The sequence below is a fragment of the Ricinus communis genome, chromosome 7 (genome assembly GCF_019578655.1).
Source record: "Ricinus communis isolate WT05 ecotype wild-type chromosome 7, ASM1957865v1, whole genome shotgun sequence".
NCBI lineage: Eukaryota > Viridiplantae > Streptophyta > Magnoliopsida > Malpighiales > Euphorbiaceae > Ricinus > Ricinus communis.
The window spans coordinates 11,510,536-11,571,483 of record NC_063262.1 but is presented as its reverse complement, the minus strand read 5'-3'; the positions used below and the strand labels follow the sequence as shown (position 1 = coordinate 11,571,483).

Sequence of the window (60,948 nt, the reverse complement as noted above, 5' to 3'; positions counted from 1 at the left end):
ACGTTGACTTTGGACAAATTTCCCCATATCTAAATGATATTAATTCTTCACTTTTTTCTTTTTAGTACCACATCCATTATTTTTATTTTAAACCATGGTACCTGATGAAGACCCGCCTAAAGGCAAATCTCCATGCTCGTTAATAACTCGCCAATACTCGACAGTCTGCCTAGACCACTAACATACTCGATAGGTGAACCATCATTCCATATAGCCACAAAGCACTACTCTTATAAAATTAGAACCCACTTCTTACTGATCTTTAGGACTATGCCAGATATAAAAATAACTAGCACTTCTCCTATAAATACCCACCTAAAACACTAATGAAAGGCTAATGCTAATACAACCTTCAAACACTATTCCTTAAGCCCCTATTTAAAATGAATCACACTGTTGTTACCTTACACTTTTGGTAACATCAGTACCCATTTGGATTCCAATGATTTTTTTGCTGATGTGATAGTTGGGAGTTCACTTAAATATGACACTAATTAATACATCAATAAAAAATCAATGGAATCCAATAGGTACATCAATTAAAACAGAAATAATGGATGCTAAAAGGAAACAAATTAATGAATTAGTACCATTTGAATATAAGTTGCAAAGCTTTGGTACTAACGGGCCAATTTACCCAAAATTAAGTGTGATGTGGATAGTGAGTGGAATGCTGATGTGGAGCTTTATCCTCCATCTCATTTAAAAATTTGAACGGATTTCTAATGGGTACTGTCGTCTGTAACGAAAATTAAAGTTTTAATACTAAAAAGAAAAATATTAAAGCATTGGTACCACTTAAAAATATAGGCAAACTTTTGGTACCAACAGAGTTATTTACTTTTAATAGTTGACAATTCTTCGATCAGTTATAATGCAAATAAGAACGCATGCAAAAGCAACAAGAGTAAATATCCGATTCAACTACCTAGTAGTCTCATAACAAGAGCAAGAATGAAAAGAACTCAAGGATTCACTAAATGGATGATTCAAGACTTGTAGAATGTTCTTACAATAATTCAAGGGTGCAAGAAAGAGTCAAACATCAGGCTTGAACTTTAAAAGAATTGAAGCTTAGTAATATTGACATAAATGTAAGAAGGCGAAATTAAGTGCAATCTATCTCAGATTGGTCTTATGATCAGCCTAAGCATTTTTAAGATATAAAGTAAATTTGAGGGCCGATTCAGCCTTCAAAATTGAAGAGACTTCTATTTTAAAAGGGCTATGCATTCGACTCTTGGTGTTTTCCATGACTAGTGATATTTTTATATGAGAAAAGCAAGATTTTTATGTTTTAGGCATATTTCTAAGTTGATTTTGCGGATAATGTTATGTATGGCTATCATTTATTTTAGCATTGGTTAAAATACTTGTTATTTTGTTTGTTATGCATTTGGGTCGATTGCCTAAGTTATTAGGTCTCAATTCAAGTATTTAGTTTTATGGCTAAATATCTTAGGGTTAGTTATTCCTTCTAACTTATATATTCAACCATATGTAGCATTTTAGGGAGATAATATTTTTGAATAAGAAAATTGAGAATGTATCTGTTATTTTTTTTATTGCTTAAATAAGTTTTTCTACTAATAAAGCTAATTACTTTGAGAGTAATTTATTCTAAAATTCTCTTTCACGAGTTGGAATTGAATTACAGACTTAGTTAAATCTAATTTAACTTTCTAGAGAGTTGCTTCTATGTGTAAAGATAAAAAAACTAAAGTTGGGGTTCGTGTCAAAGTTATCATAATTAAAAAACAGTCTCATTTTATTATTAAGAGTTTAAACAAACTTGTTAATAAATTTAATTGTCTTATTCTCATCCCTAGTTTATGTTTTATATACATGATGCGTATCAAGCATCAAGTGAGCTAAAACGTGTGGAATCTGAGTTCGATTGACTATTAGAAAAAGTCAACTTCTTTAAAATACCTTAAATCAACAATAATTTTATTTTATATTTTTTTAAAAAATTATTTTTTAATTTTTTTTTTAAATTTATGGTGTTATTTTTTTAATTATTTTTTGATTATTTTTAATTATTTTCAGTTGTTTATCAATTGTTTTTATCAGAAATAAATAAAAGAAAATTTAAAATTAACTAAAATTATTAATTTAAAATTTTAAAAACTATATTTTTATATTTTAATAAAAAATAAGAAAAATAAAAACTGTAAATTTAGTAAAAAAATAAAAAATATAAATATTTATAATATTTTTTCTAGAAAGAAAGGTGAGGGCTTTTTTTATTTTTTTATTTTTTTTCCCTCCCATCTTGATCTCGGCCCTGTCATTTTTTATTTTACTCGCCCAAAAGTGCGCAAGTCTGGTGCGTACATTACCAGAACCCAATTCTTAATACATGAAAAGAACAAAAAAAAGAAATTTAAAAACTTCTAATATTAACAACAATTACCTCAGCTTCCCTTCCTTTCTCTCTCTCTCTCTCTCTCTCTCTGTGATAGCATAGAACCCAACATCCCATCACCACCGTCGCCACCACAACCACAACCACCGCCATCGCAAACGGCGTCCTTTCGTAAGTAGCAGATTCATAGATCCGCTCTCAAAGTCCCCACTCTTCCTTACAAATTCAAAATTCTTATAAGCTCCCCTGTAAGTAAAAAGAAAAAGAATACATAAATTCTTTCATTTCCGTAACTATCTGTTTGGCTTTGCAATACCTCGATCATTACAGTGTTTTTTTCTTCTTTTTCTCTTAAATCCTCTTTTGATGATATTTTTTCTAAGAAACAAACAGAAATCATTTTTTGTCCTACCTGTACAGGGAATTAGGGTTTCTGGTCAATGACCGGATTTAGCTTACAGAATTTAGATTGAATCAACTGAGAGCTCTTAAACTAAGACTCGTCTCATAATTGGGGTTTTGATCAAAGGTTTTAGGGATTCTTAGGGTTTAATATCGATCTGGTGTTTGGAAAATCGAAGTTAGGGTTTATGATGATAGAATGACAATGGTGCGGCTTCTAGGTCTAAGTCGTGGAGAATCAGACGAGCTACCTAGAGAAATCACCTCGCGAAGTAACCTAATTAGTGAGTCTGGTGAGAGTGGATGGTTAATCAGGTTCTTTGACTCGTCTTTCTTCTGCGAGTGGATCGCAGTGAGCTACTTATACAAGCATGAGCATGCTGGGGTGCGTGATTATCTATGTAATAGAATGTATACATTGCCGTTATCTGGTATTGAGAGTTATTTGTTTCAAATTTGTTACATGTTAATACATAAGCCGAGTCCGTCTTTGGATAAATTTGTAATTGATATATGCTCTAAGTCTTTACTCATAGCTTTAAAGGTGCATTGGTTTTTGTTGGCGGAGATTGAGGATTCCGACGACAATGAAGGAATTAGTAGGATTCAGGAAAAGTGTCAAATAGCAGCAACTTTGATGGGAGAATGGCCCCCACTTGTTCGCCCACCAAATGAGTCTTCTACTCCTGGGAGTAAGAACCAGGTTTTGAATAAAATTCTTTCATCAAAACAGAAATTGTTGTCGCTGACATCTTCCCCACCTGTGAATAAGTCTTTGTCATTTTCACCGTCATCAGGGAATAATCTACAGGAGGATGGAAACCCTTTATCACCAGATGAGAACAAGATTTTTAAGAAGTTTATTCCGGGTCCAAAAGTTAGAGATGCACTGTTGTTTAGGAAATCAGTGGAGAAAGATGACGATGAGAGTGAGAAGAATGGATTTTTCAAAAGGCTTTTGAGGGATAGCAGTAAAGGTGATGATGAGGAGTTGACATCAAGCTCCGATGGCTTTTTCAAGAAATTTTTGAGAGATAGCAGTATTAGAGGAGAGGATGAGGAATTGACATCAACATCAGATGGCTTTTTCAAGAGGCTTTTGAGTAGTAAAGGTGAAGATGAGGAATTGACGTCAAGTTCAGAAGGGTTTTTTAAGAGGTTATTTCGTGATAGCAAGAGCGATGGTGATGAGAAGCCAGTTACTAAATCTATGGAAGATGATGATAAGGATGGTTTTTTTAGGAAATTTTTTAAGGAGAAGTTTGAGGACAAGAAGGATGGAAATGACAGGAATGAGCATGAAAAAAGAGTTAACTCTGAAGAGAAATGTTCAAGATCTTCTGAGGATGATGAAAAGGAGGGGTTTTTCCGGAAGCTGTTCAAGGAAAAGTTTGAGGATAGAAAAGATGGAAATGATAAAATTGATGAGGCAAATATCAATGGTGAGGAAGAAGAATCTTCTGACTTTTCATTGTTTCGAAGATTGTTTCGTGTGCATCCTGAAGATGTCAAAAGTACTTCAGTAAATGAGAGTAGCAATGGTGGTTTATTTGAGGGCAGCCCGGGGACTGAGAACTTTTTCCGCAAATTGTTCAGAGATCGTGATCGTTCAGTTGAAGACTCAGAGTTGTTTGGTTTGAAGAAGAACAAAGAGGTGCGTTGTTTCTTGCTTGGTGTGCAGTAAAAGTAGGTTCATTTTGCTCCACATATACTGGTACATGTTATCTTGACTTTATATTGGCCAAGTTTACCCTGATGGTCATTATTTGATTCTGCAAGTTTTGAAACTGTGATGTAAACATTTGATAAATTTTCTGGAATGTTTGTTGCACTCATATTTGTATTTATTTGAATTGGAAAATTAATCATATTGTGTATTTGATATATATAATAAAGATTAATGGTAATTGAAGTTGGTTTATTTATTCAAGTATAAGATAAATTCCGGCCGGACCTTCACACAAAGTATTGCATGTCATGTCTTTGGTGCTACCTGGAAGACAACAAAAGGTGCCACCCATGTATACTCGGAGATGATGAATTTTATGCCTTGTTGAAAACTTAAATATTCTATATGGGTAACACTATTCTCTGTTTAATCTTGCATATGATAGATTTTCTTCTTTTGGTTTTGGCATTCAATTCAATATCAATGAATTTGAAGCAAAGCTAATGGAGACAGCTAGATTTATATGCAATCGTAGACATAAAACTTGTATAGAATGCCATGAATTTCTTAGAGATGGTTTATTCACCTTTATGCGGGTCTCTTCAGTTAACCATTTGAGTCTGATCAATTAACCCAAGATCTTCCGCCTGTAATTTATTGATTTCCAATCTTTTATATTAGGGGCTATCTTGTTTTTAATAAGGTGGATTCATTAAACATAACAGAAAAGGTGTATTTATTAACCTTTAGCTTGTTATGTTATATTTTTTGTTTTCTTTGTCCTTCATTTTACCTCTTTATGAGCTGTTGATATCTGCAATGCAATTCTTTTTTTTAAAATTTTAAATAGGAAGTTGCATTTGGAAACTCTTAATCACAGATGAAATATTGAGCAGAAAAATAGTTTGTGATTTAAACAGGTCTAATGACTAAAAAGATGTTAACTTTCTTGCTTTTTATGATTTTATCCGATTTGTTTAATCTTCTCAAGTAGGCATGTAGGTTGACATATTACAAAACTGGTCAATGTTAGCCTTCCACCTAATTTATTGTTAATGTGTTAACACGGCCATCTAGCCCCATTTTTGGTCCACTTCGTATACTACTTGAAATTGGGAATTGAAACTCACTTCTTGGAACAGGATTGCATCTTCTGTTTGCACACAGGGAATACGATGTTTTTATTGTGGTTCTATATTTGGATAACTTGTATATAGGCAGAATGACATCTACTGTTTAGTATTATTTTTAAGATTAACAATCAAGTCCTTTAATTATTTCAAAATCAAAATTGAGATAGTATTCTTGTGATCTAGACATTTATTTTCCATTCCATATCCCAGGAACTCTCTTTAGTTATTTCAAAATTAAAATTGGAAGAGGATTCTTGTGATCTAGACGCTCATTTCCTATTTCATTTCCAAGGAAAATCAAACATGTCCTAAGGGTTTGAACTTCCAAAGATAAATTAAAGGACTCAAAAATAAATCTGAAAGACATCCAGGCTGGAAAATAAAATAATTACTCCCAAATTTAAAGTTGTAAGTTCTGGAGGGACTGCTAATTCATTTGAGTAGACATGAATAAAACACTAAGAGGACTAGAAAGTTACTCCATTCTAAACAGATATATTACATGTGAATCATGATTCTAAATTTCTGAACCCTGTAATCTTTTTTTGAACTTCTTGTTGTTTGCGTCATTCATCGATTATAAATGTAACTTAATGGTTCTTAGGAAAGAGATGAGGAAAGATACATACGTATTTAGCTACATAAAAGTTAGATTGGTTTGCTTCACTTAATTTGTCATGACCAAATTATTTTCTGCACTCAACTTTCTCTCTACCCAAACATAGCTTAGAACTTCCTCACTCTTTTTTTCTTTTAAAAACCTGTGTGGGTGATGATCTAAATTTTCAGTTGGTGGATTATCCATAATCACCTTCAGTGGTATGCAAATTTAAGATGGGAGAGCATGCATAATCATTTTCAGTGCTAGCTTCCATTTTACCTAACATTGACCATGAACTTGGCAGTAAATTTATTTCTCATAGCTGAGAGAATATGCACGGGGTATCCAGCAGTGAGCATTTTGACAAAAGCCTTTCTTAGAACAGAATACTCTGTAGAAAATACAGTAGCATCAAGTATAATAAAAATGTACTCATAAATTAGTAATACCTTTTGAAAGTGCACTAGTTAACAAGCGCATGTCAGACACAGTTAAGCTGAGTAAAATGGCTTTTTCATATGCTGAGATCTCCTGTTCATGGAGAAGGTACTAGTGGCATACCCAGGGATGTAGCATGCTGCAGGGATATCTTGTACTAGCATTTGTTGGAAATACCTTCCATTAGATTTATTTATCTGCACAAGTCTTATATTTTCCTAATATGATTTTTCTGTGCTCTTGAAATGGCAGAAACGTCCTGGTTCACCAAAGCAACAGAATGAAAAGTCGAGCACAAAGCCCCCACTTCCTAATAATACTGCATCACATTTCCGAAAAGGGGCTTATCATGAGTCACTAGACTTTGTGATGTCGTTATGTGAGACGTCTTATGGATTAGTTGATGTATTTCCTGTTGAAGATCGCAAAAGTGCTCTTTGTGAGGTTGTTCAGTTCATATTATGTATTCTTTTCCTCTTTTTACTCCTCTTTCTCTCTTGGTTTGAGGGGTGTTGATTTGTATGTTTGTTATTGCAAACATGCATATACGATCCTGCAACCATATGATTAACAGGATGTGTGAGTATGCGTGCATGTGCATGTGTGAGTACAACATTTGAAGCAAAACATCTTGCTTGAATCTTTTCTGATTTATTTAATGCTTTTGTTTCTTGAATTTTCAGTCACTTGCAGATATCAATTTGCATATAGCTGAAGCTCAAAATAGTGGAGGTATATTTTTATCGTAAATTATAGTTGGAGATTATACATGTTTAAGTATATTGTCATGTAGTTTCTTTAAGAGCAATCTTCTTATCTAAAAGTGGTCTGAAGAGATGCCACTTATTATGCATATTCTTACAAAGTTTCAGGTCTTAGTGGTAAAAACACTGTTGTTTGGAATAGGAGCTTCCAAATATGCATTCTAAAAAATGATGGAATATTTTGAAATGTGGTTCACTGTTTAATTTAAGTTCTTTTTAACTATTATGTTAATTTGAGAGAAGGTGAGACTCAATAAATGCCCAGAAGTATCTCATAACTGTAGTGCATTTTGAAACATTCTGAAGGATCATTGTGTAAATATTCTTGCCAATTATGCAGTGTATCATTTTCTTGAGAAGGTATTATTCGTACTTAGGGCGGATGGCATTTGGTGCTGGAGTGTGTGGTTTGATTTGAATTTGATATTTTTTCGTTAAAACCCTACCTTTCTTTCTCTCTCCATTTCCCATGCTCTCAACTGTATTTTAAATCGGTGTTTCTTTTAATTAGGTTAGTAATGCTATTTTTGTTAATTCAAATGCTTGCAGATAAATGATTGTGTCACTTGTAAGGAATATTTAAGTTTTAATGATCTTCTCTTTCAGATTTTGGATTTTAGATATAAAAAAATTGGGGGTCATATGATCATATGAGCTTAAACATAAAACTTTAGTTATATGGATTTTGTTTTATATTCTTAGCTCCATATAGTTATTTAAAAATCGCTGTTTATATTGTTAGGAGTTTGCTTTCCAATGGGAAAGGGGATGTATCGTGTAGTTCATATACCTGAAGATGAAGCTGCTCTTTTGAATTCTAGGGAAAAGGCACCATACCTGATTTGCGTTGAAGTTTTGAAATGTGATACGCCAAGGTATTTATGGATTTACATCATGCGTACAAGCAGCACTGGTTTTACTGCTTTAAAACACGTTTTGTTTCTAGAAGTGATTTAACTAGTGAATTTATCTGAATACACGCACTAAAGAATATTAACTTTTTTTATGTCTTGCCCTTTTAAAACTTTTTCAGCAATACCAAGGATGCATCTGCTGTTCAAAAGCTTTCCAAAGGAGGAATTCCTCTGGCAAATGGAGATGCATTTTTGCCAAAGCCTCCTCCATGGGCCTATCCTTTGTGGACTACCCAAGAAGTGTATCGGAATAGTAGTGACAGGATGTCAAGATCTACAGCTCAAGCTATTGACCAGGCTATGTCACATGCCATGGAGTCAAAATTGAAATTTGTCAGTGTGACCCTCTCTTTGGAGAAGCAAGTTTCTCGACAGTCAATGAATATTCGCCATGGTATAAATCGTAGCGGAGCACATCAAAGAGCAGTGGATGGCGGTGATTTGGAATGGGTAAGGGTAGTGCTGACAGCAGATTCTGGAGTTCGGATGGAAGATATTGGGGATCAAGGACCACCACGTCGAAGGGAGCATCGCCGTGTCCCCAGTACGATTGCTATAGAAGAAGTGAAGGTAGGCCTTGAAATTAACCTCCTTTTTTTTTTCTTTATATGATTATTGGGTTCTATGGTGTTAGTAAAATTTGAACTGTCTTCTGTAGGCTGCTGCAGCCAAAGGAGAAGCGCCTCCTGGCCTTCCTCTGAAAGGAGCTGGTCAAGATTCATCAGATGCACAACCCAGGGTAATTTTCACAAAAATAAAAGATAAAAGTATGCTTGAATCATGAAAGTTGGTTTTAGTGAAGAATGTTGACCCTTGATAGTTTCTGATCATCCAATAGGTTAATGGTGGCACCTCTGAAGCTAGTGATGCACTATCTGGTGAGCTTTGGGAGATAAAGAAAGAGAGGATTCGTAAAGCTTCAGTATATGGGAAGCTACCTGGTTGGGACTTGCGCTCTGTAAGTTCTTCCTATTAAACTAAAAGGAAAAAAAATAAAAAAGTTCTGTGTAATGTTTTGCTGAAAAATATTATTTCTGATATGCTAAAAAATGTTATGTTTTTTCTGAAACACTATAAAGTAACACTTCATTTACTCTCTGGTCCATGTTAATGGATTTACTTTGTATTCTGTTATAATTGTATATTTGAATGTCATTGTGATTTTATTTTATTCAGTATTAATGTACTGTTTTCTTGCTTGTTTCTCATGTAGGTTATTGTAAAAAGTGGTGATGACTGTAGGCAGGAGCATCTTGCTGTGCAGCTTATTTCTCATTTTTATGGTGGGCACCTCTTATATCAATCTTTGTCTATTGTTCAGCACTTGTAATTTGAAAGTAGTCCTTGTTGCTGTGCTGCTTTCCCTTGTGGTGGAGTTTTAATATTGTTTCTTCTTGGGGAAACACAAGGATATTGTCTTTAGGTTTGATAAATCCTAGATACCAGAGAGATCCTCTATCAATCAGTGAGATTGCTCCATGGCTTTTAAACTTCACCAAGTCCAACTAAGAATTATTTAACCATATCAGTAACACGCTTGAGGGTGAGTGTTGATGCCATGGTAAAGCTGTTCCTTCATAACCTATATACCCTCCCTGCAAGACTAGCAGGAAAGGTTATGTATACCAGACAACCCTCCCTCAGCCCTTGGAAAGCAGAGAGCCTCATGCATTCCAAGCACCCTCTTTCTTGATTAGTTGCATGTTTGTGTTTGTAAAGCACTGTTTCGGTGCGGGCCGCGAGAGCGGTACCAAATCGAGGCAAATTCTGAATACTAGATATGACCTCAAAATAACAGGGGTCAAGGTCGGCCAGTGAGACGATGGGGGATAAGCTTCATCGTCGAGAGGGGGCATGCATACTGGCTAATGCACTCTAATCAATGGATTGTGCCAGTGTACCTTTGTTCAAGCTTAAAATGAATTAACTAATGATATATATGGGAAAACTTCTCATAAAATTGCTAGCTATTCTTGACCCTTTTGTGACTGGATTTGTCTAATACATTTAATAGGTTTTTCCTTTGTAAAATAATTTTTTCACATATGATTTCTAGAACGATAGTTGAGCCGAAATTGTAATTTTACCAATGTAATCAACTGGTTGGAAATGGTACATCAACTATTGAATCTTTATCTTGTGGCATGGTCTGTTGCATCTCTTATGATGGTTTGTTATGAGAAAGTTGCATCTTGTCCCTTTTTATTGTTTTGTTAAATTTCTTACAGTAGATTCAAGCTTGTATTACTTGGTGTTGATGCCAGATATATTCCAAGAAGCTGGTCTCCCTCTCTGGTTACGTCCTTATGAAGTCTTAGTCACTTCTTCTTATACAGCTCTTATTGAGACAATTCCTGATACTGTATGTATAGTCGCTATTTTATGACTTAGAATTAATTGTTTTCAGTAATCTCAGTGATAGTGATCCTGTTTTACAGGCCTCACTTCATTCTATTAAAAGTAGATATCCCAGTATCACAAGTTTGCGTGACTTCTTTGTCGCTAAGTATGAGGAGAACTCCCCAAGTTTTAAGCTTGCGCAGGTAATAGACAGTTCAAAATTTCTGTGTACAAAAGGTCACTGTATTACTGTTTTGTTGGTTAACAAAGCTCAATCACCAAAGCTTCTTCACAGCTATGTGCTCTTCGGGGATGCATTATCCAATAAATGTTTTTCCCATGGAGTCATTTGGATGTCTGCTCTTGGACGTGGTAGTTTTTTTTCTGTTATCTGTATGTGCATACACCATTGGCTTTCTTTATCTTTATTAGTTTTTAAAAAATGGAAATAGCTTATGTTTCTTGATTGAACTCTGAAACTAAGGAATGTATGCTAGGACAGGAGGGAATAAAATAAAAATAGACGACTGCATGCATGCTAGAAGAATTGTGGTTCATAGGTGCTAATTTCTTTAAGCGCCCTTTGGGACTACTTTTCCCAAACTGCTTTTCCAAAAAAAGAAAGAATTTTGTTTTTTATTTTATTTTTGAATTCTCAAAACTACTTTCCGAAAGATACAGGTAAATTGATGCATTTCCTAAAGGCGGGTTTGGCAAGATCAGTTTATAGAAAAAATTAAAACAGTCAATCTATTAAATTAGAAACTTTCTAAACTTACTTTTTCTTTAACACCCAACAACAATCCGGAACATGCTATATACCATGTCTTACACCTTATAGATAACTCTAGGGTTTGACTCGGTTCTTGTAAATTGTATATGTTGTATTTGACATGCATCAAAGTAGGAAAGGCAAACATCAGTGAATTATGCATCAAAGTAGGAAAGGCAAACATCAGTGAGTTATCTAAGATAGTATCTGGTGAATGGGAGGTGGAAGGGAGAGGAGTGGGGAAGTGTTTGGCATCATCTTTTTGTTTTTGGTTTGCATAATTTGGAAGTGTGTTAGGTTGAGAAAACCATAACATATGGTTTTCTTAGGTTGTGGCAATCTTTTTTTTTTCTTCAATTTATGACATGAAGTGTTGAAACTAGTTATGGTAATGATACAAAACTGTCTTGACAATGAACTACAGAAAACCAAAAACATGGATAATAAAGGCTGTTAACTATTGGTATTTGTAGTGTCTGGTTTTATTTGGTTTCCCCTCTTTGGAGGTTGTGCCTCTTAAGAATACCCCCGAGCATGGAAACAAGAGTCAGTGGATATGGTTTTAGTCAACTTGATTAAGGACAAGCCTGGTTAAAATGAAATTGTTCCTTAGACTGGAGCTAGTCGGTACTTGGTAGGTTAGTCTGTTATTCCATGGTTCTGAAAAATTTCATGGAACTGGGCTTGCATGACACTGTTAGACATGCTTTTCCTCGAACAAAACCACAACAAGTCATGTAATTTAGGTAAGTGAAAGATTCATAAGATGAAAAAGTGTTCAATGTAATACCGGCCCATCTACCTCCGCTGCATACTCCTTAGCTTGAACTTTCATCTTTGATTCTTTGTACCTAAATGTTGAGGTTTATCCCGTAGAGGTTCTCTATTGTTTTCAATCTTAGTCCATTTGGATCCTAACCCCATATTTCGGAGCCTTACAACCTGGGGACATGAAAAGACCAAAAGATCTTTGACAATTCCAAAGAAGGTTTTCCTGTATGTTCATCGTTAAATATTGCTGGATCCCAATGTCAAATAGCTGCCAAGAAGCACAAGCCAAAAAACACAAATAAAAGTAAAGCACCAGGTACAATATTAAATTCAGGTGCCCATTGGGTTACAACTAAATTGATGTAAGCTCACTTGGAAGTCTGTTTTGTGTTCTTATTTTATTTATTCCTTGGGTGGACGGGAGGGGATGTCATTTGAGTTGTTAATCAGGATGCTGTGCATTTAAACTAGGACTCTTAATGGGTCAGTTGGGTATCAGGCTTAGCCTGATTAGAAAAGCAAGTGGAAGGCTGCGTTACCCTCCTGCAACCCTCAAGTGTTGGAGAACTTTGTTCATTGGTTTCCCCCCTTGTCAAGAAGATTTTCTAATTTCTGCTTTTTACCAGTGAAGAAAAATCAGAACTGATGACATCTGGATTTTTCCTAGAATAGGACTGATATGCTAAGTATTAATTTCAACTAAATTTAGCTGATTTTAAATATGCCACTCCAACAGAAGCTCGTCAGGAGTAAGGGGGGCTTATAATCTAGTACTGTAAAACAAAATTATACAAAGAGAACGCTGTACAATTATTTTTCCTTTTCATTTCCCCCTCCTGTACATGTATTCACTAAAAGTTCTGAAAGGCAAATGGAGATTAGATGCATGGTTTAGGAGTTGGGTTTCTGTTGCATCCTTTAAAATTTCAGTTTGAAAACTTTGTTTTGAGTTAGAGGATTCATTTTCTCATTATGCTGGATATTTTTGGAAGCATATGGATTTTGTCCTGCCCTATAATACTCCTTTAACTTAGTGGGTGCATATTTTTTTGTAGGCTGTTTGCAGCTTGTTTCTGTATTTTTTCATCAAATGGGCTAATCAATTATGTAGGGACAATATTATTGTGTTAATTCTTGTCCGCTCCTTATTTTATAGTATTATTTTTAGACGAGGGAAGAAAGTGATCCAAGTTACTAATATTCATGTTCTGCGTTCCACATGAAGAATTTCAGTCTGATTCTTCTGACTGGATACTTTATTAGCTAATTAATTGATTTACCTTTTTTCTCTTCAGAGGAATTTTGTAGAAAGTATGGCTGGATATTCTCTAGTGTGCTACCTTCTGCAGGTACAGTGCCTTTTTTTTTTTGTCTTAAAAATTTTAGTAATATTTAGACAAACTCACATGACTAGCTATGGTTGTCACATAGAGGATTGAAGTCAGATTTGCATATAAATTTCTTTGCATGTACATGTTTTGTGTATATCTCCAAGAGGTAGCGCTTGGGTAGGATCTTCAGTTTTAGATTGCTGATATACAGGCCCTATGCAGTTAATGTCAGCCAGCTCCTCCATAGGGTTTAGTCATTTATGCTGAGTATCACTCAGATACTGAACGTGAATAACAAATTGTGTGACCTGAGAACTATAAATTTCAACTGCTGTTTTTATTCTCTTTAAAAAGATACATCATTTGATGGCCTTTAATCTTCTATTTGGTATTGTGAGCCCACTCTGAAACCCTGAAAGTTCACTGACGAATTATCTGTATTTAGGTGAAGGATAGGCACAATGGAAACTTATTAATGGATGAAGAAGGTCATATTATACATATTGATTTCGGATTTATGCTCTCTAATTCACCTGGTGGTGTTAATTTTGAAAGTGCGCCTTTCAAATTAACCCGAGAACTACTTGAGGTATGGTAGTTAACAATTTTTGCCCTGTTCAGAGTATGCCATCTGCAGTTTATTCAATTCAGTGTTAATGTTCTGCAGTCTTAATTATGCAGATATTTAATATCTCGACTTGGTTTTGGGTTAGGCTTTGGATTCTATTGTAATGGGAAGTTTGATGATTGTTTTAGGTCATGGATTCTGATGCCGAGGGTATTCCAAGCGAGTTCTTTGACTATTTCAAAGTAAGGATGAAGTTTTTCTTTTGTCTTTATATTATTTTTGGCCCCTCACTCTCTAGGAATTCTCATTTCTTATGTCTTTTGCTCTTTAAATGCAGGTTTTATGCATTCAGGGCTTCTTAACATGTAGAAAGCATGCAGAGCGTATTATTCTTTTGGTTGAGATGTTGCAGGTAACACCAACTTAGCTTTAAATGCAGATAGTTTGTACATGCAAAACGAGTGTGTGTGCATTTCATGCTTTTCTTTTTTAAATTATTCCTTGCACTTGCTATAGAGTAGTTTTTGGCTCTGTGGGTCAACATTGTGAGTTGATGGGGTTCTTTGATGCGAATATTTCACTTCATACTGCACTATGTGATGCAACCTTTGGTTGCTTAAAACTGAAAAGAAAAAGAAGTCATGGGTGGATAAGTGACTGAGTAACCAAATGAATCAAAGTTTTCCTTAGAATGGTCATACATCTGATTGGTTGATCCTCATTGCTTTGCTGCAAAACAATTGTTCGAATTGGACTGCTCAGTTTGATTTTAAAGGAGATACACGATTTGATTGCACATTAGTTCAAAATTTTAAGCAGCAGTCATAATTATTAGACAGATTCTGTTCAAATTAATTAGCCCAACCTGCCACTGGCTATTATTATTCTTTTTTTTTTAAGGGTGTCTATTTCCTTTTCTTTTGTGATGGGTTTGTGGGATGGTTGAGCGTGTTGGAGTAATGGAGCTGCTGGTTGAGAAATACCCAGCCCTAGCAAAAGTAATTGGTTTCCCCTTCAGTTGAAAAGCCTAAGGCTCTAGTTTTCTGGAATACAGAGATTCTGTGCATGTGTGTGTGTGTGTGTGTTTGTTAATACTAAATGGCGGTTCATAGTTTAAATTATTGACATATCTTGCTTTTAATATGATGGTAATTTAACTAATGGAAGATTATGCACTAGATTATGCTGCTTGTTAATTAAGTGAAGACTATTGTTACCTGTTTTGCTTGTATTGTCTGTTAGCTCTACCTTTTGTCTTCGAAACCACAATTCCAGGAAGTGGCCTGTTCCTTAGTTTCCCCATTTTCTCCTAAATTCATGCAAGCCTGGCTCTTTATCAGTGGATTTCGATTTAGTGGGTTTAAATATCGTTATGTAGAGGATGAAAGTTTCGAGCCTTCTTTTCCAAACTCCTTACTTTCATTTGTCCTGCATACTTTTCTTTTATTTTCCTATTGGATTTCCACTCTCATTTTCAATTTAGGCAGGGGTGACAATATGGTGTCAGCAGGAGAGATAACACCAGAGAGGTCATAATACCATGATCTACTTATAAAGTATACAAAATACATGGCCGATGTTTTTGTGTGCAGGATTATGTTAGTTGCTAGATCTGTTAAAACCTGATTTATGGATAAATTTATTTAACACTAGTTAGATCCGTTAATTTGCCCACCATCAAGGGGGTTTTAGAAAAACTACAAATTTCCTACATGCACATGGGTTAATTTTATGAATGAAGTATGATTATGTTTGGGATGGGTTAATTTTCAAAAAATGCTGTCTTACTTCTTTTTATTGGCAAAGCTTTTTGGACAAAGATCTGATTTTCCTTTCATTTATAATGTCATTAAGTACTTCATCTTTTGATATTTAATGACAAATAGATAGTCAATTTCTAGATAAATGAGGATTTGAAGTTAAGGGGGTTTTAGATTTTGTTTTAGTCGCTATTCATCTATTTATACTCTTTAGTTAAATAGATCTTGATATGTCAATTTGGTGCACGAATGGGGATGAAAATTGTTTGATGATAAATTTGATTTCTGGAAGTGTATTTGAAGTTTTAATTCATCAAGAAATAACTCTTAAAGCACTCTATACATTCAAAAGTGTCTCTCTTTATATCATTATATGTATAAAAGTAAGAAGGGAGGGGAGACGATTAAATATACTAATAGGGCCTTACTAATTTTTTAGTTAATTAGGTGAATTTGATCATTTATTAATATAATTTAATAATATACAATATTTACTATTAATAGTTCATTTAGTATCCTAGAAGTCCAATTCTATTAGGATTTTAAATCAGCAGTGATTCTAATCCTAGAGAATAGCATTTTAATTATATTTTTAATATTATATTAACTAATAAACTAATTTTTTTAATTACACAATGATTCCTAATCCTAAAAAGAACATGTTAACTATTTTTTAATATTAATTATATATTTAATTTAATATGAATCTATTAAGCAAAGAATTAAAATAACATATTAAAGTGGCAATAATAAATGGAAAAAAGATATTGTATCAGAGCAATACCTGCTAATTTTTATATATAAGCTTGTAGATATTCACGGTTCGTTAAAATAAAAAAGAGTCTAAAACTTATTTTATCCATCTTATTTGCATTGCATACTTGGACCAATCACAATTTTTTCTTTTTCTTTTTTATGTAAAGTCTATACTCCTACTTTCTAACTACTAAGTTTTTCATTTATATCAACTATAGTTTTTACAATTTGACTTTTTCGAGGATCTTAATTTATTTTCTGGATAGTCATATTTATTTTTTGATTTATCTTAAATATTCTTTTTAGTTAATTGAGTTGTGGTTTTGATTTAAAGAGAAAATTGATAGGAAACTTAAAGAAAAAAAGAAAATAAGTTAACTTAGGAGATTACAAGGATTTTCAAGTTGAATGAGTCATATTTATCAAATATGTGATGACATGCTCGGAGAAAGAAAGTTTGAATAGTGATTAACAATAAATCAACTAATTAGTAATAATTTTATTAGTTGTAGTTTATTAATATTTTTTTAATTATTGGAATATTGAATTTAATTATTTAAAAATTCATGAACTAAATTAATTAATATATCTATGAAAATAATGAATCACATGCAAATACAATCCGACAGAGGCCTTGGATTAATTAGTTTTCAAAAATAAAATTTAGATGAATTGATTATTAATTAGTTTTATCGTTTATTGTAAATAAATAACGAGTTTAATTATTAATATTCATGTGCAATACATGTGAGTAAAAAGCATATGTATAAATAAATCAGTGGCAGTATTTTTGTGAACTAGTCCTTATTTTTATAATGGAATAGTTAGATAAAGGCCATGATGGTTATTGCAAATATGAAGAATAGGACAGGATTTTAGAAAAGAATTGGGCTTTTCTCTTTTTTCTCGTCTCAGAGAAAATTGAATTACTATATATACATGTATCAGTTGCAGTTTTTTTTTTTAACTCAAATTCTTTTTATTTTTATACTGGGAATTGTTGTATAAGAGAAGAGCATCATAATTAGATATGAAGAGGATCTTAAAAAAAATTGGGTGTTTTGTTTTTTGTTTGAGAGAAAATTGAACTAGTAAGAAAGTATACGATGGTAGAAGGGGAAGATTCAATCTTCTTTGTGGTATAGTGTTTGTTAAATAAGATTAATCTTAATTTGCAATATATTCTTGAAAATATCGTAAAAATGATGACACTATTAATGGATTATGTGAGGTACTACGGTTACAGAGGGATTTGAAAGTCCATTTTGCAAAAAGCATTATTCATTCTTCCCACTGAGTGTTAATTTAAAGTAACTATTATGGATTAATTATTATTAGTTTGGAAGGGGGGAGGAAAATGGATGGTAAAGAAGGAAAAAAACAACAAACTCTAATAAAAGTTTCTAGGGTAAATAAAACATGATAAATGGACAGTGGGTGCAAGAAACAACCATAAGCAAGTTCGTATTGTTTTCCTAATTTATTATTTTCGTTTCGGTAACTTTTGTGTGTTGAGAAATGTGCGTTAAATTGGTTAATAATTGTCGGTTAATGGTATTTTGGGTGTAATTTGTTGGATCAGGATTCCGGGTTCCCATGTTTTAAAGGTGGTCCACGAACAATACAGAACCTAAGAAAAAGATTTCATCTAAATTTGACAGAAGAGGTGAGATTATGTTCTGTATTAATATCATTGTGCACCAGTTTTTACTGTTATGGTTATCATGAGATAGTCTGTTGCTTTCTCGCAGCAATGTGTCTCCTTGGTGCTTTCTCTTATCAGCAGCAGCTTAGATGCATGGCGGACACGGCAGTATGACTATTATCAGAGAGTGTTGAATGGGATATTGTGAAGTTAGATTTTTCATGGTAACTGCATTCTTTGCACCCTTTGACAAGTTGCCAGTATGGTGAAGCATTTTTATCGGAGTTGCACATAAATCACTGTCATACAAGGGCAATTGCTTCATCGCATTGTGGCATTGGGATTTTGTCGAAGATGTACCAAATGCTAAGCGAATATAGCCTGTTTTAACTTGGTGTGAGGAGTTTGTAATTGTATCGGCTGAAAGACTTCTAGGAAGTCTAGCAGGCTAAATTATCTTCAGTGCTCTTCTTTTTTCGCTGTTTCCTGTTGTCATTTATCATGAGATCCTGCTGGCATTTGAGGAATTTATTTACTCAAAAGGAAGGCATGTGCTTCTACCCTTTTCAGACAGCATGTACAGAGCGATTCCTATCAGGACAATGGACCAGACATGAAAAGGATTACGAGGCCACAATTGCTGGTCGGATCACCTACCGGATAGTGGTCAGCGGAAGCAAACACAAGTAGCAAATATTTGTTGTTTTGTATATCTACCATTTTGCTGTTAGAAGTTGATATGTGTTCTTCAATAGAAGGTTGGCAGACAACATGAGAAGGTTGGCCTGTTTGTCATTTCTGGTGTCGACAATTTTATGGCAAGTTTTGCTGTGTAATTGCTCGACAGTGTTTATGGCAAGTCTTGCTGTGTATTGCACGACGGTGTTTATGGCAAGTCTTGCTGTGTAATTGCTCGACATGTTCTACCAGGAAGTTGTGTTTGTAATATGAATACATCGGGTAACATGGTATTATATTTTCTTTGAAGGTAAAAAGTTTTGTTTATTGAAATTCCAGTTGTATATCATGGTCTTGGTGGGCATTGAATTATGGTTCACATTGTATTTTATATCATCTCGAGTTTGTACACTAGCTTGCAATATGCTAGGTTTCTCCGTCAGCACCCCTTCTATTTTTTTCTTCTTTGCTCCTGTCTTAATCCTTCACTATATGAGAATCCATGTAATATATGATATAGAAACTCGAAAAAGGATCGGTATTGTTTGCTGTTACCTGCTGCCTGTCGCATGGTGGTAAAGCTTATTTAGAAAAATTCCTGTGCTAATATGGTGTTTCAAGTGGATTATGGTTGCTTGAAGTGTTTTGTGCCTATGCAATTATCGTGTATTAGCTTAAAAATTTCTGCGATGGTATGATGTTTCATATGACTTCATTTTTACATTTTGCTAGTATTTTTGTTCTGCCTTGTCTATCTTGCCGCACTGTTTTAGTCATCTGCACTTGCCAATTTTAGATGAATAAGCGAAATGACTAGCTGATTTACGTTAATTGAAATCTATTAATCTGAATCACCACCATCTTCACCTTAATGATCAATTAATCATCAATTACACCATAATAATGATTGCAGTAGCCCTACTTGTACAAGAAGATACAGCTCCAAAGGACCAACTAACTTAGCTTATTATCATATGAAAAAAAAAAAAAAAGATTATGCAGTTGTATAATTGAGCAAGAAAGCCTGAGATTTCCTCTCATAATAATAGTTATTAGAGGAAGAGGCATCAGCTGAGAAGATCATCACTCCATTAACATCAAATCCGTTCTCTTCCAACAAGCCTAAAGCATCAAAAAATGTATCCCCCTGAATCCCTCTTCCTTTCACTTCATAGCTAGGCAACAACTTATCTTTACTAAACTGGGTAGCTCGAAGCTTAAATGCTGTTAGATATGCTGCTGGAGTTCTAACCTTATCAGTGTAGAATTGGTGGTTGACATAGTCGATCACCTCCCCGTACTTGTCGAACAGTTCAATGTAAGGTATAACAGTTGTATGAAATGGTGCGATGGTCGCTGTCGAAATAACACTTTGGTTTTTCAGAAGGGTGATTAGCTCACCTATGCAATAAGCAAAGCTAGCATTTTGTTCAGGGAAGTTCTCATAGTCAATATCAATGCCATCAAGATGGTAACTTTGGATGATGGACTTAAGAGAAGAGAAAGCATTTGATATCCAGAGTTGAGTGTCCTTTGGGTTATACCAACGTAGAACTTTTTGCCCCAAGTTCCAACCAGAAAGACTAGCAGTGGCTTTTACATTAGGGTGTTTTTTCTTGATGGCTAAAACTGATTCTGGAGTTAATGTATTTGCCCAATATGGTGAAAATTTCCCATTTTGAGCATTGCCTGAAGGGTCTGCATCAATAGCAAAGCTGAGTATGAAGTGGAAATCGATTTTGTCATCAATTGGAACTTTACCAAATTTTATAGGAATTCCTGCGGCTCCAATGTACTCCATCATCACCTTCCCATCTAAATCATCGAAAATAGATTATCATTTAATTGGCAATACAAATACCAAAGATAAGAGTTGCTATCAAGGGTTTCTCAAAGGAAAAAAAACTGGCTATCAAGGAAAAACATTTTTAGTCGATAACAACCTTAATAAAAGTGGAAGTTCCAAATTTAAATTGAATATTTTGTATCAATTAATGGATAATATATTTTTTTTATATTTATTTTATAATCAACATTTGGTTATCTAGGTTGCACGGAAATGGAAATGGAAAACGCAATACCACACGGAGATACAAGATTTGTAAAGGAATTAGAAAACGAAACGTTAAAAAAACGCCTATAAATATAATGATTATTCTAGATTTTCTATTGCATTATTGAATTTGTTATTGTAAAAAACACAAATTAGATAAAATTAATACAATTAACATAATTGATTGTGATGACAATTATATAATTACTATAAACCAAGAGAAAAATAATGTATGAAAATACATGTGTATAGAGATTTTTAAATGTAAAACAACTAAGAATTAAGAATATTAATATAACAAGAAAATTATATAATGTGAAAAAGTTAAGAATCATCTATGAAAAGACAAAAAAATAAAGGAAAAATTTTAAAAAAATTTTAAAGTAGGAAATCTAATTGAATGGAAAGACTTTTTTTATCCTAAAAATCTTAAAATTTTCAAGAATAAGTAAAAAAATATAAAATAATAATAGAGAAAGTTTTTTAAAATCTGTCCGAAGAATCTTGATGTGCGACACGGAAACGTAATCTATTTTAGAGTTCCGTGCAACTTAGACTATTGTAATATCTAACTTGAAAACAAAAGGCTCAAAATTTAAATATTAAATATATTCATAGCTAGGTAGATTCAGACAAAAATAATAAACATATGTGTTGGATCTTTTTTTATCAATATTAGGAACATACCACAGAATTGTAGAGAAAGGAATGCAACTCCAAAAATATACAAGAGATCAAAGAGATGAATGCTGATGATGGATCTCATCATCTTCTTGCTGTTAATTTGTGTGTGATTGAATGAGAGAACCAAGAAACTAATCTGTAACTTATATACGCTTATAAGTAATTTCGCCGGCATGAAATGAAATAATATATTTATGTCTTTAATTGTATCACTTACTTTGGATTCCAGTTGGCCGAATTGAGATGAATATTAATTTTATATAATCAATATACATATGTATTATGACTATTTCAAAGTTTATATATATTTCAATAATATGGCTAATTCTCAGAATTTGATTAAAATGAGAAATTCTAAATTCATGAATTCAATCTGAATTTATGGATTTTAAATAGGTGAATAACGAAATCAATGAATTTTAGATTTTTTTTTATTTGGATAGAACATAAAGTTTATAAATTGATAGTATACTTTTAAAATAAAAATATCATTAATATTATTCATTAAAAACAGTAAATTTTTGAAATTTCTAAGATGGGAAATTAAAATTTTAAAACATAAAGGATTTTGAAGGATGATGAATTTTCTAAAATTTATGGATTTTTAACTCTTTTTGAAAATGTCAAAAGTGAATTTACTTAAATCTTATCTGAAATCTCTCAATCCAAATGGTGTTCTAATAAAGTTTCTAGCTTTTTCACTTTTAAATAAGACCTTGGAGGACATGTTAAGGGTGTGTATGAAGGAATTTGAACGACATAAGGGGTTGGGAGTTGTCTTTGAGCTTGAGTTTGGCTACAATAAGAGTCTCATACTAGTACTTAGATGACACTTTCTTAGCATTGCATGATAACCTATGTGTTGCATTGCATGATAGAAAGTGTAGATCACCTATGTGTTGGAAAGAGATTGGAGGAAGGAAAAAGGGAGGACCGTAGATGATTTAGATAATATTAAAGAAGGCTTCTTTGATCTGTGAGTGTCATTTTCAATAAACAAAAAGGTTATGTAAATCCTAATAGGAAGCAAATGAAATCTGATATGGGTACCTTAAGTGTTACCTATGAAAGGAAACATGAAATTTAGAAAGAAACTAGGAAAGTTGCAACCATAGTACTGAACCTCTCAAAATCCTGAAAGAGGTTGGAGATGTTATCTATCACTTGTCACTATTAAGAAAAAATAAAAGAATTTTAAGCCTATTCTCTCACAAAGAAGGCAATCTGTTTAACTCTAGTCAATTACAACTACCCTCTTTTCTCTTCGATGATTCTCTATTATTAATTAAAAAAAATTGAATTGTCATTTCAACATTTGCTTGTTTTAACATTTTAATCTTTTGAGTCATATTAAATTTAGTTAGTTTTTTTAGTGTGCTAAATAAATCTTATAGAACACCACTATAGTATGTTATATACGATCATTGCAAAGCGAATGAACTCTCATTGCAAAATTTCAAAATCATATTTTTCTTTTAGTACAATGTATTATTTCTATGTGTTACCCCTAATTATATGCGCGTGCAAAGAATTAGGCATTTAGGATCTTATAAATTTGTAAGTTAGGATAGCAATGTTAAAAGTTTTTCCATAATGAGTAAATTGTTTATAGTAGGTGTAGCTTAAGAGATATAGAAACTATTTTCTCGTGACAGGGAGCATCCCAAAGGGAAAAAGTGCGTAATCATCAGCTATAGGTATCTTGATACTTAAAGATTCGTACATGCACGTCGTTTATTTCATTTCGTTTGTCTTCCTTATTCCTTAATACGAATCTAAAACGCACATTAGTTTGCAGCAATTTGGTAAATTTATATATTTGTATTCTTAATGTACAGTACTTTCCACCAGTTGTCTGCAATGCTCTCATCGAGCCAAGAAGACCAATTTACCATTTTTAAATTCCTGATGGAAACTTATGGCAACTACGAGTTGAACATTATATTCACTGGCAAGGCTGTCTTCCACTCAGAATTTCATGATCTCAGTCATTTCTACAGCCTTCTCGTAGCTTCATTTGTATTGAATGCAAATACAACTTCTACAACAATTTTTTATATATCTTGCATGGAGATCGATTGTCCACGAGCTCTGATGTCCGTTAAGGAGTCAATTGCACGGGAAACTTTCACTTTGCAAACTCGGCGCCCAACATTCCTTAGGAATGTACAAGAGTATCATACGACTAAGTCTGTCACGGTAAGTACATATCCAAGTTGAATTCATATGTGATTAATGATGTTTTATTGCTCACTAAGTAAATATGACCAATCTATCTGTTCGTAATGATTTCTATGCCTTTCATTGTGGCTATCAATTTGCCAAACTTTGACAATTGCCATAGTCATATATAAAGATAGGGGACCTTCAATGATCGGAGGTACATTCAAGGAAAGCTCTGATGTTTTACCATGTTTCAACCATTTGCAAAGGATAATAACATCAAACAAGTGAATGTGGTGTTACTCGAGTTGCGAAATTCATGAATTGGATCTTCACAATCCATGCCTTTTTTACCACTGATTATGGTCCAAACAACTAGAACTTCACTATCAAACAAGTTGTTTTGCTTAACCTGTTTGTTTTCCTGTTAATAACATTATAAGGACAATTTTGCTATGCGTAATATGTAAGTAATTAGCTAATATATTTAAACATTTTTTGATTATGTTATTGTTATCAGTGAAAATTGAGATTAAGATTTTCGTGAGCCCGATAATGAAAACTTTTAGCTTGCTAATGGTTAAAAGGAAGGAAGGAATGATTTTGGTCCAAAAGAATCTTGAAAATTGCTCAAAAACAAGAAAACGGGATAAAAGAGATATCGGTCTAAACCCTAGACCTGAGCTCGCACCGGCTCAGGGCAAGCTCACCCTAAACGTGCGCAAGGCTAGGCTAAAGCACCAACATGGGTTTTTGACCTGAGCTCACAGAAGTTCATGCTGAGCTTGCGTCGCTCAGGGTGACCTTGTGCACATGGAACTCGGGCTCAACCTGAGCTTGCGCGAGCTCAGTGTCTGCAGAGATCTTACTAATGAGGTGTTGCTTGGACAGTGGAGGATAAAAATTATGGGAAAAATTGTGAGCCATCCAATTTTTAGGAAGAAATTTGCCTATAACTAGAGGACTTTTTCTCTAAGTCAAAAGTTGGCAAATTTTTAGAGAAAAGGACAATAAAGAAAAAGAGAGAAAGTTAAAAAAAGAAACTACTGTAAACTTATTTTAGAAGCGAGGAAGGAGAGAAAGGAGGGCATTTTTCTTGATTCTTTGAGTAGTTGAAAGTGTATTAGGGCTAAAGATCATTTCTTTTCCTTCTTACATATTTTCTTTTGCTTATTTTGATAAAGGTAACTACTTGAGGGCCTAAATCTAATTTTAATCTCGGTTTCATCTTTTATTACATCTGTTTCATCGATTTGTTATTTATTTGCTTTTCTTCGAAAATGTGAAATTTCGAGCTTCTGTATAGTTGAACTAATGCAAATAGATCCTATACTCATGCGGGTTCATGCTTGCTTGCTCCATTTTATGCCATTTTGTTCATATTTTGTTTCATTTTACTTCTATACTCGCACGGTTCACCTCACGCTTGTAAAACCAGAAACCAATTGAACATAAATGACATCGTTTAAGCTTAAATTGTATCGTTTGGCGAGTTCCAAACTCTGAACCTCTGAGCTCACGTGGGCTCACCTCGCGTGCATGTGTCTAAAGACCAATTGAAGCCTAACCGTCATAGTTTCTACTTTTTTATGCCTCTAGATAGTTGAACTCGCGCGAGTGGACTCTATACTTGAGTGGTCCAATTTAGTTTTGCCTATGCAAAGCGTTTGGTTCAAAACCATGCTGTTTTGGGCTTCTGGAGTACCTGACAGGTCTGCCCTTGCGCGAGTTCACTCTTAACTCGTGCGGATTCACTCCTGTGATGGGTCAAATAATTCAATTTTAATTATATTATGTCTTATTTTACTTATATATTATGTTTATTTAATTTTATATTCTACTTTATTTTCAACAACTTTATATGCTTTATTTTTATTATATTTTGTATATAAATTTTATTACTTGCTTTACTTTTACCTTAATTATTAATTATGTCTAATTATCTGTGTTAACCTTTAGGTGCAGGATTTTATTTTCTTGGTAAGGGCCTTAATAGTTCATTAGAATTCCTTTATTATTTGTATACTTTATTTGTGTTAGGACTCCTAAAGTCGAGGCTTTAATTAGATTCTCTTTCTAATGTCTTTGATATCCTTAATCCTTTTCCAGTTTATTCTGTTCTCTTCACCTCCTTCTATGTATATTTATTTTATGCACTAGGTTTACACTTTACATGATTAAAAGGCTAAAATCGATTTAGTAATTTATGTAATCACCTCACATGTCCATATAAAACAAATTAAGCTTACTAGTGTAATATTTCTGCGCCTTAACGTATATGATCACTTCAAATGCTAAAGATAAAAATAAACCTAACATTTGGAAAAATAAAACTGAATATTTGATTTGATCGCCTTAATATGTGAAGATAAAATTTAAGGTACCAATATGTCTCCCGATTAGGACTAGCAAAAGCACCAATGTGGTTCTTTTCCAGGACTAGTTGAGGTATAAAAGTATCCTATCCCTAGGCTAGTTTTGGTTTTGCTCACCTCACATGTTAATAAGATAAAAAAAGTTGATGTCTAAAATATGTAAGGAAATTAAGTTAAGATAATATTATTAGGTCGGGAAAAGATTTGTTTACTCTAGTGAAGGCTAGGTGTCACTGCCTCAGCGGATAAAGGTACCTTCCCTATTCGTACTTAATTCTCCAAACCTATAATCTCTGATTTTAGGGAACAAGGATAGGCTCTCCATAGTTGATAAAAAGTTGTCATCCTTGCTCGTCCCGATATTTCAGGTGGCGACTCCACTTTTCTATGGTCTTAAGACTAATGTGATCGCTTAGGACTTTTAATTGAACGACTCATTTCAAAATGAATCTAGTACAAAGAACGATAGCTTGAACGATATATACGGAAATGAGATCGCAAATCTCTTAGGGCTGGTCCTAAAAAGCTACACTCCCAATCATCATGATAAGATATGTCTGGATTTACTCTTGTATATTCTTAACAAAATAAGCAGGCAAATATCATACTTAATTCAAGTTATGCTTAACTAATAAATTCTATATTCTCAACTTAAGCAAGGAATAGAAAACCATTACCACATTTATCTAAGATAATAGTATTACTTAATTGATAGCCTCTTGAACAGTTGAGTGAATAGAGAGAAAGAGTCAAAAGGCGTTTCAAATTATTTAATTATCTAATCTCCAGACAACCAATAATGCAATTTAAAGTCTAATCAGAATGCAATTTTCTTTAGAAATGAAGGCAAAAATTATTAACTTATATATGGTTCGAGGCTCATACCATTATCCAACAAAAATTGTGATCATATATAACAATTCCTATACAATGGATCCCAGATCATGTAGCTACACGGTTCGGCTTAGGTACACGCGTGCATTAAATGTTGATGTGCATTAGACACCGACATGATATGCATCAGTTGCTGACGCATATTTTTTTTAAAATAATTTATGCTCACTAAATTTATACTAAATGTTTATTAACCTATATCTATTAAATATATACTGAATGTTCATCATTTAAAAGTTAAATATTTATTATTTATTAATTTAATTTTATTGAAAAGAATATATGTATCATAATATAAATATTTGTAGTATAAATTTACCTTGATATTTTTTTATTTATTAATTGTAATGAGAATTTATGTTAACATGAATATTAACCGTAATGAGTATTAATTTCACAAAAAATTAATATTTAAATACAAAGAAAATTAATTATTATAGGATATTACAGAAACATTATAATTATAGAAAATAGACATTTTAGTACATGTAAATAAAAAAAATATTAATTCATACCTGGTCCAATAAAAACTCTTTGACATGTGTTACAATATTTTGACGCATATAATTTTTGTTTTGACATGTATATTTGTTATTGACAAATAGACTTCAAGTTTATGTATAATTTTTATAATTTTTTCTATTAATTTATTAATAATTTTTATATTATTGTACTAATAAAATTTTAAAATATAAAAGAAATTAAGAAAGACATTGAAAAATATTTAATTTTTATTAATTTTAAAATATTATAAATAATTATAAAATAGTAAGAATTTTATTTAATTATATATATAAATTCATTTTATTTTATTATTTATAATCAAAATAATTACGATAGTCGTACAACAGGTGAGTAAACAACTAGTTTTTATAGGTATATAAGACATTTATTCAATATATAATTTCTTAATATAATTTTAGTTTTTACAAATTAATTTATTAAAATTAAAAAAAATAAAATTTATGTATAAAAAATAAATACATATGTCAAAATATAAATCTTCAAAATATTAATACATGTCAAAAGATAGAATTATATATATATATGTAATTGAAAAATATTTATGGGATTAGAATGAATCAAGTTGAATTGGATTAGAACGAAAGATGACAATGAGAAAATAATTATTTTGATTATTATATATAATTAAAATAATTACGATAATTATACAACATATGAATAAATGACTAGTTTTATAAATACATAAAAAATTTATTTAATATATAATTTTTTTATAAATTTATTTTATTATAATTCAAAAAAAAAACATTATAGAGCGGGAATAAAAGTCCCTACACGTATAATTTTTTAAATAATATGATTAAAAGAGTAGGGGCAAAAGTTCCCGCACGTCCCTTACATTTCAAAACAACATTATTTGACCTTTGAGACCATATACCTATATGGTCGAGAATCCATATTATAATTTTTATCATATAAGAAAACATCCATTAGCCAAAAAAACACAAAAGATTTTCTTCATTTGCTTTTTGTACTGCAAACTGCAAACTACATTCACTTCGTTCAGTTCCTTCATCAAGGTGTCAGGGTCAACTAGCCTTTTCTAGGTAACATATAATAACAACACAATTATTTCAATACTTCAATAAATTGTTGCATTAGATTTTTCTTAATGTTATTGTTCATGTTTAAGAAATTATTTTTTTCTTCTTCCTTTTCATCTATCTTTGAGCTAATTAACACTATTCACTTGTTATTTTATTTAACTAATTGATCAGTCAGGTTGTTTTTGCTATATAATTCTTGTAGTATAGTATGTTATAAGTTTATATTTTTCGTATTCCAGCATATTAAAATGTACTTACACAATGCTTATTGAGTTCAATTATAGCTTACATTGCTTCCATGAAATGGAGAATATACTGTTCTTCAAGATTATCCCTAAAGGCAATAGATCATGACACATTTGTATGGTCTTTATATTTTACCTAATTAGGATCTAGTAGTGCTAGACAATTATTTACATATACTTTCTATGTATTGCTTTTACTCGCTCAATAGTTTGTTTTAATGTCATTAAATTGTTTGAAATACTCATGTGTATAAATTTACTCACAGTGTAATTCCAATTTTGGATTCTTCAATACTAGACAATGCGAATAAATTGTAAGACATTTCTTCCTTGCAAAATTAAATCCCCAAGTTTTTATATTATATAGCTTTTAAATATTATGGTTATATTATTAATATTTATCATTTTTAAATGAGTTGTACACTAATGTCTGCATGGGTTACCTTTTCTTCATAATTAAATTCTTAAATTTTAAATGTTGCCCCAAATAATTAAGGATGATCTATTTATTTTATAATCTATAATACTATAGACTTAGCAAAAATCTATGTGTGTGAAACACTCTCCTAAACGAGAGCGTATATCATTTTAGTTTAAAATGAGACAAAAATTGATAACACATCAAAACAACTTTTCCCACTCTTTCAACAAGTAACTGGTTGTCATTTTGCGTCATATATAATTGAATCGCCTTTTTGCAAGATCAACGGTCAAGATCAAACTATTTCATAAATACACCAGCATACCAAGAAGTATTGCTAAAAAGAATCCATCTTTTCTAAATATAAGTTAAATTTTTAGTTGATCGGGTAATACAACTAGTTAGCATCCCTAATAATTAATAAACTGGCTAGGGAACATCCTTTTTTCTTTCAAATTGTATAAATTTATCATTTGAAAAATAAAGCTCTTGAGAATCCAAGCGCATATGCTTGTAACTGTTCAACTATATCATCAAAACAATAAATAAATGGCACATTTTATCTTTATAAAGGTATAAGATATTGAAATATAATATAAATAAATAAATAGTGAAAAAAATAACTAGTTTTATTCTCTCAAAATACTATACACCAAAAGAAAAATATGAAAAATTATAACGATAAGAAAATATCTTAAAGAATGATTGACCATAGTATGAACATACTAAAACACATATATTTCTATTGAGGAATGATAATGATTAGGGTACCCAATCCGTTAAAAAATAATTATCCAAACTCATTTCAAATTTATTTAAAAATTTAATTTCACAATTTATGTCCATCATAAATTCAATTGATACTACTCGCATACTATCTGAACCTATTCAAACTCGATTATATTTTATATTTATAAATATATTTTACGGACATGAACCGGATAATAGGTACCCTACCCACTAGAAATTGTTTATATAAATAAACTTGTGTAATAATACGTGTAACTACTTAATAAAATCATTTAATGTATAAACATTAATGAAATAAAAAAAATTAAATTTAAATTAATAAAATAACCTATTAGAATGAAATAAAAATATTAATTAGACCAAGAAAATATTATAAATTTAAATCAATTAAATAAGAAATTAAGAATATAAGTGAAATATTACTATTAAATGGGTACTCGCAATCTGTAGATACAAAATTCAAACTTGTCATTAGTATTAAAAATTAAATATAAAAATGCCCAAATCTGATTGTATATTTTTCAAACATGTCCTATTAAGGTCGAATAGGGTTATATACTCGAAAATATCCAACTCGTTACTGTCTTTATCTTTATTAATAATGACTCAAATTGAATATACACTTAGAAAACAATAAAAATGAACACATTTGAATTCCACATATTGTACAAAATGATTCTTTTCAGCAAATACTATATAAAAGATCAAAAAAATCATTTAGCAATTGACTTATATCAATTTTGATGGATTCATAGTACTTTTAGGCATTTGATTTTTTAGAGGGTAAAAAAAAGAAATAAAAGAGTCAAGAAAATTAGGATAATCATAATAAAAAAACTAGGTCTAATAGTCACCATTTACCTTTGTCAATTTGAACCTTAATTAGATGATCTTAAGTTAGGTAAATTTTCTTAATTAATTAATTAGTGCATGGGAAATGTAACTAATTGCAATGTGACCCCAAAGTGAAGTGATAATAGACAGTGTTGGAACTTTAAATGAGATAATATTACATCAGATAAAAATTAAATATTCTACTAAACCTACAACTCTAAAAGCAAAAAGCTCAATTATAGTGTATATGAGACAATCAATGGCCTTCTATTAGTTGTGGAGATAGCTATAAGGCTACTAGTGCCATGAATGGTTACAGAGACAATAGTACCATGGAAAGAAACCTTTTCAAGGTTATAATTTAAAATTGTAGAGCATGGAGCTATATATACTTAAAATTTGAGAGAAGAAATTCTTTCTCATATTAATCTTGGAACCTACAACAGATATATATAGGAAATATAATAAAGTTCAATGCAAAGGAAGTTAGACTAAATAGCTTTACAATAAGGAAACAAAAGCTACAAATCAGGAAGTTAGAGTATATGATAGCTGTAAAATTTCTACATTAACGGGAGGACAATCTCAACCCTCCCCCTCAAGTTGTTGTGTTGATACCATACATAGCCAACTTGTCGAGAAATTTTAAGAACACTCAATTTGAAATTGCTTTATTAAGGATATCAACCAAATGATCCTCAGACTTAATTTTAGGTAGCTCCACATGCTCTCCATCTAGCTTCTCCTTAATAAAGAACCTATCTACCTCCATATGTTTTGCTCGATCATGTTGAATAGGGTTGTAAGCAATATCACATACGGCTTTATTATCATAATACAATTTGATTAATTGTATAGAGGCAAATCCTAAATCTTGTAAAAGAAACCTTAGCCACAATGCTTCATAAAGTCCAAAGGCCATACCTTTAAATTCAGCTTTTGCACTTGAGCAAGCAATAACATTTTGTTTATTGCTTCTCCATATAACCAGATCACCACCCACAAAGGTGAAGTAACTAGAAGTTGACCGTCTATCATCTATTGCTCTAACCCAATCAATATTAGCATATACATCAATGTTTTCATAATCTTCATTTTCTAAGAATATTCCCATCCCATGAGCCGATTTTAAATACCTTAAAATATGCATGACCACACTCATATGTTGCTTCCTAGAATTGTGCATAAATTGACTAACAATACTTAAAGCATAAGTAAGATCCGACCTTATGTGTACTAAGTACATCAGTCTCCCTTCAAGTCTTTGGTACCTTTCTTTATCAATTAACACTTGATTTAAAATAATACATAACTTCAAGCCTTCTTCCACTAATGTCTCAACTGGTTGGCAAGTTGATGTACCAATTTCATGTAGGAGGTCTAGAGTATACTTTTGCTAAGATAAAAAATCACTTTATTGGATATAGATACACCAATTCCAAGAAAATATTTCAAGGGACCAAGGTCTTTCATTTTGAATTTTGTAGACAAGTACTCGTACAGTGCTTTCTTTTCCACTAGATCATTCTCTAAAACCACCATGTCATCCATATTTACAATTAATGCGGTAATTTTACCTTGTTGTTTTTTCAAAATTAAAGTATGGTATGAATTTCTTTGACGGTATCCAAATGCTATCATGGATTTTATGAACCTTCGAAACCTCTGGAGACTGTTTTAACCCATACAATGATTTCTTCAATTTGCACTCCTTCTGACTATGTTTTCCGATACCATAAATCATGGTGGAAGTTTCATATAAATCTTTTGAGATAATTCTCCATACAAAAATGCATTTTTGACATCAAATTGATGTAACATCCAATCCAAGGTAAAGACAACAATACTCGAACTGTAATGATTTTAGCTACCGGCGCAAACGTGTCTGTGTAGTCAATCCCATTTGTCTGAGTATACCTTTTTGCCACAAGTCTCATTTTAAGTCTTTCAATTGTTCCATCTACTTTATACTTCATAGTGTAAATCCATCAGCATCCCACTGGCTTCTTTCGCGGTGGGCAATCGACAAGATCCCAAGTTCCATTCTTTTATAAGGAATTCATCTCCTCATTCATAGCATCTTTTAGTGAGACATGGTGACAATTGCCTTTTCTAGGGTTCAGGTACTGAATTAGCCACATCTTCAACAACTGATTAGTATGGTATGTTAGTGAGAGACTTTGACTCAAATGGAGTTGTACCTTCAAATGGCTCCATCGCTTCTCCACTCTCTAAATGATCATTATCATAATGATCCAGAAGTATATCACTTATATCTAAATCACTGCATGTATCCAAGTCACATACACCATTATTTTCAGAACCAATCTTTTCATAACTAGGATAATCATACTTTAGAATATCAACATCTAGAGTTTGAATTTCCTTCTATTACTCCCCTTGAAATTTAGACCTAGAGGAAAAATACATTGAATCCTCATGAAATACCATATCCATTGTGACAAACATACGTTTAGTTATGGGATGATAACATTAATATCCCTTTTAGTGCATAGCATATGCAAGAAAGGTACATCGAAGTGCATATGGAGACAACTTGTTATGTTGATGCTTATGAAGATGTACAAATACCATACAACCAAACACATGAGGAGGAAAATTTGGAACAATTGGAAAGACCATAGTTTTAAAGAGTGTTTGGATTGTTTTTGAAAGTTAATGGAGCTTGAGGGTACCCGATTAATCAAATATGTTATAGTGGTGAGCGCCTCTCCCCAAGAAGATAACGATATATAAGTTTCAGTTAACAAAGCACGAACAACCTTTAGTAAGTGTCAATTCTTTCTCTAGAAAATCCCACTCTACTTGAGTGTATTGGAACAAGTAATTTGATTGATAATTTCATACTCCTCCAAATACTGTCAAAGTTCAGATCTTTGTTACCCTCCACCATTATCGTTGCGTAAAACCTATATCTGAGCATTATTCTGAGTTCTACAAAATTTATAAAATTTCTTAATAACAAGTTCAGTTCAGTTTTAGTCTTTATTAATTACAACCAAGTCATCCTAGTACAATCATCGATAAAAGTAACAAACCAACGTGATCCACTTAAAGTTAAAACTTTTAATGACCCCATACATCAGAATGTATAACCATAAAAGGACAAGGACTTTTATTTAAAACTATGGAAATGAAGATTGATGATTCTTTGCATAAACATCACATTAAAAACTAAAAGCATCCAATTTCTTAAATAAGCTAGGAAATAATTTTTGTAAATAACCAAAGGAAGCATGTCCCAGATGATGGTGTCATAGCCATAATTCACCTTTTTTATTCTCATCCTTAGAGTTATCCACTATCAAAACTTGATGTAATTGATCTGAACTCTTTGCCATTAAGTCCAAGTAGTATAACTTCCCTCGCCTAATATCACAACCAATTATCTGCTTTGTTTGGATGTCCTTAAATAAACAAAGTCAGGCCAAAAAATGACAACACAATATAATGATTTGGTTAGTTATGAACCCGATAACAACTAACCAAAATAATATCAAGGTTTAAAGTATTAGTGAGGGTTAAAGAACCTTCCCCAATAACTAGCTTTGTTACCATTGGCAGTGGAAACAAATTTTTATGAAAACTGATTAATATGTGAAATATGTCTAGAATCAAATGTCATATGGTTAGTAGCACCAGTATCAATTATCCATATACTATTGGAAACAGGAGCAGTAATATTTAAAACCTTACCATAATTATCCATAGCTACAACTAATATCGAGGTCTTTTTAGCAATATCATCATCTGTAATTGTTTCTACAACAACAGGGATAAGACTTTTTTTAGAATTCTTCTTTCGAGGAGCACGACTATGATCCCACTATTCTAGATATTTGAAAAGTCTATAGCAACGTTCTTTGGTATGCTTAGTTTGATCATAATGAGTGCACTTATAAGTAGACTTGTCAGCACTCTTGTTTGTCTATAATCAATTTCACATTACTAATGCAGCAGCCTTAGAATTTTTAAATTCTCCCTTTAGTATTTTACAACGTACTAACTCTCGTCGAACTAATGTAGAGCATTCTTCTAAATCTGGAACTGGTTCTTTACTTAAAATTCCTCGATGAATTTGATCAAAATCACCATCTAATCCAGCTAAAAATATATATACCCGTAGTCTTTCAATAGACTTTTTGGTTTGCTATAATGTCATTTGGGTCTTCTATGACAACTTTATCTCGATAATCTAATTCCCAGAACACCTCTGTTAATTCTCCATAAAATTCAGCAATAGATTTTCCACTTTGTTTGGAGGTGAAAGCCTTTTGGCTCAAAGCAAAAACTTGCAATTCATCACTTCCATCGTAGAAGGCTTTTGATAAGGCATTCCAAATTTCATAGGCCATGGATAAGCGTATGTAATGCTTCATAATATCTAGAGTCGTGACATCAACAACCATTTGATTCTCAGAATATACCACTTTTCATATCCATCTTCTAATTCTGCAAGTGGTTTTGCTTGGCCTCGAAGAAAGTTTCTCTCTTTTAATAATATCCATCTCCATTAATTGTGACCAAATATCATAATTTGATTCTGTAAAAATGATTCATGTGTTTAAGGAACCTTTAGATTGAACAACAACATGAACTGATTTCATTCCCGACGATTTAGTATTTTTTTCACTCTTTTTTCTCTTTTGAAGATTTCAAATTTTAAAGGGGTTGGCTATGATACCAACTTTACATTTGAGAGAAGAAATTCTTTCTTATATAAATCATGGAATGTATAACATATATATTTAGGAAATACAATGAAGTTACATTAAAGGAAGTTAGACTAATTAGCTTTATAATAAGGAAACAAAAGCTACAAATTAGGACGTTGGAATATATGACAGCTTTAAAAATTTCTGTATCAATAGGAAAGAAAATCTCAACATAAATGACAAAATCTTAGAGAAAGTAACTCACCCACAAACTAAGTCCTTTAACTGGTCATTCATATCACAAACTTTAACCTTGAGATTTTCAAGTCCATCTGTAATTTTTTTTATAATAATATAGTAATGGGAGAAAGTAACTATAAAATATAGAATGATTGAAAAAGAGTTAGAAGGATAAAAATTGTAAACCCTCAAGATTAATGTTTGTAAATTTTGATGAGCAATTCAAGAACTTGGTTCGTGGAAGAGTTAATTTCTCTAGATAGTTATGTTTTCCTCTTGCAAGCAGGAGTCCTTGAGCGTGACACATCCCTATGCATGAACCTAAAGACAAGTGTGCTTCTCTCTAACACGACCATGCATGGCTTTGGATAGTTGTGCTCACAAATCTCTTTACTTTTCCCCAAAATGAAATGCCAAAAGCATACAAGAGGGGGATGGGTGAATTGTTATTTAAGAAAGAGATGAGAAATTAAAAATTATTGGAATAACAAAGAAGACTCAAGTATTTTTTAGCTAGAAAGAGAATGAAGAGACACTTGATTTATAGGGGTTCAGCTCTTCTAGCCTACGTTCTCTCCTTAATCGCAAATCCATTAACAACCTACTTTAGATGTAGATGAAACCTTTGTGTTTCTACAAGCTCACATAAAGTTTATACGCAAGTGATTTTCCTAATTGACTAACACTCACACCCACAACCTAGAATAATTAATCTTAGTTGCAAGAGCAATTACTTTTCTATCCACTCACTCAAAAACTCACTTTTAAGCTTTAAATACAAGAAATTAATCACTCAACTACCTATGAATCAAGCTTGAACTTGAAACATTTTTACACTATGAAAATAGAAAGATTTTTATGGTTGGTTAGAGCCAATATACTATAAGGCTCAAAATAAATGCTCTTGGTAACTTTATAATAATTAGAAATGAAGTATATATAGTTATATGAAGAAATGAGTCGTTGGAGCTTCATAGAGAGAGAAAATAGTTGTTCAACCACCATAATAAATTCATCTTCACAGGCGTGAAGCCTTAGCTCAAAAACAGCTTTCAAAAATCTAGAGTTTTGACCTACTCATGCAGAATTATTCACGGGCTCACGAGCATGAAGTGTGATCTTCACAGTTGGGACAATAGGCTATAAAGCATTTTCTGCCTTTCTTACCCAAGTGAGGGGGTAACCCTTTCACGGCCGCGAACTCTCTTTCACGAGCATGAATACTGAGATTCACGAGCGTGACTACTAGCCATGAACTCTTATGTAACTCTCTCGCTTTTCTTTGGATTTCCTACTTCACGAGTAGAAATTTAGTTTCATAAGCGTGAAACTTCAATCTTCATGGGCATGAAATATGCTTCATGAGCATAAAGTTGCCAAGTGTTGCTTTTACTCAAGATTTCAAGGGAAATTATTTAATCCTTGCATACGATACATTTAGAGGCAAAACATTAGAGATATTTAATAATTATTTATGACCATTAAAATCATTCACATTCATTTTGATCATATATGATAGTGCCAAAATCATTTCAGCATTCATCATTTCATGATTTTGAAAAGACTTAAAATATTATTTTGACCTATAGATTATGAGTGCAATTTTTGGATTACAAGTGCAGTCTCTACTGTCCCTTTTAGAACTATTTCCTTACATTTTTGCGAGCATAAAATACTCATGGTGAATGTGATTTTTAAATATTTATAATCATTAAATTGTCTGTGTCTTTTCGCGAGCGCTATAGGTAAATCGCAAATGCGATTCTTGAAATATTCTTGACCATTACAAAGAATTTTCAAAAGTCGTGAGTGTAATGCTCTATTTGTAATCGCGTCTGTCACAATAACCATAAAATATTAACCATTATAAAAACCTTAATTTACAAGGTATTTCAATTTTTCTGACCATTTTTTAGTCATTTATGCTTATAAAAACCCCCCTTAAAATGATTCTTACCAGCTTTTTCTTACCTCCAATACTCTTTCTAAAGATTTTTTTAAGCATCTCTCTACTACTACTTTATTTCTTCTACTTTTCTTTATTTTTGTTTTCTTTCCTAAATTAATGGCACTCAAGGTAAGTCTTTAAAGGCTTGAGAAAGGAAAGGATATTGTTTTAAGTGAACCTCAAGAAGAATTGGGTAATATTGAGAAGATGAAAGGTCTCACTAAGGAGGAAAATGCAAGATTTAAAATCATTGCCAATAAAAAGATTTTGCCTAACAAGGTAGCTATTTTGCATGCTTTAAGAGAATTGGGCATTCATGGTAAAGTAATAGGATTCTTAGGAGCTATTGGGTGGGAGAAACTTGTATTTCAAAATGAGAATGGGTATGAAGAACTTACTAGGGAATTTCTTTGCACCGTAGGATGTAAAGAAGAAACTTAGTGACCCATTAGGCTTCTATAGAATCTGCTTCAACCTCTTTGGAAAGCCTTATGGCCTAACTAGGCAACAAGTAAAAGAAGTTTTTGGCTTTTATAATGAGGAAATGTTCCATATCACGGATATGAAGATGTGATTCTCCACCATTTGGGAAGAAATATCCACTGAAGCAAAATATGATGCCAAATCCTCTTTAGCCAGGAGCATCAAGTTCCTTTCTCATTGGTTTCTCCATAAGATCATTTCTTTTACCATCAACTCAAGAGGAGATAGAAATGAAAAGGTAACTCAAAAAGACTTATTCTTTCTTTATGCTATACTCACAACCGAAAAGTTGAATTCTCCTATTTTCTCATTGATGGACTTGTCCATCTTGGTAATACACTCAAGGGAATGATATTTCATTCTTCACATATCACTCTCGTTGCCAAGTATTATAATGCCTTTGCTTCTTCTACCAAAAACATCCTCACCCATATCCTTCTCTATGGATCAAACAATCTTGACCTTAACTATCTCTAACATTCAAGAGTAATTATGCTTATACAAGACAATTCATATGAGTATGTGTTGGAAGAAAAGGGAGGGCACAAAGGGTAACTAAATGACCGTGAGTGATCGGGATCACTGCCGATTCGTGATCCTTATCCGTACTAGCCCATTTCAGAATGAGCCGTTCGGTTGAGAGCCCTAAGGGATTACAAATGTCCTTAATACCAATCGGAGAAGCAATCGACAACCAATGAGATCGGGATAGATTCAGGAGTGATGATGACGGCTTGTACCTCTCGCTAAGAGCCTAAGTTTCTCCCTCTCTAAAATCAAAGATTCTAGGTTTGAAAAGTTAGGTACGGATAAGGAAGGTTTACAAAAGCACTCTTATTTGCCTAGGCGGTGAAGCCTAGCCTCCACTAGAGCAAACGAGCATTTTCCTATCTTAATAAAATTGTCTTAGCCTAATCTTTACACTATATTCATTTTATTCACCAATCTTTTTTATCTTCTATAGCATGTGAGGTGAGAAATCAAAAGACTGGCCTAAGGAAGAAGTACTTGGGTACTTAAACTAGTACTGGATGGGAAGCACTTTGGTGGCTTAGATTTCATCTTAGCATGCCATGGTGTTCACATAATTTGTGATTTTTATTAACCTTAGTCTAAGTGTTACATTTATTTTAGCCTTAGCATTTAAGGTGAGTGCATACGAGACGCAGGGGCTTACTTCCATAAGCTCGACTTATTTTAGAGTTAACATATAAGGTGATCATATAAATGCTAGGTTGATTTTAGTTCTTTAATCATGTGAGGTGAAAGACCTAAAAAGCAATAAGATAAGAATATAAAGAAGGGATTAGAGTGATCAGAGCACTGATAGGCTAAATCGTGTTAGCTACAATCTAAGGCAGTGTACCTATCGATGCAGTCTAGCACTAATGGCGAGTATCAAGGTCGTATTCCTCGGGAAAGCGAAAGCCCAGAGTTACTTTTTTGTTCTTTGTTATATTAACCTAAAATGGATGATGAATAATTTCTAAACTAACTATTAACTACAAGCTAAGTTCTGAGGGAGATGCATGAGTAATTGATAAATGAAATAATCAAGACAAGAAGACAAACCCAAAGAAAATCTAAACTAGTTGGCAACCAAACAAAAGATAAAGGATCGGTGAGTCTAATTATGCTACCCGTGAAAGAATTCTTAACCGAATTCGGTTTCTCTCTCGAGATAACCGAATTCCTAAACCTAATAACCTAAAGTTGGAATCTCTTCCTAACGATTGAATCTTAAATTAGCATTAAACTTTAATCCGCCTCTATAAAGCTTTGTTAATTCTTAATCCGGCTAGTTAATTATCCTTATCTCTAAGCGATTATTAACCAGTTCTTGCTATTCAAAATTCCAATTGCCAAACGCATTTCTCAATCTCATAAAGCAATCTAAACATCACAATTCACAACGTCTCATGAATAATGCATTATCTTATTAATACTGAAAATAAGAAGAATACAAAACCAACTCAAATAATCCAACAATATAGTATCAAGCCAACATAGTAAAGAAATCCCAATGGATTAAATCAGTCTTGCTAAACATGTTCATGTTTAAAACAATCTAGGAAATCAATTGCAATGAAAGAATAATGAAAATAAAACATGTACACCCTTTTCTCTCGAATTGGATGAACAGCTCCAAATCTGGATCTACACTTTGATTAATCTCCCAAACTGCCTCTTGAATTACTCCACTACTATTTTGCACTCGGAACCTTGCGATTCTAGGATTCTTACTCACCGCAACTCTCTCTTGCACTCAATACTATGCAGAAACCGAACCAGCCGCCAAGGCTCTATGTCACTCTTTTTCCCCCTCTCTTTTCTAAGAAAAATTCATTTTTCTTATATATTTAACTCAGCATGGCCATGTTCAAGGTCAGGTCAAGACGAAGTCCAGGCCATGCCGAAACTGTGGATCTCACCAGTAGGGTTTCACCATTTCCGTGTTGGCCACCACGGGCCGTGTTTCTCCCACCAAGGTCGCGGGTGGTGGCTATAGAAACCATGCCCAAAGTGCAAATTTCAAGAATCAAAGCCAATGGTTGAGCACGGCCAGAGTCCAGGCCGTGCTCAATGTATGCATTGCGGGCTCTTGTCCGATATTGATGAATTCTCGTCCGTTTCAGCACGTATTGATCTATAATTGCTTAGACACCGATGACGGTCCTATAAATGTTCCTGAAATGCAAAAGAACACGAAACACGGGTGATCTGGGAATAAATGCACAATAATTGCTAAGAACATATGCAATAATATGCAAGCAAATATGTGTAAAACTATGCTCATCAAGCACTTAGGGGAAAATTGTTACAAACACGGCCTTAAGGACTCAAAACAAATGAATATAAATAAAATGTAGTAAATAATAGATACTGCGCACAGTTATAAGGAAATTAAATGGCGAGAAGTATAATTAAGCACATAGTTTATTAAAATTTAATGGAAATTAAACAAGTTCTGGCAGATTGAACAAGTGTTGGGTTAGACTGAGCTAGCGCGAGGTCAGCCTCCAAAGGCCTTAAAATAGCAAAATGGCAGCCAGATCAGCAAAAAAAAAGGACTATTAATGCTGAATTTGCACAAGTACAGGTTGAACTCGCATGGGTATAGGCTGAACCTGCTCGGGTACAAGCTGAACCCGCACAGGTACAGGCTAAACCGCACGAGGTTCGATTTCCAAAAGCCCCAGATTGCTAAAATGACAGGAGAAAACAAAAAATGACAATGCACATAGTTATTAAGGTTGAACCCGTGCGACTACAAGTGAAGCCCGCACGAGTCCAAGCTTCTAGAAGTCTAAAAATACTAAAACGAGTGTGTTCTGTACTAATGATTTAAATCCGAAGGGTCTGGGTTGAACCTGCACGTCTTCACCTTACTAAGGGGAAACAAATGGGTTTTACACCCAAATTACAAAAAGAAAAAAAAGGAATAAAATTTGATGAAGAAGAAAATTAAAACATTTAAAATATACACCAATTGTCAAATAAAATTAGAGTTGGTCCTCAAGTGATGGGTTTGAGTTTGAAAATCAAAAGGGTACTTTTGAATAAATGAAGAAGAATGTAAAACCTTTGGAAACACTTCCTAATTTGGGAGTGAAGGGAGTTAGGTTTTTCTTTTAGAATTTTTGGTGTTTAGGGGGAGAATAAGTGTAGAGAGAAAAATTGGGGCTAGGGTCTTTTATGTGTGTGTATGTAGGGTGTAAAGATTAAAGATTAGAGATTAGAGATTAGAGAGAAAAAGAAAAGATAAAGATGAGTTTATATAGGTTTCTAGGGTCTAAAATAAAGGGTTATGATGTGTTTTAAGGTTAGAGATTAGAAGGCCAGGATGACACCATGTCATTTGATAAATATTTATCTTGAAATGACATGACATAAAGCTGTAGAGGCCCTGCCCTAGCCTGAACGAGCACTGGGTAAGGTTGAGCTAGCTTGAGCATAGCTTGAATGTGTGTGAGGTCAGTCGAGATGTCTTAGCCTGAGCTAGTGTGAGGTTAGACTTAACGTGTATGAGGTCAGTCTGGCAACTTTGCTGAAGTGTGGTTTTTTGGGTTCCAAGGCTTTAACATGCAATATTCATTCAAAGCATTCCACCAACTAAAATATCTCATCATCAGACTTATAAAAATCTTAATTTGAAAAGATTTGGTGCTAACCACAGTAAAGAGTGCCATTTCCTATTCAAGAAGAAGAGAGAAGTTCTTCAGTGGTTGAGCAAAGGGCTCAAGAAAATTCTGAAACTTCATTTCAAAAGAGAATTTTGAAACAAATAGAATCTCAAGAGAAAAGACTTAAAAGGACTTATAAGTTTCTTCAACATCTTCACTTTGATGTAAGGGAAACTTTAAAGAATCAAGACATTCAGCCTTGTCATCTTGAAGATTGGGAATCAAGTAAGAATGAGGAGGACAATGAAGACTAAATTCTAAGTGCCAAATCTTTTTCTATGCTTTATTTAAAAATTTCATTTTTGTATTACATCTTTAACACTTCACTTTATGATTAGATATATGTCCATGTTCTCTCTGTAAGGTTCCTTTATTTAATCAAAGTTTAATCTTTATTTTAAACTTTAATCATTACGATCTTTCTTCATGTTATATTCTTTTTTATCTTGATAAAGGGTGAGAAAGGAGCAAAAAATGGTTAATCAATTATCTTTACAAGAGGGAGGATAATTAATACTAACTTGGAATCAATTTGTCATCCTCTTACTCATGGTTTCAGAGGGAGAATATTGAAATCATTGTCTTTGTACTTTATTTTTGCTCAATTTAATTGTCAAAATCAAAAAGGGAAAATTATTAGCCTAAGTCATTTCATAAACTTAGAAATCCTTAATCTTGATCTTGATGACAAAGATATTATTGACTTGGAGGAGGAGAATCGAATCGTACAATAGTTAGAGGATATGACAAGTAGAACCCTTGTAGGACTTGGTCATTATTAGTATATATAAACACACACTCAAATGCTGAATCCTAAGAGGGTTCAGTTCAGCCAAGTGAACCCTAACTCAAATCATCATATCTCACTATTAATCTTTCATTCTCATTTGAACCTCAATTAACTTGCTCGTCAAAGTGAATATTGGACATCAAGTCTCATATTCCCTCTAACCCTGTTTATTGCCAACAAGAGGAATGAAAGATTCAGTTCGATTACATTAATTTTTTTAGATAGTAATTAATTGGCACCATTTGTGGGATCATTTTCAAAGCTTTTTATATATAAATTATGTTGATTACTTTCCTAAAAGAAATAATGTCTCATCTTGAAGACACCCACACTTCAAAACCACCATCACTAGGTATGATACCGCCTATATGTGATCAACTGCCTCGAGCATAACAAACATCATACATGTATGGTCCATATCAATACTCCCATCCTTACCCATACACAACCCCACCCCCCTCCAAAAAAAAACTACACACAACATCCACCATTAAGAAATTTAGGACCGATATTGTTCCAAGATCCAAGCAAAACACTTATTGCCTTCCTAAGTGGAACCCTTATACCACTAAACAATAATCCCCTAGCTGCATTACAACCGTAGTATCAAGATGTAATTAATAGAGAAGTTAATTTATGGCTGACATAATTCTAAGATCGACTAATATAAATGCTTTTAGGAGAACAAGCGAATAGAAATGCTTTAAATCAAAGGAATTAACTGAATAGCAGCGGAATGCAAACTAGAGAACAAAGGCAGAGAGATGTAGCCGATAACACTAGAGGAAAGAGTGAATCAATCCTGGAGAAGAATAGATCTTCCACACGAGCTGAACATAAAAGGCATCAACCAATAAGTCCACCAAGCATACTAGCTTAGATCAGAGATCTTCAATAGAAGAAGACGAGGCAAATGAGTTAAAATCAATAAAGATCAAAAGGAGTCAGACGGTTAAGAAATCAACTGGAGACACCATGAAAAACAAAGAAATAAGAGAAGAAATAGAGGACGCATTAAGCTGAATGTAGAAACTAGACTTCAAATTAGAAAAGTTGTAGAACATGGCTCACCGCTAATTGACTCGATTTTAGAAGAAAAATTTATGTACAAAGTGAAGCTGCCCACCATAGACTCCTTCGATGGAACAAGTGACCCAATGACTCACGTATCAAAATTTAAAACCAAGATGTAGTTGTTAGATGTGACAGATGCAATTTTATGCAGAGTATTCCTAACCTGGGAAAATTAATTGACAAATTGCATACTAGAAATTTGGAAACATTAACGAAATTAATGGTGATGGCACAAAAGTACGTGAATTTGGATGAGGGTGAACCATGATGAAATACGAGTTAGCATATTAAGAAAGTACCAAAAAAGTGTTAGAGAAAAGAGAGGCTATAAAAGAGAAAATGACAGAAATTCCAAAAAGGAAGAAGGGAGACAAGAGTACATGCCACTGAGAATCTCGCTCTAGGATTCTAATATGGGTAAAAGAGAACAAAAAGGACAGTTGTTAGCCTCAAGAGTTAAACCGAACTAAGAAGGATTAAAGGGATATTAATAAGTATTGTGCTTTCCATGAAGACTATGGGCATACAATAGAAGAATGTCATTATCTCAAGAAGGAAATAGAAAGGCTTGTCCAGGCTGGATAACTTCGTAGATTCATTAAGGGAAAGAATGAAGAACAAGATAGAAATAGATAGAAGAGATCGAAGGACAATGGAAATATAAAGACAAAGGAGATGAACCTTGTAACTCTTATTTTGGATCCACCAGAGGAACATTCAATAAAATTCTTTAAGTTATATGGTTCCGCTAGAGGAACATGCAATAAAAATATCTAAGTAAGATGGTTATGCTAGAGGAACATTCAATAAAATATCTAAATGAGATGGCTCCGCTAGAGGAACATTCAATAAAAATCTTTCAATGAGATGATTTTGCTAAAGGAACGTTCAATAAAAGTCTTTAGGTGATTTGGTTTCGCCAAAGGAATGCTCAATCAAAAAAATCTAAGTGAGATGGTTCCACCTGAGGAATTTTCAGTACAAATCTCTAAATGAGATGGTTCCCCCAATGGAGCATTCAATAAAAATCTTTAAGTAAAATGGTTTTGCCGTTTTTAATAAAAATTTCTAAGTGAGATGGTTCTGCCAGAGGAATGTTCAATAAAAATCTCTAAGTGAAATGGTTTTGCCAATGGAGCATTCAATAAAAATCTCTAAGTAAGATGGTTCCCTAACGGAATATTCAATAAAATTTTTTAAGTGAAGATGGTTTCACTAGAGGAACATTCAATAAAAATCTTTTAGTGGTATAGTTCTGCGAGAGGAACATTTAATAAAATCTTTAAGTCAGTTGGTTTTCGTCAATAAAATGTTCAATAAAATCTTTAAGTGAGATGGTTCCACCATAGAAGCATTCAATAAAAATCTCGAAGTGAGATGGTTTCGCCAAAGGAACATTCAATAAAAATCTTTAAGTGAGATGATTCCCCAATGGTAAATTCAAAGTCTTTGAGTAAAATGGTTCCTCTCAAAAGAGAGAACTAAATGGTTCACCGGAGGAACGATAAGCAGTTCCTCCTTAAAAAGAGAAGAAATAGTTCCACTAAAGGAACAACAAACAGTTCCTCCTAAAAAAGAAGAACAAAAGGTTCCATCAGAGGAATAACAAACAATTCAAAAAAGAGAACAAAAGGTTCCAACGGAACAACAACAAATGGTTCCTCACAAAAAAGAAAATAAAAGGTTCCATCGGAGGAATAATAGATGGTTCCTCCCAAAAAAGAGAGCAAATGGTTCCACCAGAGTAGCAACAAACAATTCCTCCTAAAGAAGGGAATAAATGGTTCCACCGAAGGAACAACAAACAGTTCTTCCAAAATAAAAAGAACAAAAGGTTCCACCGAAGGAACAATAAACGGTTCCTCCTCAAAAAGAGAACAAAAGGTTCTTTCGGAGGTGTTAGAGTATGCCCTAAAGACAAAGAATTGTCAAACAATCTGTGTTAATTTATACATCACAATTGATGGCATACAATTATACTAAAGAAATTGTTCGACTCTAATGGTACGAGTAATAGGGTATTATTAAGAAATAATCTGAACCGTTAGAGATGAACACCATGGAATGTAAACATAAATGTAAGAGAAATTATAAAGTGAGTTTATAATGATGAGGTTCTCATTATATACGCAAGCGATACGCTAGCTTCCCAACTCGTTGCTCCACTACAAAAGGAAATTCGTAGCGCCTTACTAGTCCTTTATGCACCTTAGCAAACCCTCGGCTTTGATGGAGAAGGAGCTTTACCATCACTAAGTCCCCCTCCTCAAACTCCAAGTGCCTCCTCTTTTCATCCGCCCACTTCTTCATTCTCTTGGCGGCCTTGGTTAGATGAGCGCGTGCCATGTCGGCTTTCTCATGCCATCCTTTAGCATACTTGAAGCCTGCAGGGGCTAGGGCCTTTATACCCTACAGCTAATGTGTATGGAGTCAATGGTTGTTGTCCCGTGGCAATCTCGAATGGGCTCGCCCCTGTTGACCCGCTCTTCTACAAGTTATATGAGAATTAGGCCACATCGAGCAACATTGCCCAATCACTTTGGTTGGCACTCACATAATGTCTCAAGAATAACTCTAGCAAGGCATTCACCCTTTCTGTTTGTCCATCGGTTTGGGGATGAAAGCTTCTAGAGAAGTTAAGCTCAAACCCCATAAGCTTGAATAATTCCATCCAAAACCTTCTAGTGAAGCGAGTATCTCGATCGTTGATAATGGTCTTCGGTATATGCCCCAATATTTCACCACATGTTTGAGATATAGGCGTGCTGCATCCTCGGCCATGAACTTTATAGGAACAGGAATGAACAACTCCGTATTTGCTAAAACGATCCACAACTACCATAATGTTGCTACATCCTTCAGACTTCGGTAGGCATGTGATGAAATCCATGGAGATACTTGCCCAGGGCCTCTATAGAATCGGTAATGGCTCTAACAAATTAGCGGGCTTGTTTTGCTCCACCTTATCTTGTTGACACACAAGACATGTCTTGACATAAAGCTCAATGTCGTCCCGCATCTGGGGCCAGTAATATCCACGCTCCACAAGTGCCAACGTGCGATGCGTGCCTGGATGGCCCGCCCATTTTGAATCATGGCACTCTTTGATGATGGCCTTCCTCAAGCCTTCCCATTTCGGCATATAGATTATATTTCCCTTAGTGATGAGCACCCCATCCTTTAGCCAGAATTGACGAGTCTTCCCCTTCTTCGCCAATTCCACCAAATTTCTTGGCTTGCGGGTCATGCTCGAGTCCCTCCTTGATACGACCCGCCAAAGGAAAGTTGGCACTAGTGATGGAAGCCAACTCTGCCTTTCTACTTAGTGCATCGGGCACTAAGTTTTCCTTTTCCGGCTTGTACTCCATCACAAAGTCAAACTCCGCAAGGAATTCTTGCCATCTTACTTGCTTCGGAGTCAGTTTCTTTTGCTTGAGGAAGTATTGCACAGAGCCGATCGGCTCTATGGGTTAAGACATATCTTTTTTCGCACTTTTTCCATAAAATTATATCTATTTTGGACAAATAACGCGTTTATCTAGTGTATAAGTGACAAGGAACAAAGTTGAAAGCCAGACAAATACCTCTTCAATGGTAAAATATGCCCGGTGAGTGTTCAATTTTGCCAAAAGGGGGATCTCCTCTCCTTTCACAAGACCTAAGTCATTTTGGCGAGAAATTGGTGGTGAGAACTCCTAGTTCGGTACGATCGGAGTGCGTCTTGAGAATCTCGATGATGAGGCTACCATTTCAAGACCAGTCTAGTAAGATTTAATTAAGAAACAAATGAAAAATCAAAGAAAAAGCGAAAAGGGATTTGAGAGAAAACAAAAGACAAATGAAGATAAAGTGATTTGTGTAGAACATTCTAGATACTTAATTTTAGCCATTAGATCAAATGTATCCTCACCGTCCATTAAGAAGGTGGAGGCCTATATATAGATTAGAGATTTTATTTGTAATCATCAAGCTTAATAAAGCAAAAGTTCAGTAGAAGAGCAAGCAACTTCTCTCTCTAAAAGCTCTCTAAGCTATCTTAAGTTCTCTATTGTTGTTCTTGTTATCTTAGCATTTTGCCTAGCATTCGAAGAATAAGACTGACTAACTTACTTGTCTGCAGATAGAAAGTAACTAGTGCCGCACGGTTCGATGGTAGAAAGACCAAGCTCGTGACAACACACACGTATGAGGTTATATGAGAAAAAGCATCTTTTGGCGCATGCAAGTTGATGTATATATACCACGAGATAGAAAGTGAAATGGTAAACATTGAAAATTGGAATAAAATGCAATTAAGGTTAATGACGACATTATATAACTAGGTTAAAAAATAGGTCATAGGACAGAGTAGGTCATGATTAGCATTCTAGAATTATGTACAATTAAAACTAGGCCTAACAAATAATTTCAAAAAGGTAAAGAAGTTATCCATAACATATCATTTTAGATAAGAAAATTAGCAATCTAAGCCTTTTTTCTTATCATAGGTTTTTACCATCTCAAGTTAAACAAAAATCCATTGAAAGAACAAAGGACCGACCCAAAATTTAAAAATAAATATGCAATCACATGAAAAACTAAGAAGTTTATCATGCAACAGACATGAGAAACACTGCAATTGCAAAAAGATACATAAATTGTTCTAATGACAAATACAAAACAAGAGGAAGAAAAAAAATTATATATATATAGTAAGTTAACATCCCTTTGACAAATCAAACAATTAATCACGCTAGCATTATCCTCACACCCAAAATAAAATAAAAAAAATTATTATCAAGATTCCAATACAAAGCATCTTATATTTTGGCAACAAAGGGAAGAAAAAAGGAAGGGCTTTTTTTCTGGAAAAAAGAAGAAGAGAAAAGATCACCACAGTACCCACCTTGCATATTTTGCAACACATGCGATAATTTAAAAAAAAAATAGCGAGTTAGAAATATTTCAACATAGATGTCATGCAATAAACGAAGACCCATAAACACCATAGCCCAAATATAAGAGAACACAAACAGATTCATCTGCAAAATAAAAGACATAAAAAGGTAAGTATTCAATCTTAAGAAATTAAATAAAAGAAACAGAGTTCTTTAACACTAAACAAAAAAATTAAAAGAAATTAAAATAAAAAAAAATTCCTTAACACTAAAGCAAAACAAAATTGAAAGAAATTTAAATAAAAGGAAAAAAATGCCTTTTAACACAAAAAAAAGGTTTATAAGAATTATAACAATCGATCAAGCATGCAATTAGTATCCAGAAACCATTAGGAGTTATAGAAAACAAATCCCTTCATAATCAAACCGATCTCATGAAATAAACCATCATGTAATATATTACAATGAAGAAATCAAACGTGTTTTCTCTTAATGCGCTAAAGTGGGAGTTGAATTGGTATTTAAAATGTTAATAGGCAATTAAAAATTTCAATCAAGTTTAAATAGAGAGGCAAAAGAACTAACACAAACATTTATAATGATTCAGATATTAACCATCCCTACAACTCCCTAATCTATAATTGGGTATTTCATTATCAATGATCATTTTACAAGTGTAAGATCAAATCTAAGTATTTTTCAAGCTCGCCCTTAAACTTATTCACTAGGAGTTTTTCCAAACTCACTCCTAAACTTAGTGTCATATTAAACCTCACGAGATTTTTTCTATTTAGGCTAACTCTCAAACCTTTTTCTTAGTATTTTTAGGCTCACACTCAAACCCTTTACAAGAGTTTTTATCTCACTAGCTAACTCTCCAATCCAACCAAGTGCTAAGGTTACCATTTAAACCTTTACAACAACCTTTTATAAAGATAAAAATGACACATAAAGGTGAGAATTGAAATACTAATAAATTGAGTTATGCGTGGTTGTTTATCATTATTCAATAGTCTTTAAAGGGGTATTTATAGCCCCAACCTACTAAAAAAACCATTACTCATTTTTAAAGATTTTTATCACTTTCAATGTTGCAGTAGACGTTGAGGGTCACGATGTTCTCTATAATGAAATTTAAGCTTATTGCAATAACGATTGCATCTCTGCTTCAACGACTATGAGATATTTTAGTTTCACGATGGTGATCCTTATATAGCGGTCATGATTTAGAGGACATAAATGAAATCTAGGCTTTTGATTAAGTAAGAAACCTACAAAAGACACTAAAAAGATATGACTATTGCTACTCAATTTGATTTTGAAGATAAAAAAATTCAGGGTATTTAAGTTCATAAAGTGACTTATGCTAACAATCACTCCTTTTTTTTTTATTTTGACAATTATATTGAGCAAAAATAAAGTATAAAGACAATGATTTTCAATATTCTCCCCCTTAAATCATAAACAAAATAATGACAAATTGATTCCAAATAATTTTTAATTATCCTCCCCCTTAATAAGATAATTGAATAACCATTTTCTGCTTTCATTTTTGTCTTATTTCTGCCCCTTTATAAAGATAACAAAGAATATAACGGGAAGAAAGAATATAATGATGAAGACTTAAAATAAAGATAAAACTTTCATCATACAAAGAAACATTATAGAGAGAATATGGACATATATATGATAAAAAAGTAAAGTGCTAAAGATGTAATGTAAGAATGAAATTTTAAAACAAAGCATAGAAAAATATTTGGCACTTAGAATCTAGTGTTCATCATTTTCATCATCTTTCTCATTCTCACTTGATTTCCAATCTTCAAGATGACAAGGTTGAATGCCTTGCTTCTCTTAAATTTTTCTTACATCAAAGTGTATAAGTTGAGGCAACTTATAAGTTTTTATAAGCCTTTTCTCTTAAGATTCCATTTGCTTCAAAATTCCCTAGATAGCCGAGATAACCTCACCAGTCAACACTAACTCCTCGAAATCATAGGTTGGGTCCAACCCTATAATTTCCAGCATGTCTTGCATCTTATTAAGCTTAGCAATTAAGCCACTTACAGCTTCATCAATGGTAATGGTTATTTCCCTTTTAGATTGGTCCAACACATATTCGTCAAAATCCTAAAAATTCCGAGGCATTCCTCTTCTAGCCAGGTCTTTAGTATTATCATTAGCAGCAGCAATAGTAGCGGTAGCAGTTGCAGCAGTAGTCTCAGTTATAACTACAACTAGGTCATTGGCAGTAAGGGAATTAGTCAATGCAACTAGAGCAACAGGTGGGGCTTGGTTTGTAACCATCCCCACTAAAAGCTATAAGAGTTCTTCCCAAATCACACTCCTCAGATCATCAATGACGACATTCTTGAGGATCTTTGCGTCTTGCCCGTTAGCTCTTTCGTTGGCCATTTCAGATGTAGCTTCGGTGGTAGCTTGGCGCCTGAGTCTTTCAAGAAGCTCTAATACAATTCAGATCCTTAGAGAAATGGGTACCCTTTCCAGCCTCCCATTATCTTGCCTTTGCCAACCCAAAGGAGAATCTATATGGCTAAAAATTAAGGGGTCAGTGTGATGCATGTGATGCATAATGCACATGATATGCACGAAAATAAAAGAAAATATGTTAGCACACACATTAATATACAAATCATCATTCTAACCTTATTACTCCCGCACACGGTTCAAGGTAGGTCTTTTCTTCCCTAGGTTTTTAGGTATGGGCTTTCTATTAACAAGCGATAGTAGGTCCACACATGCATGCCATAAGCTCTCAAAGCATATTTAAAACAAACAAGGCAATGTCTCTCAGTATAAGTACAAAGACTGTATATTTTATGCCCGAGGCCTGATTCCACATGTCTTTGGGCCAAGGCTTTTCAGTAGTTCGGCTTAAGTACTTATAATGAGGAACATTAAGTAATAAGGATTCCTAAGGGAGATTGCTACTGTCATTACCTTGAGCTGAGTCTTGGATAAGGATAAAAGGATCCCACAAGTAAGAAGTGCTCTTCCTTAGCTCGTCTCCCCACTTAAGGTTCATGCGACAAAGGAAATCCACTCATTACTTGTGAGTGATGGTTAGCCAGTGTTACAATTCTAGGGTATGAGTGGAACCAAAGAACCATTAACCAACGCGATCAGGCTATAGGGACCAATGTTCACAATATGTGATAATGGTGTAATGATGCAGGAATCACCTGTTAAATAATAAAATTAAAGACAAACATACACTGGAATCAACTTCTCTTATCCCTAGCGTAGTAGCCACTTTGGGCTGCGGTTTCGGACACGCACTCAAGTGTTAGCGATTATAGCACTTCAAGGCTTTTCGACCTAATTGGAAACGCATTAACTAGTCACAGAGACTAGCGCGGAGATGGGAGTCGCCCGCATAATCAAGACATTTGTTTATTGATTCCATAAGGAAGCTTACGTCAGAAATCTAGACATGGACCCGAAAGCCAACTTCCTTATTTGTGTATATTTTTCCTTAATTTTAGTATTTAACAGGCTATTTCCTATAAATACAACATAATATTTCTACACATCAAGCACTACAGCATGTGAAGTCCACATAAGTCTAGTCCTTTTTATTAAAGCCCAACCTAATACTTAAAGTTATTAACATAATTTACTAGTTAATTATATACAAGGCTCACCTAGACTAGCCCAATTATAAATTATGCTTTAATAACCAAGCTTTTAAGCCTAATTAACTACTTTTTATATAGAGGCCTAATTTAATGACCCTAAAATTAAGGCCTGATTACCATCTTTGTTAAGCTAAGAGGCTATAATTTTCATGCTAAGGTCTAGTTTTAAGGTTTACGTCTATGTGGCCCATTTAGTTGATCAATCATGTTATATTTATTTGATCCTGCAGTAAAAAAAATTGAAAAATAAAGTGGAGAAGGTAAGATTAGCTATTACAACCCGCCTACAACTAAAAAGAGAAAGAAAAACACCATAAATGGTCGAAATCTAAGGATTTGGGGTACTCAGCCGATCGGCTATGGGTATAGAGCCGAATCGGCTCTAGGGCTTTGGCAGGAGATTTTTGACAATTCTTCCCTCGATTTGATGCCTTGGAGCTAATCACACATGCACAAGAAACGTGAGATCAATTAAAACATGGAAAAACTAAATAAAAAACATAAAAAGAACATAAATGGAATAGAAACCCTAGGACATGCAAACCCTAAAATACTTAAACTAACAGTAAACAAGAAAAGGGAAAAATATCATATTTTGATCATGTGATCCTAAAACATTTAACTAAAACATTAGAAAGAATTATGGATCAAATCTAAAACCTAATCATGTTACCAATCATTAAAGGGGAACACAATCAAAATCCTACATGTTCTTATTATCAAATTCAATTTCCAACAATGTTCTTACTATCAGATTCAATTCCCAGCAATGTAATCATAAAAAAAAACCTATTCTAATCACATAAAACACATAAATTAATAAGAATAAAATCTATGATGGTGGATGTGGAGGAACCCTCAGGTTGTCACTATAGTTGGTTGTTCTGCGAGTCTCAGAAGACGATTATGCAGTTGAATCAAAGACCGGTTATGGATCTAGTGCTACTTGGGATATGAAAAAGCTTATGTATTTCTCTTTTAAAACTTTCTAATTCATTGGTTCTTCCTTAGTGTTTCAACTCTTTATATCTTTTTCTCTCAAAAAGTATATCGACTACTCATAGCTTAAAATCTTCCCACTAAACTTAAGAGTTAAGTGTGTATTAATAGAGCTAGGGTTTGGAAAACCCTAAGAATAGATTGATATATTTTATATTTTAGAGATTATCTTTGATAAAATCAAATAAATCCAATATTTATCAACAAAATCCTTCTAAAAAGTCATTTTGGACGTTAAAATGATAAAAAACAATGGACCAAGAAAACCACGAATCAACACTGTGTAGAGCCGGTCGACCCTGCACAAAGCCAATCGGCTCTATGCAGAGCTGATTAGCTCTAAGAGAAAAAATTCTAAAAATATTTTCAATTTAGTCCTTGAACTTGTAGAAATCATCATTTTGACCCTCAAACTTCATGTTTAATTAATTACAACAAATAGAAATTTCAGTATACTCATAATTCTAATATGATTTAAGGTAGAATAATTCTTTCTAATGTAATTTTTTTTATTTAATATTAACTAAACTTTTACTATATAATTTTTAAACACAAAATAAACTACTCATGCAGTACAAATGATATTCAAAATATCATTGGACATTATTAATATAGCCACCATATATTATAAATAACATAAAACTATTAAATGTAACATAATATCTAAATATCATACTATATATATGTGTGTATTTATAAATTTTTGAGTTGCCTAATATGAAGATTTCTTTTAAAACTCAACAAAAACCAACAAAAATTATAAGTATCATTACATAATTATTTTAAAAAATTATTACAGAAATTATACACTTACATAATTATTGCTCATTTATATCTAAGAATTATTATATAATAACAATACTAAAAAATATTTCTACACAAATTATAAATATTACCGTGCTTACAAAATTTTCTAGTTATACATAATTCTTTTTATTGATTTATATTAAAAAATAATGCATAATCTTTTTTACAAATATTAAAAGTATCATACTTAAAAGAAACTTTTACTCCAATAGAAATTAAAAAGAAAACTATAAAACTCAACAAAATGTAAAAGAAATTATAAATATTATTATATAGTAATACACAGAACAGATAAAGTGAAAAAATAATAACACAAAAAATAACCTAAAAAATTAGAGGTAAAAGTCCTTACCTATGATTTCTTATAGAACTCTAATAATACCTACAAAATTATAAAAATTATTATATAATAATGCATCAAAAATATATAAAGCAAAGAAGTAATAACACAAAAATTAATAAAAAATATTGTACTCACAAGTAGTATTTTTTTAATGTAAAAAAGAAAATATTGCACTAATATTTTTTAAAATAAAGAAAGGCAAAGTGTTGAAGTTCACCAAAAGAAAGAAAGAAATAAAGAAAAAGGAAGAAAGGTTTGGCCGAATTGATATGTGAGGGAAGAGTTGTCATCTTACTTTACAGAAGAACTTCACGGGTGTAAAACTTGAGTTGTAATTCTTTTTATAAAGTTAATTTAGGTGTGCAACAAGTTGCATGCATGTATTTAGCAGCTGCACACATAATTCCACCATAATTAGAGAATTGATTTTTTGAAGAAAAAAAAAAGTTGTCTGCCTGAAAGACTACGGATAGAATTGTCCTCTAGTCCTTCAAGCGGACAACTATATCTTTTTTTCTTCTTCTACTCAATGGCTTCACTACTCCAAAACATGAATTTTGACCATCCTAAAAAATGACAATTATTTTCAAACGCCCTAAAATAAAATAAAAACCCCAGTTTATACTCTTTTCTTCTTTCTAATATTGATAAAGAGAGAGCGAAAAAAATTCAATTGAACTTAATTGAAATAGATAATTGACCTAATTTACACATAGTCAAACATATAAAATGAGCCATAAGTTTAGAGGGCTTTGTTTAATATTGAATTCGAATTCCTAAAGCACTTAATTTTTATTTTGCTTAATTTAGTCATAAAAATAAAAAAAGAGGGAGATCATTGATCTGAGTTGGTTCTACAACTAGTAAATCTTTATCTTAATATTGACAATTAAATTAAAAGGCAATAATATTTTTATCAAGTATTTTCTTTTCTTATAGAAATCAAGTCCATGAAGGTTGAGAATATTTATACATAGAAAAATTATAAGTACACAAAGTTGCTGCATACATCACGCCCAAGACAACCATGTCGCGACTAAAATAGAGCTTTTCGCAATTACTATCTCATTCTCACAATTGTGATAAAGTGAGATCAGAACTCTAGAAGATTTCGTAACTAGAGTCACAACCATGAGAAGTGAAGTATGACCTAATAAGCTCATCGCGCTCATGTTCTCTTATAACGACCGTAATGAGATCAAGGACCATGTACCTTAGAAGTTATAGTGGAGATCGTGGCCTTCCTCATGACCATGACAAATGAACATAATAGGATCATTATGAGCGTGATAGTGGAGTAATGACCACAATTCATTTTTCAGTCAGCAAACCGCTAACGGCCACTTGATGGCCCAATGGGGGAAAGCGATGTGTCACTAACCGTTAGACTATCACATTTCGCGATCGAGAAATTTATGTCTCGACTTCGATAGGAAATCTCGATTGTGAAGTTGGATTCTTAACTGTGATTAAGTGAATCTAATGTAGATTGTAAAGTTTTTGGAGAAGATTTTTAGTCTATAACATAATAGTAATAATCATATGGAGGGGATACAGTATTAATATTCCTTATAGAGGCCATATATGATATAAGGACAATAACAATTAGGGCCAAACTCTCGCAGAATTAATTACTCAACCTTTTGCATTCAATTTCTTTGTGTTTTTAGGGTTGTTATACAATATTGATTACTAATTAAGGTTTGAGTATGAGCCTAGTGTAAAACACTTATGTAAATTATGTGTAAGCTTGAAAAATATAAGGATTTAATCTACACCATATGTAAATTGATTAGTGCATTGAATTCTTAATTGCAATTGAGGAGAGGATGTAGGCTTTAAGTGTCGAATCTCTATAAATCAAGTGTTCAACTCTTTCTCTCTTTAAAAAACCATCACATATTGCTCCTTATATACTTAATTCATTTTTTATAATCAAATTTTAATCTCTCATTCTCTTCTTAAAAGCACCAATTCACCACCTTTCTTTGGTATTTATGGAATTTCACTAAGGCATTGATGGTAATTAAAAATGTTTTTTAAGTTAAAGACTTATGTTCTATATTAACATTATATTTTGTACTAACTTTCAGCAAGGTATTAGGATTTTGAAAGCGGGAAAAGCATTAGCAGCAAAAGGACTTGTAGTTGCTACATTAGTAAAAGCAAAAGCTAGGCAAGGAAAGTAACAACATTAAACTACCAAATTTCAAAAATCAAAGATAAACACACTTACTAGATATGGACTGCTTATTGATGAAGTGACAAGAAAAATAATTATGAATCTAAGTACTTAGTGCAACGGATATTGATTGTTAATTCATTTAAGTTAATGTTTTTGAATACTGGATTGATTATGATGACTTTCAGACTATGCTAATGAGTGAAAGACTAGCACAAGTTGAGAGTTTTGTCCATAGAGAATATTAAAGGGTTGTACAAAAGCAAATGGAACTTGAGATCATTGAAAGCAACCCATCTCATAGCAAATTTTGAGCTTCAGGCTTAAAATAGGTGGATCTCCTTTAGTAAGTGCCATGCGGTTAGAGTCAAAGACAAACTCAAATATCAGCAGTTGAATGATGGGAATCATTTTGTGGCTCAGATATCAGCAGCTGAATGAACACGAGAATCAATTGCCTCTACTAATTCAACCAATGTTATTACGATAGATAAATAGCATGTAGCCACATCAACTATGATAAACATACCTCTTGCACATAACCAAATTTCAAAGAGGTCCAAGTTCTAGAGAATATTTGAAGAATTTGAATATGTGAAGAACTGTTGATACCTATCACTAGTTGAATCTTTTTACATTGCAAGTGACAGGTTTTTTTGTTTTATTTTACTCTAAATGACATACAAAAACCAATCACTAACTAGACAATCATTTTGCTTTATGGATGGTGTTAGCACTCATTTTCTGGATAATTGAGGGAATTATGGAAAATCCGATGATGAAAAAGTTACTGCCTTTCTCAAGTCTCGAGAGGTCGGGGACGGATGAATCCCAGCTAGTGCTGCGAGTAATTGAACTAAAATAGCTTTCCTAATATCAATTTGGATCCAATTGATAGAAAAAATTAAATTTACAGGGTGAACTAACAATTTTTAAAAGTTTAGGGACTAAATTGCAAGGAAAATTAGAACATTTGGCCCCTGAGCTAATGAGCTCTACGGATAGCCGAACCGGCTATACATAGTGTTGATTAGCTCTACACAGTCCTGATTGGCTTATTTTCCAAATTTTGATGTCATTTTATATGTTTAATCAATTAAAAAATGCCTTTTAAAAGATATTATCAATAAATTATTTAAATTTAAATGAATTTTATTAGATATTCATTTAACTGAATATCTGATAAAATCAAGAGATTAAAGTTAATTAATTATTGTTATTATCTAATATATTGATATCCTTGATATTACACATGTTTGCATGCTTGATTTTGAGTTAGTTTTAGGGCAAATTATGTGTTTTTATATTAGAATCACCCTGTTTTACTTTTCTTTGTGTCTCGTGTATTTTTCTAAGGACATCATCAAAGTTAGAGAGAAATCGGACTAAAACATGGAAGAAACGGACAAATCGGTCGCATTAGACTATTCAACACGCCTACTCAAACCTCCAGTACAACCACCATTACCAGCAATCAAGGCACCACCACCTCCACCACCGCCACCAGCTCAGCAGGAAGAGTAGGGCAATATTTTTTCATATTTATCTCTTTTCCTTTACACACTGTGGACAGTGTGTCCTTCAAGCGTGGGGTGGGTAAGCCATTGTTTTGGCTTTTTATTTTTTTTTTATGTTTTCGATTGTTATTTATTGTATGATTTATGATGTATATATTTAGGATACTTAGGATGTTTAGTAGCTTTTTGTTTATCTTCAAAAGATTGATAGTTATGATTATGAGCATGTGATTTTTTCTCCTTATTGTTTGTTGCTTTTAGAATATTATTGAGCAACTTTTAGTTTATCATAATGGCTGGGTTAAAATAGTGTTTCTTGACCATTCTTTAAGTAGTTAATTTGAATTTGATTAGTTGTTGTGTTTTGTGTATGAATTGATTAAATGATGATTTGATTGATAGTATTTGGAAACCTTATGCAAATGTACACACTTAAATTGTGAGTTTTTGAACCTAATTAGGTATACATCATAAATTCTTCTTTTTCTCTTGTTTCAGTGTGCATTGTGTTCTTCTTATTTCTAGAACTTGCTCGGTAATGCTTGTTGAGGTCACATGAATAATTAAATGTTATGAAATGATAAGGGCAATTAGGATTCACTATTGTAGCCAAAAGCCAACCTATTACTGTTTCCCATTAGTTAGTGATATGGAATCAGTCCAACAAGAGGTCCATCACACAGCTCAAGTGCAAGATAATAATGCTACGGTCCATGCCTTACTAGTGCATGAAAATGCTAAGCAAAGATCATAATATTTCATGGGATTCTCATCAAAACAAACCTTTATCACTTGCCTTAATTGGATGGTTAAATAAAGGCTTGAAAAGGGAATATTTGTTGCTCATTATGTTCAGTTTTTGCTGTTCATAAAGGTGGACATTTTTGGAGTTATTCCTTATTTAATTTGCTATTGGAATTTCAGTTTTAAATGTGTAATAAACCTTTGTAATTAGCCTTTAATAGTTGTTACAAAGATTTTCTTTATTTAGCACTTTTATTTGCTGTTTAATTAGGGATGTTACAAGGGAATGTTAATCCTTATGGCTGGTCAGTTTTTAGGAGGAAGTTGAAGAGTTTATCTATGTCATGTAACTCTTCTAGTGGTTGAGTATAAATAGAACTCATGGCCAAGTGTTATAAGCATTGAGAGTTGAAAACAAAATTTGATTTCTTTGTGAAATTATTCTGAGTGTTTTACTTTGTGTTTACACGCCCTTTTGCTCTTACTACTTAGTGTTTGAGAGTAGAAGTTTGAGAGTGCTTTACTTAGTGTTTTGTGCTGCTGAAAAAAACAAAAAAAAAACAGTCACATCCTTGAATCAGTTTCAAACTTGTGTGTTCTATCCTTGTTCTTTTATTTGTTCCCTACAATTCAATATACTTAAACTCATTCCAAAATGGTCCTATTCCTTTTTCACATCAATTGGTATCAGAGCTTAAGCTTTGGAGAGTGTAAGTTTCGTACAAAAAAATTACGTTCTTTGGCAATTATGAAAGTTTTGATTCGTATCTCCCTTGTTCCTGAAGATTTTTTAGTGTTTCTTGAGTCTAAATTTTTTTTCTCTTTGAGAGTTTTGTGACTGTAAAGTTACAAAATTTTTGAAGTCCGTTTGATATTTTTCTTGGTTGATTAAAATTGCACGCTGTTGTAATGGAAACAAATCAGTCCAATTCTAAAATGTTGGCTGCTATCATGAAGCAACTTCGTGAGCTACAAGGAGACTTGAGGAAACATGAAGCTAGGATGGATGCCATTACGGAACTATCCTTAAAGATGGAAGAACGTGTTGGAGACTTGGAGAACACAGCAAGTTCCGGTGGGAATCCTACCTATCGAAACTTTCAAGAAGAAGATAGGAGTTTCAAATTGGAACTTTCTGAATTTGATGGCTCAAGTGATCTGGAAAACTTCTTAGATTGGGTTCGAAGAATGGAAAGTGTCTTTGATTATGAAGACTTTGATGATAGGAGGAGGTGTAAGGTGGTTGTCCTTAGATTAACAAAGCTTGCTGGGCTTTGGTATGACAATCTAAAAGCTAATAGACGAAGAGAAGAGAAAAAGAAGATCGAGTCATGGGAAAAACTCAAGAAGAAAATGGAGAGGCGTTGGGTACCACGTGAGTATGAGCAAGATCAATATGTCAAGCTAACTTGACTAACTCAAGGTGATCTCAGTGTTGATGAGTATGTTCATGAATTTGAGAGGCTAGGCTTGATGTGTGACTTGCAAGAGAAGGAGCCCCTCAAGATTGCTCGTTTCACTAAAG

At 33.0% G+C, this 60,948-nt stretch overlaps 2 protein-coding genes across 7 annotated transcripts; one reads left to right on the top strand and one right to left on the bottom strand.

The window, feature by feature from the left end:
* Window positions 1–2,336: 2,336 nt before the first annotated feature.
* On the top strand, window positions 2,337–19,352 carry LOC8259149 (phosphatidylinositol 4-kinase beta 1). 6 transcript variants are annotated; one of them, XM_048377043.1, is made up of 17 exons: window positions 2,340–2,616; window positions 2,789–4,424; window positions 6,864–7,055; window positions 7,295–7,343; window positions 8,118–8,250; window positions 8,409–8,859; window positions 8,948–9,028; window positions 9,128–9,247; window positions 9,503–9,572; window positions 10,554–10,651; window positions 10,728–10,832; window positions 13,468–13,521; window positions 13,949–14,092; window positions 14,260–14,313; window positions 14,409–14,483; window positions 18,170–18,253; window positions 18,339–19,352. In XM_048377043.1, exons 2-17 carry the CDS (start codon window positions 2,970–2,972, stop codon window positions 18,438–18,440), a joined length of 3,267 nt encoding a protein of 1,088 aa, XP_048233000.1. In that variant the 5' UTR covers window positions 2,340–2,616; window positions 2,789–2,969; the 3' UTR covers window positions 18,441–19,352. The 6 variants fall into 6 exon arrangements, 4 of the variants coding, with proteins under 4 accessions (XP_048233001.1, XP_025012776.2, XP_048233002.1 ...); XM_048377044.1 differs by lacking the exons at window positions 14,409–14,483; window positions 18,170–18,253; window positions 18,339–19,352 and having other exon boundaries at window positions 2,337–4,424; window positions 14,185–14,302; XM_025157008.2 differs by lacking the exons at window positions 13,949–14,092; window positions 14,260–14,313; window positions 14,409–14,483; window positions 18,170–18,253; window positions 18,339–19,352 and adding an exon at window positions 10,925–11,001 and having other exon boundaries at window positions 2,338–4,424; window positions 13,468–13,482.
* A 552-nt stretch (window positions 19,353–19,904) lies between these two features.
* On the bottom strand, window positions 19,905–20,717 carry LOC8259148 (chitinase 2). Its single transcript, XM_002517211.4, has one exon. It carries the CDS (start codon window positions 20,712–20,714, stop codon window positions 19,905–19,907), a length of 810 nt encoding a protein of 269 aa, XP_002517257.4. The 5' UTR covers window positions 20,715–20,717.
* Between the last annotated feature and the right edge of the window lie 40,231 nt (window positions 20,718–60,948).

Excerpts from the sequence above, each read along its gene's own strand:
- LOC8259149 (XM_048377043.1), top strand. The coding sequence starts at position 2,970 with ATGACAATGGTGCGGCTTCTAGGTCTAAGTCGTGGAGAATCAGACGAG. Across the intron at positions 9,029-9,127 it reads CATCAGATGCACAACCCAGG|GTTAATGGTGGCACCTCTGA; the intron begins GTAATTTTCACA and ends ATCATCCAATAG. Across the intron at positions 9,248-9,502 it reads CTGGTTGGGACTTGCGCTCT|GTTATTGTAAAAAGTGGTGA; the intron begins GTAAGTTCTTCC and ends TTTCTCATGTAG.
- LOC8259148 (XM_002517211.4), bottom strand. The coding sequence starts at position 20,714 with ATGATGGAGTACATTGGAGCCGCAGGAATTCCTATAAAATTTGGTAAA.